Genomic DNA, 54,829 nt, shown 5'->3' with positions numbered 1-54,829 from the left:
GACAGAGCCTGGATTCGAACCAGGATCTCTAGTGGCACAGTTAGCACTGCGATGCAGTGCCTTAGACCACTGCGCCACTCAGGAGTACATCACAACCAAGTGCCTTAGCTACTAGGACTGAGTTATAGAAACACACTACACAGATAGGCCTACTACAGGCTGGAAAGGTTTGCTTCAGTTGCAGGTCTATGCTGTCTAGTCCATTTCTATATCATTGGCCTATATGAAATATCTCTAATTCATTCTGGGATTAGCTTGTCTGAGTTCATACAAACAAACAATCCAAGCAATGTATAGTTGTACTAATACTTGAGATGTCTGGAGAGTGTATCTCAACATTGGCTAAACAAGGGCACATTCAAGACAGCGATGGTGGACTAGTACATTTCAGTTGAACTCAATCGATGAATTGGTATAAGAATCTTGAAAAACCCATGGCCTGTCTGTCAGAGAAGTCGGGATAGGACTGCAGGTGGTGTTACGTTCAAAGCTGCTCCTGCACACTTTCTCACGGTGAGGAGTAAGTGCTAAAACAATGTGGGCTCCACAATGAACTAATCCGAGGTGTCTGCTTTCACCTCGGGGGCAAGGGAAAAAAAGTGTCGAGGGGCACCATATTTTAACGTCTCGAAAAATTACGACGCACTATTTGTCGACTTGTTGGGGCGTCAACCAGACTCACAGTGGAGCATAGACATTTTTCTTCCCGCCACCACCCTATCTTTTTTATCTAATTTCCTTTCCTGTTTTTTTTCTCCCCCTTTTCCTTTGCCCCTGAAATTGATTTCTTCTTGTTAGGTTTGGCAGTAATAAGATCAACAGAAGGATTACATTTCAATGGCATACTACCTTCGACCCGGGGCAAATGATTTGTCCAAACTTAATAATAGAATACTTAGGATGTATTGTCAGATGTAAACAGTAGTTGTAATAAAACAGAGCCCCGGGTAAAATACTTATTTAAGTTGTAAAGCCCCTGTACTGCCTTGTGTTGGCCTATACAACACCCGGGCTGAGGGCTCCCCCAGACATTATGATAAAATGTATCCCCATTTACCCTGATGAAAAGTCACCATAAAAGCCATGCGCTAGGCTAGCAGAGGCTAAGAGAGGCTAAGCCCACAGAGTGAAGATATGTTTATCTCCTCACCAAGCAAGTCAGACAAGCAGAGATTGCGGGTCCTGAGTGACACAAGAACAGGCTACTTCAATGTGCTACGTTAGCGTTAGCAGCGATGCTCAGTTCGGTCTGTTACTGCTTTGATGAACGGGCAACACTGGGGCAGTGGATCTTGTCTGCATGTTATCTAGATGATGTGTTGTATTTTCTTTCTTTTTTTTACTTTTTTTTTTAAACTTTATTTAACCAGGTAGGCCAGTTGAGAACAAATTCTCATTTACAACTGCGACCTGGCCAAGATAAAGCAAAGCAGTGCGATTTAAAAACAACAAACAAAGAGTTACAGTGGGGAGAACAAGTATTTGATACACTGCCGATTTTGCAGGTTTTCCTACTTATAAAGCATGTAGAGGTCTGTAATTTTTATCATAGGTACACTTCAACTGTGAGAGACGGAATCTAAAACAAAAATCCAGAAAATCACATTGTATGATTTTTAAGTAATTAATTTGCATTTTATTGCATGACATAAGTATTTGATACATCAGAAAAGCAGAACTTAATATTTGGTACAGAAACCTTTGTTTGCAATTACAGAGATCATACGTTTCCTGTAGGTCTTGACCAGGTTTGCACGCACTGCGGCAGGGATTTTGGCCCACTCTTTCATACAGACCTTCTCCAGATCCTTCAGGTTTTGGGGCTGTCGCTGGGCAATACGGACTTTCAGCTCCCTCCAAAGATGTTCTATTGTGTTCAGGTCTGGAGACTGGCTAGGCCACTCCAGGACCTTGAGATGCTTCTTACGGAGCCACTCCTTAGTTGCCCTGGCTGTGTGTTTCGGGTCGTTGTCATGCTGGAAGACCCAGCCACCACCCATCTTCAATGCTCTTACTGAGGGAAGGAGATTGTTGGCCAAGATCTTGCGATACATGGCCCCATCCATCCTCCCCTCAATACGGTGCAGTCGTCCTGTCCCCTTTGCAGAAAAGCATCCCCAAAGAATGATGTTTCCACCTCCATGCTTCACGGTTGGGATGGTGTTCTTGGGGTTGTACTCATCCTTCTTCTTCTTCCAAACACGGCGAGTGGAGTTTAGACCAAAAAGCTCTATTTTTGTCTCATCAGACCACATGACCTTCTCCCATTCCTCCTCTGGATCATCCAGATGGTCATTGGTAAACTTCAGACGGGCCTGGACATGCGCTGGCTTGAGCAGGGGGACCTTGCGTGCGCTGCAGTATTTTAATCCATGACGGCGTAGTGTGTTACTAATGGTTTTCTTTGAGACTGTGGTCCCAGCTCTCTTCAGGTCATTGACCAGGTCCTGTCGTGTAGTTCTGTGCTGATCCCTCACCTTCCCCATGATCATTGATGCCCCACGAGGTTAGAACTTGCATGGAGCCCCAGACCGAGGGTGATTGACCGTCATCTTGAACTTCTTCCATTTTCTAATAATTGCGCCAACAGTTGTTGCCTTCTCACCAAGCTGCTTGCCTATTGTCCTGTAGCCCATCCCAGCCTTGTGCAGGTCTACAATTGTATCCCTGATGTCCTTACACAGCTCTCTGGTCTTGGCCATTGTGGAGAGGTTGAAGTCTGTTTGATTGAGTGTGTGGACAGGTGTCTTTTATACAGGTAACGAGTTCAAACAGGTGCAGTTAATACAGGTAATGAGTGGAGAACATGAGGGCTTCTTAAAGAAAAACTAACAGGTCTGTGAGAGCCGGAATTCTTACTGGTTGGTAGGGGATCAAATACTTATGTCATGCAATAAAATACAAATTAATTAATGTGATTTTCTGGATTTTTGTTTAAGATTCCGTCTCTCACAGTTGAAGTGTACCTATGATAAAATTACAGACCTCTACATGCTTTGTAAGTAGGAAAACCTGCAAAATTGGCAGTGTATCAAATACTTGTACAGTCAATAAAACAATAGAAAATCTATATACAGTGTGTGCAAATGTAGTAAGTTATGGAGGTAAGGCAATAAATAGGCCATAGTGCAAAATAATTACAATTTAGTATTAAAACTGGAGTGATAGATGTGCAGAAGATGATGTGCAAATAGAGATACTGGGGTGCAAATTAGCAAAATAAATAACAATGTAAATAACAATATGGGGATGAGGTAGTTGGGTGGGCTAATTACAGATGGGCTGTGTACAGGTGCAGTGATCGGGAAGCTGCTCTGACAACTGTTGCTTAAAGTTAGTGAGGGAGATAAGTGTCTCCAGCTTCAGAGATTTTTGCAGTTCGTTCCAGTCATTTGCAGCAGAGAACTGGAAGGAATGGCGGCCAAAGGAGGTGTTGGCTTTGGGGATGACCAGTGAGATATACCTGGAAGAATCTGGAAGAACTATTCTGGGGGATGCCTGTGTTTGCATCTAAATTCAACTCTGCTACCAAACTCAGCGTATGCTGCCCTCACATTTGCAAAGAAAATGGTATCTTGACTTAGTTCAACTTTGCATATGTATTTGCATGTGATTGTAACTGAAAATCTTTAGAGTAAGCATAAAACAGCTGTTTTACCGACTTTTAAAATCCAAACAAATGGGTCATCCTTACCCTCTACTCAGTAACTGTTTATATGTTTGAGTTGATACTTAGAGCTAACCAATGGGATTGTGACATACTTGTTACAGATATATCCATGCTTCATTATCATGCATCTGTTTTGTTGTCTGGACTGCTGTAGGCACCACATGAGTCCTTGTGAATAAGGCCTTCTGAAGATATCAAGATAACAGCTCTTGGTAGTCAGTAGCTCTTGGTACGTAGCCTGCTCTGCAAGGACCCAAATCCTGGGACAGTAACAGTCCCTCTGACCCTGTTCCGCCATAAAAAAAATGCAGTTCACGACATGCAGCTGCCAGTTTACAAAGACCTCATTGACCTGCAGGGTGTGAATCACTCCGTCTATTTTTTAAAATAAATTACACAAACTCAATCTCGAGCCAAATTTAATTTGTTATCATGCCGCTTTTTTTTCCACGTTCATCAAGATCGGGACGGTAAATGTGACACGAAGGTTGACACAGGGACATTATGAAACCTGGAGCCCAGACACAAGGTGGCCTTTGATGGTGTGTGACTTGAGTGTGACCCTAAATGTGACTTTAAGTGTCAGTTTCTCCTAAGAAAGGGAATGAAAAGTGGCATTGCAGGCCGATGTTGGACTGATTTGACCTTAAGAGTATACAGACCTCTTTTTCTGACTACTGACTACTTCAGGTGTACGCACCGACTGTCTAAAAATACAACAATGTTTTATTTATTTTTACTTCATGAACTGATTAGTAAAACACCTGTTTGCCGTGTCTGAAAGCAGGAGCCTTTAATAGCCTGTCATAAATCACTCACTCTTTTGTCCTGTCACCAAGTTACAGGTCCGCATTTTTTGTCAGTTAAAAACTTTGCTTCTGATTTTCCCAAGGACACCACGTTTTGCATTCGTCATGGTCACCATGCAGTCACTCACTCATCTTTGAGTGCATTGAAATAATTGTAGAGCTGATTAACCCAAGCTCAATCTCATTTGAATTTGCCCTCTTGCACGAGTTCTCTAATTTGGTTCTCAGTTAAGAGTGCATTCCAATATTTCTCTGCTTTGAATTACAAACGTGGGCCCTGCCTGCATTCTATGGCGCTTACAGGTTGACTCCTTTTTAACTACACCCTTTCAACAGACCCCTTCTTGCTGGAGTTTGATAGTGTGATTAATTTATGTTAAACAAAACCACCATTTTTAAAAAAAATCAGAGTTTAACTTCTGTTGACCTTTCTAATTGCCTCTCCAAGCAGGGAGGGGTCATCTTTCTTAATCACTCTTTTGACAACAAACACAGTCTGTTTTGGCCAGGAAGGCCCAGAAACGTGTGTGTGTGTGTGTGTGTGTGTGTGTGTGTGTGTGTGTGTGTGTGTGTGTGTGTGTGTGTGTGTGTGTGTGTGTGTGTGTGTGTGTGTGTGTGTGTGTGTGTGTGTGTGTGTGTGTGTGCATCTTGAGTGAATAATGTGATAGGACGCAGGCTGGCCTGACAAAGAGAGAGAAAAGAGCCTGAATGGGGCAGGTGGGGAAGGTGGCCGCTATAGCCCTTTAGATGAAGGGCTTGGTTGACTGTAAGAAGCTCCACAAAGACAGAGGGAGGAAAATAAATGGGAGAAGGAGGAGGAGAAGGTATGGAGAGCACCTGAGATCAGATCAGTTTGCTACAGTGAGGGGCTTCTCTGTAGCTCCTGAAAGAGCCCAGTCTCCATTATGAGGCCAAACATCAAGGGGTTAACAAAAAGACAGAGAAGAAACAGAGGGCCACACCAGCTTTTCTGCATTCTCTGTCTAGTTAATGTGGGGAAGCTCTAATAAAAATCCACCATGTGCCAATTGAGCGCCTACAATTAACAGATTAGGGTGATAAAGAGGTTGCATGGCTGCGAGGCAAGGCCCGCCCCCCCTAGGCCCCAGGCAGAGGGAAGAGAGGAGTGGGCCCAGAACTGCTGATGAGGGGGCCAGATAATCTCCCCTTCTCTTCCCCTCTCCCCCTGTGCCCTGAAGCACCTTCAGCAAATACCTGCTCAATATTCTAGTACAGAGGGGATAGGGAGGGGGTAGGGGAGGGCATGTGGCGCGTCTGCAGAGGGGAGATACACAAAAGCCGAGCAAAACAAAAACCGGAACATCTGCTAAAGCGATTGCGGGTAAATATGTTTGACAATTATTGTTTACAGTGACAGTGGTAACAGTTCACGAAATCAAACCCCATTTCTATTTGCAATGAAACAGATGGGCCTACAGCGATCCATTAACGGGCTGTCAAGAGCTTCATTTTGAAGTTACTTTTATGTCTTTGCTTCGCCGTCGCGCAAACAAAGTGTTATTATTTGGGATAATGATTGTTATCCATTTGCTGGGCTTCAATCAAGATACCTAGCGTACATTGTGCCTTTTTGTCTTTCAAGTTTCTCTCACTGCAAGTGTTTACAGTGGAACAATGATTCCCTCCTTGACTCTGTATTTGTGTATTGTGGCACATATTGTGTTATATTATTGATAGTGGAATCTGTTTCACTTGAAAGCACATCTCTGCAAAGACAATGATTTTTCTGTTTGTTTGGCTACAGAAAAGCCTCCACATTAGGGGGCATTTGGGTTGGTAACTTGTGAGTAATTCTATCAACAACACAAATTATTAATAGCAACTGCTTCTCTTTCATCATCCAACAGTGTTTCTCCTGCTATCTAGTCTGCATAAACACTAAACACAAAGGTACAAGCCATTGTGTGCATGCAAAGCACTCATTTTGAATAACACGTGCAAAACCACAGGGCTTGATCAAATAAATAGCAGTGGTTTTGTCATGGGGGCCTTTACGTCTCAGTATTTACCGATGCGACAGGAAGGGGGGGAGGAAGTGAGTGGTGTACACACGAAGACGAACGTGTTATCTACCGTTACCCCTTGTCATCGTTCCTCCCAAACACTGTACATTCTAATGACGTTCAATCAAAATGTGTTGAGGCATAATTAACCCCGGCCTCCCGTCGCTCTAATTGACGCTTATTAGAGGGCCCACGTGATTCTATGATATGTGAGAGAGAGAGAGAGAGAGAGAGAGAGAGAGAGAGAGAGAGAGAGAGAGAGAGAGAGAGAGAGAGAGAGAGAGAGAGAGAGAGAGAGAGAGAGAGAGAGAGAGAGAGAGAGAGAGAGAGAGAGAGAGAGAGACCTGTGATTGGTAAGCAACGTTCGGAAGCGATGCATACCGGGGTAACCAACACTTAATTATCAATGAGGTTTTTTGCAACACTTTGAGAACCCCGGGGCACTGTTTCCCCTCAGTAATAGTAATGGGCTCTTTTAATGGAACTTGTGTTAAACACAGTGCTGCTGCTCGCTAGATGCTTGCGTTTCGTCCCCACCAGTTGAGGCTGCCATGCTAATTTGGGTGATTAGAAGGAGCGGAGGCTCATTTTGCCGCAACGACTTTTGAATGTGGTTGGAGGCTGTGGTGTGGCATGAGATACGTGGCCACCGTGTGACGAGAGGAGTGACAGTATGTGAATGAGAGAGTAGTGACCGTATGTGAATGAAGACGACCACAGACAGTGTCACCATTCTGTCACTGTGTCATCAGTTAAACTCAAGGCTAGATACTGTCTACGTGGTTTTGAATGTATATTATGCTGTGGAGACAAGCATTTGACCTTCTGTGACCGGTCCCAAACATGCATTTTCACCTTTAGTTTCACGTACCATGAACAGTTTGAAACCTTTCTAACTAACTGACTGAATGATTGACACTAGTCCACCAGTCCCACTCACAACATGAGTACTTCCTGGTTTAGCTAGCTAGCATCAGACCATCCCCACTCAGCTCCTTTCTCCCCTCAATACCTTCCACCAACCAGTAGATAACAGATTTTGGTGAAAGATCGTACACACCAACGGCCCACCTCACACTTTGAGGAGCGTGGCGATGCGGGCTTGGCAATTAAATGTTTCCAGCCTCTCACTCAGGGCATAATGCTGGAGGTGTGGGCTGTGACTGGAGCATGCACAGGCGAGGGCTGAGTATGTGGCTGCATGGGCTGGGGATGGGGCTGAAGCCGAAGCAGGGGGCCCCCGGAACCAGGTGATGCCCAACTGACCCGCTTTGCTGAGGATCCTGTCATGAGGCTCCTGGGTCTGTTAGGGAATCAGGGAAACCCTCTTCCGTCAATGCTAGCAGCCGTGATCTGGGTTAGCACGTGCCAATCAACCCGAATGGGATGACAAGTTTGTGATGACACGGCTAGAGAGCTCCCTCTCCTCTCACTGCCTGGCTGTGTCAAAGACAGGATGATGTCTCGATGGCCATGGCATTTCAATGTCAACTGGCAGACTAGGTTGGATAGTGCATGATTGACTGAGACAACAGCACGTGTTTGTGAAGTTTATTGGCTAGGGTTGAAACAGACAAACGAAAGGGTCCGCTTTCAAAAAGATGTTGCATAAAGCTTACTTCATTTTTCAGGACAGAGAATACACCACACTATTAGTGCACAACAACATGTCTTACCGAAACACAATACACACATCCAATTTGATGATTAATTGTGATTACCTTTTCTGTTTACATGGTAAATGTTATGTTTTCGGTAACTTGATTACTCTACAGTCATATTCAATGTTTCACTCCAAATAGTATTGACATGGTGTCATCTAAAGAATGGAAAAATCAAAGTTGTCTGTTTTTTGCCATTTTGAAAATGGCCTCTCCCTTTAGCAATGGTTGTCAGGGAACTCTGACTGTCACAGTCAGTCAGACTAGCAGGAACGAGGAAGAAATACATCTGACAATTCACTGGCATGAAAGCGATCCCCTCAAGCTAACATATTCTGAGAGAAAATTACAGTTTTGCACGTTTGTGTCAATATGCATGTCAAAAGGTAATTGGGAAATTGTTCTGCAATGTCAAGTCCTGTTGGAAGTGTTTAGCCTGTGGTTAGATCTAACCGTTTCTTCTCACACTCAAGAGGTCGAAGCAATCTCCCCTCCCCTATAGGTTTCCTCTAATAAGATAATAATGTAGCAATTCATCATAAAAAGTTATTACACATGATCTATCCCTTTCCCAAATACTGAAAATGACATTTCCGGAAATGTTTATATCAAGTCATAAACAATTGCAATTTGTTATAAGTAAATGTCTTATTATCGTAAGGTATTTTTAGGAGTAGGTTATCAAACGTAACTATCCAAGTGACTCACTCTGGCCTCCTTTAAACTTTTAGTCAGACATCAGGTATTCTGTCTTAGAGCTAAACACACTTCTTCTGTGCATCAATTTTTTTGTTGTTGTAATTTAGTAGAAGCTCGTATCCAGAGCGGCTTACAGTAGTGAGTGCATATATTTTTGCACTTTTTCGTACTGGTCCCACATAGGAATCGAACCCACAACCCGGGCATTGCCATGCTCTACCAACTGAGCCAAACGGGACCACATAGGGAACTAGACGGCCGTAGCATCTTTATCTGTACAGACAGGACTAATGATGAAGATGACTATGAGAAGTATGATGATGAGGATAGTGATGATGATGAATATGATAGTGCCAAGGTGTTAATGTGAACAGGTTCTATTTAGACAGCATAGTGCAGTCTTCACAACATACACAGGAGAGGGCTAGACACACACACACACCCACACTCTGGGGCTTAGAGTCCACCGCTTCAGACAGCCCAGGTAGAGAGACACTCTGGGGCTTAGAGTCCACCGCTTCAGACAGCCCAGGTAGAGAGACACTCTGGGGCTTAGAGTCCACCGCTTCAGACAGCCCAGGTAGAGAGACACTCTGGGGCTTAGAGTCCACCGCTTCAGACAGCCCAGGTAGAGAGACACTCTGGGGCTTAGAGTCCACCGCTTCAGACAGCCCAGGTAGAGAGACACTCTGGGGCTTAGAGTCCACCGCTTCAGACAGCCCAGGTAGAGAGACACTCTGGGGCTTAGAGTCCACCGCTTCAGACAGCCCAGGTAGAGAGACACTCTGGGGCTTAGAGTCCACCGCTTCAGACAGCCCAGGTAGAGAGACACTCTGGGGCTTAGAGTCCACCGCTTCAGACAGCCCAGGTAGAGAGACACTCTGGGGCTTAGAGTCCACCGCTTCAGACAGCCCAGGTAGAGAGACACTCTGGGGCTTAGAGTCCACCGCTTCAGACAGCCCAGGTAGAGAGACACTTGGAGTGTCAGTGCATTGCAATTCACAGCTTTAGTGTCCATTCAGATTAAAGTGGGAATTCATCTTTGGCTCAATCAAACACACAAACATTTATAAAAAATGTCCAAACAGCAAGAAATAAAATACATTGGCAAAGTGGAAAAAGACAATTGTGGAAAACAGCAGTGCAATGTATCAATATACTCTTCTTATTGGCATTTAGATTGGAAATTACTGTGTTAACGTGTTAAAGGCCTACCTTATTGGATAAAGTTTAAACCATCAACCTTAAAGGCAGATGCTCAAATGAGCTATAGACAGAATGGTTCCTTTCCTACCATCAAGTCTTCATGTGTCTTGTAACTTGCTAAACAACTGCACTATTTCATTATTGTATTTAAAAAATATATATATTTTACAACTATTGTTGTGGATCCTAACGATTTGTGAGCAAATCCATCCTCAATCGTAGACTTGGATTCATCCTAACAGCATTTCTATGTCCCTCAAATCCACTCCTTTCTTTAGCAGGATAAATAAGTAAATATCCAGGAAATGTGCAATAAGCCAAAAGTTAGCTGTATTATGAAAAAAGGATCGAGGGAGGAAAAACGAAAAGCAGTATAGGCCAAGCCTGCGAGTTGATTAGTCTCAAGTGAAAGCTGCTCTCTTTCTTTGCGCACAGAGTAAGTCCTTTATCACGGGGCGGCACTGGCGTTGCCTCGAGCTATTGCTTGCCTCGAGCGAGGTACTAGGATAGCAAACGGGATCCTATCATCAAACTTCATAATAACGCTGGGTTCGCCACAGCTGCGCGGTGACCCTTTGTGATGGAACCGATAGCAGCTTAGATGAAATAGTGTTCTTCTTTGGTGTGAAATAATCATGTCTATTAATTCAGTCAGACATCAGCGTCTCTCCCCTCTCTTCCCCTCTCTCTCTTATTCCATTCCTTATCCGTGAAAATATGCGATTTCCTAGCAAATGGTCCATTTTACTCAAGTAATTTTTCATCGTTGATTCACAGAAAATAAGACTGGGGGGGTGTGAGCTTTAAAAAAAGGGCAGCTTCGTTCAAGGCACAGTGCAGGGGGCCTTTAAACTGTAACAAAACATTTGATGCGTTTTGTCATTATGTTTTTGAATTTGCTGGACTCGTTTACTTTGAAGGCTATGCCATATATTCATCACAGAAAAATAGGCAATAGAGAGTGCTTATCGAATAACCTAGTTCTCTTGTGAATTCACATATCTCAATTAATAGATGTAGGCTGAGGTTGCTGCTGTCAATTCTCAATATGATCAACAAACCAGATGTAATGGTTATAAAGCATGAATAGTTATTTCGTCATTGATATACTTTCTTAGTAATGTCACTATGGTAATATTATAGTCTAAAATAAGGTTGCTTCTTAATGAAATGCGATTTTTTTTCACTCCATAAAAGATTACATCAATAGTCTATTCCTTTGATGTAGACATAGGCCTATACGTTTTTTGGTATGAAATAAAGCTAACACATGTAAACATTATTCTATTATAATTAGGTAATTTTGCCTGATATTATTATTATTATTATTATTATTATTATTAATAATATTATTACACCAATAATACCAACTTCGATCATAGGGTATAATTTTAGCAAGCAGTTTTGAGCATGAGAAAGATTTCCACTTGTTTTGGACATAGGACTTGTTACCATGGTTTAAGCCAGCGAGAACCCCAAAGCATGTTATGGGGTCAGCATCGCTTGAGGGTTTGGTTCTTTTGAAAAATATTATATCTTCAGATTGCACACTCCAAGTTTTGGTGCAACTGTTCGTTTGGGGAAAAACTGTTTCTCACTGCAAACCATTCGTAGCTTTTTCTAATGTTATGTCAATATTCGCTTATAACCCAATAGCTGATGCTCCTGAAGCCAGAACATTATGAGGCAAATTGATGGAATTTCGTGTATGTGTTATCTAATTTCATTGAGTGTGATCAAATTCAAATTTTCCATTGACCAAATAAATATACATTGTGGGCTAAGTTTCTATATTTATAATGCATAATTAAGATACAATAGATAGACCTACCACTCCCCACTTTTACCAAGTTCACTATCTAGGCGAGCTATACAAACAAGTCGTTCTACTGGTCCCCAGAAATCTGTAACGAACGTCATGTGATCGAATGACCAACATAATGACACAATAACTAAAGTGAACAGACTGCATGAGACCAATAAATAAATAAAGGGATAGATCAATTAATGAATGAATTAATAAACAAATAAATAGTATTTTTGGGGTGTTGTTTATGGAGCGTGAAGCCGTTTGGTTAAATGTTCGCATCATTTTCGAGGGCTAAGGTTTGATAAAAAAGAGACAGCCCTCAAAAGGCGGTTGATTGAAATGGCGTGTGCCGGGCTGACGGGAGCCAGCGAGGGACAAAGCCCCGCGAAGCCATGGCCACTCGAGCAATTATTCCTCCACGCTGAATTTGGATTAGTGCAATGGAAAGAAGCATATGTTTGGCCCGGGGCGACACTCCCCCCGGCTGCCTTCAGAGAATGCGGGGAGAGAGAGAGGCAGAGAGACTGAAAACTAGAATATAAACTATATAAACCGACAGGGGAAACATTAACAACATTTTTAATCCCCTCTTTTTGTATATTTGGGAGACACAAGCCCATGAAATTAGTCGACCTCTGCTTTTGACAGGTGATGGAAATGATCGGAAAACAACCTTGCAGCCCATGAATTGTGATGAGCATGAGCAGTCATCACACCACTAAACATTTTAAGATACAAAGTAAATACATGCCCGATGACACCATATAAACATGATATTATTTTAGCCTTAACAAAACGTAATCAAATATCATGAAGGCCTATTAGGCTATTAATGGTCTGAAAACAACAAGGTTAATGTTTATAAGCCAAGATAAGGCCATCTAAATGAAATATTGTCTTTTGATGTTAAATTGATGTTATCCCTGACAATTTGGTGCACATAAATGAATTGGATAATCTAATTCTGGGTGAGATTTTTTCCCTTCACATTAAAGAAGAAATCAGTAGTGGCCTGTGCACATATAGCCTAGGCCTATATCTCTATATGCTTCAGATTGTGTGTGTGTGGATGTGTGTGGTCCCAAAGTTGTCACCTCAAGAATCATCAAACACCTATCATCATTTCGGAAGGAATGACCCATATTGCGTTGGAATTATCGACTTCTCAGCTTACTCGTGAGTCCTTTTGTTTATTCAAAGTCAGTTAATGTTTTCTAATCGATTACCTGATGTCTCAAGTAATCAAGAACGATTTGGTAGAGTCGTTGACCTTTCGTGGCTTTTGAGCCCCGGCTCGCACAGTGGGGTGAGGTCAGTGGAGGGGGGTCGAGACCGAAATGAGGGTTGATGTCAGACTTGACGACAATTAGCCATTTTGCGCTTCATTGCAAACTTATAGAGTCACATAATTCGATTGCACCGGTCCGCGTTTCAATTGTCATTTGAGTGAACCCTATATGCATAGAACACATATGTCTCTACTTGTAGAATGTCCTGCAGTTTGCAATTCGTCATTAACAAGATATAAAGAAATTAGCAATTTGGTAAACAGATGTGTCCATGCAGGAACTAAAAGTAGTAGCCTAAAGAAAAAATTATTTAAAAAACATGGTAATTCCCCAAATAGCCTATACATCGTTTGCATGTCACAGATGGAATGTTCTACTGTATGCACGCTCGACACAACAGGTTTTCAGTCCGGAGGTCAATATTATAACGACCCATGAGGTTACTTGTGTACACAACACATGACAAAAACGTATCTAGCGTTTATGGAAACTGCATGGTTCAAAGCTATAGTTGCACTTTGACTAAATGGTGTTTTTTGAGTTAGCTAGCCTATCTGATGCAATGACATTAAATGCAATTATCATTATTTTAGGCCTGTGTTAGTCTATTTAATCATTTTTCATGTTTGTTAACCCTTGACTTTGTATTTGGGGCCACTCACATTTGAAGGGTAAATTAATTAATGTATTAATTAATTTATGTTATTTCACGCATTGACTGGTATCGAAATGGAATTGACCCAGCACTGCACATCAAACCAACGCTATATATAGCCACTAGTAACAGTCTTTAGTATATTGCCAAATCTGGCAGCTCGAAGTATTGTATTGCCATTAAAGATGTTGGATGTTGTGAGTTTGGTCTTGTCTATTTTGAAGAACAGGTCGTGGTGCAGTGAAGTCAGCTCACCAACCAATGGCTCCCAACAACATCTCAACAAAATAGTTTCCGACTATTGTCAGATAATCATGCGTGCATGCCTGTGGAGTGTAGGCTATGCGTGCCTGAGCGCATGCATCTCTGCATATTCGTGTGTATGCAATCAAGGGTATGCTAATGCATGGGAAGATCTGATATAAAAAGTAAAAAAAGGAAATTGTAGCCTAACATTTAAGAATAGGCTATTTAATAACAACTCGGGGAACAGTACACAACAGAGGCACGTATTAATTATTATAGTGGAATCAAGTGTAATTGATGTAGCTGAAACCAGGGGTTACGGATTGAATTAGCCAAATTCAGTTGGGTATTGCTGACTGGCTCTTCAAATTTCAGGCCTCTTCCTTGTTGCAAATTACTTTAGCTGTAAGGCATTATGTAAAACTAGATCTACCTGTTTAAGATCAAATTATGGCAAAATAAAAAAAATCTTATTAAAACAGTAGCCTATGTAAATTACAGGTTTGTATCAAATATATATATTTTTTTTTTTTCGGAACACTTTTTTTTAAATTCAGAAATTGGGGCAATGGCATTGCATGTTAATTCCTTTATAGGCCTTCACGTACTTTCGATAGCTGCCATTGTGATAGATATGTATAATGCTTTCGTTTCGCTCTCAAAAAATGTTTTCATTTACCCCGATACATTTATTAAATAACATTAGCATTAATGACACACGTGAGGGGCTTCCTAATACCAGTGAATGCTATTTAATACGATTGTTTTCCTTTAAAGTGACTATTTATGCTTTTTAATGGAAGGAGCAGCCGGGTATTCCTCTTTATGAGTGAGCTATTGTGCCTGGGGTTAGGATCCCACACACAATCTGAGATGCAGCCAACAAAAACAGCCCTGACAGACAATGGCTCGCTTCACCTGCTACAGCACTGCACCGCAATTATGCCAAGGACATGTACAGTTAGGCTTCATTCACCTTATTTGAAAACAACTGCTTCGGAATAAAACAGACTTGGGGGGGGATTTTAAAAAAGTTGCTCAGTAGGCCTAAATCTATCTCGATGTCACAACATCCCCATGCCACAACGCTCTCGACTACCAGACAGTGGAAAATAGAACAGAGCACAGACACAGGATATGCATATACACCCACCGACTCCACTCCACCATGCTTCAGTAGAGATTGATTTCGAGGTGCATGCCATCAATACACAATCAAAACTCCATTTAAATTCGCTTACGTAATGCATTGTCCCCGTGGCTTTTTGCACGCAAAACAAGGCTACAGCAGGTGTGTTAGAAGCATACATGATAATTTACATCGATATGACTACAATGAAGCCTATGGGTAGAGATGTGACCAAATATAAAGATATATCCACTTGCCAACTTATTTGTTATATCATTTAACTGAATGCAGTTGAAATAGGTTTCCCACATTTTATTCCAACTGAATGCTGTCAAACAACACCAATAATTACAGACAGGCTAGTAATAACAAATATTTGATGCATGTCTTAAAAGCTTTAACAAAAACTAAATAAAAAAACAATAGAGTGGTATGGAAAGGCAAATGTAATAACCTTCAACACAAGCCATATACATCTCACTAATTTTAAAGAATGGTTTTGCTTGAGGGCTGGCGCTTCACACACACACACTTCAAACACCAATGTATTCATTGTTTTCTGTGTCATTTGGCATGGTCAAAAGCTCGGCTCCGGTTTTGAATGATCCTGTGCTCTGAACTATGAGTTGAAAGTATAAGTTGTTTTATTATACTTGAGGGAAACAATGGGTTCAGCTGCTTATTGCAAGGAACACTCGTCAGGGGAGAGTTAAACTCAATTACTGTAACCGTGCTGAATAGAAAAAAACTGCCAAGAACGAAAATACAACCGGGCGTATCAACCACTGAATAAAAAATGAAAATATATGAATAAAAATCGACATGAAGCGTATCAAATGTTTATTTTTTTCTGGCCAACAAAGGACTATAATACATTGACAGGCATGGGAACTATTGCCAGCACAAGTCTATACAATACAGCTAAAACCGCCTCCAATTTGGACATTGGACATACAAGATATCAGGTGGTCCCAAATGTTTAGAATTTCTTCGAACATACAAAAAAAAATCAAAAGACAATATCCATTTATTGCTTTTATGGTGCTTCAAGGGAAGAACAAGTGAAACGTATTCTGATTGGCACAACACATAAAAGCTTGTATAAAAACAAGAAAGTAGAAACACAAAACAGTTCTCTTCAGGGTCTCCATTATGCTCTATTCAATTTAAAAAACTGAATGGAATAAGGATGATAGAGCTAGAGAGAAATGGAGGTTTATTTCTATTAAATTTGTTTACTTGCTTCAATGTCGCCTCAACATGCTACAAGAGGGCTGAATTGAAATATCCCAGAGAAAAAATACCCCAAACTTCTGTTTTCTAAGAACCATAAAACCACATGAAGAACTAACCGAATATTTAAACCCACTAAAACAGGAGGCACCAGATAAATAAAAAAGAAGTTTCAACAGACGCACCATATTTACAATTCCCATTAAATTACACATAAATAAATATATACATACATGAACACAGATTCCCTTATATAACCGTGAATCGTGTTGAAATTCAAAGTTCAAGTTGGTCGCTTGGAGTGAGAGTCTACAACTGAAGTCATGACATGGAACTCTGTGGATTTTTTTCAAGTTTATTATTCACAATACTGATAATAATTCATCCTCTTTTAGCTTATTTTTGTCACATGGCTACAATCGTAAATTGAGAGATAGAAGGGTCGCTCGATTTCAGTCCGTTGCAGCTCATAAAAAGAGGGAGTACATAAAAAGTCATAATGTGGCAGAGATCTTTCCCTCTCTGGAGGTGTTCCTTTGCGCCTTTCAGCATTTTTTTTTTCTGTTTTAATTATTGTGGGGATCTTGCGCATCACTTCCCGTGAATCCAAAGTTGAATGGTAGTAAAAACAAACATGTAAAATCATCGCGAGATCAGGAAGTGGCACGTTTACTTGATCAATAGTATTTATATGTATTTATAATATTTATATTGGGCTTTCAGGTGGGAATCACTTTCTGTGCTTCTCGTCTTTGTCTCCGCCTTTAGTGCCGCTGTCTGAGTGACTGTTGTTGTTCAGGTACATTTTGTCCATGGCTTTAATCGCCTCGGTCAGATAGTTCTGGAGAGCAGTGAGGGCCGCGCACATTGCTGGGGTCCCGAATCCGTGAGAAATTAGACTGAAATGGGTCAAGCAACTCTGAATCCCTGGCTCAAGAATAGGTTGTGGTCGAGAATTCCCCAAGGGCGTACGGTCCTGGGAAAGCAGGTCTGTGAACTCTTTGCAGATTTGCCTAAAATGGGGAGACAATATAAATGTTAATTACAATCATAATGCCAGTCTGCCCCTAATATGACTTATAGGCCTATACGAGACGTGGTCAAAAATCCTATTAATTTGATATAGTTGGTGCCACAACATTATAATGTGGCCTATGGCATATTTGCTCAAAGGGACGTAAAAGTATAGTGTCATACTATGTCTAAATGTTTTAATGCAGTGGGGAAAGGTTGATGTTGGAGTAGAACCAGCTATGTGTCAATGCAATCCCAATCACAGCAAACAAAATGGTTGCATATGGATGAATCTGAGGCCTGCTCAATTGACCAATAACAGTCAACTCCATATTGGATAGGTTCATTCATATAGGCTATTCGTGCACGTGTTTTATTGCTAAAATGTTTGGCATGAATCGAATACAGAGCATGGATCTCAAATTCAGTAGGCCTAATTTTGTTGAAAGTGTCTAATTCAAGAAGTGTTTTGTTTATTTTGGCATTTTGTCGCGTGCATAACATCACGTGATGACCTGTCTGGCGCATTAGAAGGACAAATAATTTGACATTAGTCGATTAATTTGTATCCAATTATTTTCTTGTCCGTTTTAATGTCACATCCATTCAGGATGCATTTAATTAGGGGCAAAATAGACTACTACAATGTAACACAAATAACGAGTCCATAAAATAAATACTTTAGAAATGCATGTGAAAAATATAGGCCTATCAAAATGCCTACAAAAAATGATAAAAAACGAAATTATAGAATTGACCACGACCATCCATTTGTGTTTGCAAACACTGTCGATGTAAACACGAGAATTATCAATGTTTTGACATATGAAATGTGATAATATAGCACTTACTTCGTTGCCAATAACATGTTTTTCCTCTGGACTTGTTCGTTTGGGTCGGAATGCTGACGGTTTGTATATTCAGCTACTGCCTTGGCTGGAAACTCAGTCTCGCATACGTAACCAAAATCTCTGGCAAGATGCACGGCTTCGCCTGAGAAGGAAAGAATGGATGGAGTGTATAATATATTGCTCTAAATTGGACATCAAATATAGACCAATTAACACTTCCACTTAACACATGATTCATCCAATGAACGTCCTCGGCCAAAGAGAAGGCCTTGACTTTGTATCAACTTCTAAATCAGTAGGCTATAGGCTAGCGCCTGTACCTTCCATCACATGATGGATTATTTTATTGTAGTATTTTTTGTTGTTGTCATTTATCAGACGCTCTTATCCAGAAAGACTTGCAGGAGACATTAGGGTTAAGTGCCTTGCATCGGCTCGGGAATTCGAACCAGCAACCTTTCGGTTACTGGCTCAACGCCCTTAACCGCTAGGCTACCTGTTATCAATAAGAGTCAGGCCCCCATTCCGTGAGAAGAGTTAAATATCAGGGAAGCAATATAAAGTGTCATAAAGAGCGTCATGCATATCACCATGTCATTGCTTAGCCATCCCTAAACATTATTGAAAGCACAGCAGATCATACAACGAAAGCAATTTTAAAAGGCTATATGCAAATCTCGCTCCTACATACTTTAGCCATGAGAATTATAGGTTCATTCCATTGAGGTCTGCCTTTTTTGTAGATTTTTTCAAGTCTTTGGTTTTAATTTCCTGAAACAGTTGGGTTTTTACTGCGGGGCTTCCTGCCATAAGCCTCAACTCCGGAAGAACGCATGCGCCAATTAGCATCAAAGCTCAAGTCCAGTAAACTCGTTTCCATAAAATGGAGCGGATCATAAACAATAACAGCACTTCAGAAAAACGCAGTGTCTCTTCACTAAATAACCGCGTGTCTTCATATCCCCCCACACCTCCCCCCTTATCGCAAAGAATCAGACATTTCTTCAACCTCATTACCATACAGCACCCAATTTCAATGAAGTACAGTGAATATTGCATTCGCTCTTCGGCTGTAATGATTAACAGGAACCAATGAACCGTCCCAGGCTTTCACCTTTAAAACCCACAGCTCACCAAATACCACCGCACTGAATAATAAGGTTCAACTTTGCAAGGAAAATTGATTTATTCAATAGCAATGGCATCTTCATAGTATACCACAATTGACAATGTATTATTTAATAGTCTCATAACATATAGATCTTCCATAGGTCACATCCACTACCATCACAGAGAAACAGAAAGAGTCCCTGCATGTGTAAATAATAGTAGTCTAATAGCAGTAGCAGTAGCTGTTGGCTAGTAGGCCTACTATTACTACTATTACTATAACTATGATTACTACTACTACTACTACTGCTACTAGCCTAATATAGGCCTTATAATAATGATAATGATAACAAGCCACTATAGGGTTAATAAATCAATCGATTCACCTCTGCCAGAGGTGAAACAGTTCCACACTCCCGCAAGACAATAAATAAGCAAATGCCCATAACCCTGCTTCAACAACGAGCCTAATTCATCTGGCACAAACTAGGCCAGCCAGGCTAACCGAACCCCACCTCACACTGTACTAGCCTATTCTAGGACCACTTTCACGAGAGGATTGCACACATGTAGGCTAAATACACAGGCCAATGTTGCGAAAAGCCTTTTAGAATTATTACCATCATCCTCTCTCTCAAAAACACACATATATCCTTCATGCATGACTGGTTTGCAAGGCAAAGTCAGTCCAAATTACATGGATGAGCGCATATGCTGATTTCGAATGTCTCCCCTGAAACCGTTCAAAGCACCTGCTATCACGGGAACCGGAACTCAGATCATTTACAATGCAACTTACCTTCGACTAGTGACGTCAGCAGGGTAACGTTTGCGGCTTTGCGTCTACCTGCAGGTAGATTTAATCCGATTTTATCCAATTTCTCTCTGAGGGACCTTCCGCCATTCTTAGACTTGGCCCTGTGACAAGAACAGAAAAATAGGTTGTATGAATAGGCTAATTTGTAAAATGGCATGTTTTATTTTTTTCCCAACCATCATTGGACACACTATCTGATCCAAAAAGGTCTGAATGAATAAGCATGTTATTAATCATATTATTGAATCAAAGAGGTAGCTATCTTGATTTAAAAAAGAACAATGCCATAATAGCATCGTCTTCCTTCCATACACTTCTATAACACTATCGGTGTCTACAGGCCTATGTGTGTGTCAATATAGGCTATGTATTTTCAAATCACAGAAACTACTTGATTTGAGTGCAGAGTGTATACCCAAAATACTGGCTTTGTGTCTAGGTTGGAATCTATAGACTAAACACTGCAGTAGTTTACTGTTGTTGGTATAGGTCTATATATGATTTGCTTAAACTAGTCTTACAGGGTTGAGGGTAAGGCCAATAGGCCTACATTAATTTGTGGGCTACATTGCGAGTGTAAAGTTAATATGGAATTTATCAGTCTGCCTTTTGGGCTGTTTTAAATGCAGGAGGTGTCACGCTTAGTCGATTTTAATTATACCTGGGATAAAGAATGAGGAGAGACATTAAAGTCCGGCTCACCTTCTCAGCACCCCGCCCAGCAGTGACGCGTTGAGGCACTCAGGCGGCGAAAGGCGTCTCTGCACTTCCGCCACCGTGACCTTGTACTTTGATGTGGAGCTGAGCAAGGACAGGCGACCCGGAACAGAGCAGAACACCTCGTTGGGGTTTACCACACCGCCAAAAAGACCGTCCTTATTTATCGGAATGGCGGAGACGTTGTTGTTCTTGGATAAAGAAACTGGACCTAGGGAAAAAAGAGACTAAGTTCAGTGAATCTTATTCAATGTAGACCGTTAATCATGAGATTCATATCAAACGCAGTGTGGGTGTAGAGGCCTACACACAATTAAAACAATTGGCATAGGGGATGACAGGCCAAATAATACTAATATTAACACGAATAATAAAACATTAATAATGATAATATAGGCCTATTTATTGTTTTTCTTATTTTTGTTATTAGGCCTACGCACAAAGGCCTAACCATTGCAAAATGTTTTACCATATTGTACGCCTCGTATAGGCCCAATATTTGTTTAGGGCAGGCTATCTATGCAATTTGAACTCTGAAACATCGCACGCTTTTGCAGACGCACGCGCACACATGTTGCAATACTTAAACACACACACAGCACGCGAAGAGAAGCCTTTTTTCAAATATCCATGGTCTCCCCAAAAATACAGTCGCGCGTGTGATTTCACTTTGCATGGGTTACCGTTTTGTGTGCAGTAACCGGAGACAAAGGGACTAGCGCTTTTGGTTAGATCACTTGTGACATTAATAGCCCAGGGGAGGCTAATAGAGACGATAGGAGTTAAACGAACTCTTGAGATTACTAATATAAGAGCTAATTATCATGTTGATGCGGAAAGAGCATCTCTCAAGATTTATCCCCTGCGCATCTAATTTGAACTGACAAAAGTCTCCACATGGCGAGAGGAGTAACGTTCAACCTGACCATGAAGTAGGCCTAGCACGCCCGAAATGGTCTTATAGGAGTAAACAATTGAATTCACACGCAATTATGCTAGGCCCATATATGATAATGCAACACTGAACGCATTTTCCATAATCAACCGAAGCCAAACACTGATGGAATGAGACTCTATAAATGGTTTAAAGACCTTGCCTATTTTTGCAGCCTAGATTTTTTCCACCTTTGATGGAGGATCTGGTATCATCCTGATACTTAATACATAGAGCATTAACAACTGCCATTTTAGATTTGCTCCCAAATGGGCCTATATTTACGATATCTAGCGAAAAGATGCATCAACACATTAAAACCAATAGCCTGAACAGCATAGCCTATATAGGGCATATTCGCATCTGACTAGGCCTACTCTGAAATGCTGACATTGGCATTCATTGATGAAAAGGTGCATTCAGTTAGTTTGATGCACTCGAGCTCACGTAATAAAAAACACTGCGCATTAATCCACTTGGTTCAGTGCGCTGGCTACCGCACGAGCTGCGGAGCAGAGTGGTGGTGTGGTGTGATGTGCAGCTTGTGGAAACATGCATGGTATCTCGAAGGAAATTGCTTACCTTTTTTAATTACAGTCTGGTCTGGGATGTGAATTCCTTGATCCTCAACATGCTGCAACACACAGATGCAAAATACACTATTTAATATAGAATACAATGGAATTAATTTTACATGTCATGCTGTTTGCAAAAGACTGGCATGTAGCCCACAATCAAAAAATATTATGGGCCTATACCTGTTATTATTTTCAATGAGGGTGATATTGGCTATAGCTGTTAGGCAGTGCGCCTCATGCACATCAGACTTAAATAATGAAGCTCTGTCGCCCAATAATCGTGACCTCATTCCAACCGCAGCTTGGATTCTTACGAAGAACTATGAATCCAAATTGTATTCGGAATAAAGGTGTATTACACATCGTGCACGCTAATTGGGGATTAAGCATTTGTTTTAGAAAAAAACCAAAACGCGTCATTGCTATAGGCATTTACTTATTCGATTTATTCGTATTATCTGCTGAGCGATGGAAATTCATCTAAAAAAAATGGTGCTCATAGTGTGCCTGCATGTGCAAAACTCCCGAGTGGACATTTTATTATTGCTCTCAGCCTCCCGCTCATATCGGCGCTTGAGTCTTTTCAATGAGAACAATTAAATTAAAGATGAAGGGAGGATATCCAGAATCATGTCCAAAAATGACAGGGAATATTAATCAACAAGCGCGGCATACCATCCATTTTGTGAGAGGGGTTGCAGATCAAATTATAGTTCTCAGAGCTTCAGCTTTGATCTGTTTGTTTAGGGCAAGTGTTTATAACACTATGCATCTTTTCAGTGGAGGGAGGGGGTCAACAAAATAATACGGCTAATAAAGTTTCAACACAGCTCGAGAATCTAGACTGAATAATCCATGCAAATAGGCTTTTATACAATGTTTCACTCGAGAGCCGTTTGTAAAATAAAATGTATGTTGGAACATTTACATAAAAAGGCCTCTGTCAATTAAATGCAATGGTTATGGCCATAATCTTTGACCATTTCTGCATTTATAAAATTGCATGCCATGCACTGAGTCATTAAATGTAGGCCATGACATTTCATACAGAGCTGCTAATTTACTGCAGCAAACACTTAGGCTATAGAAGGCTACGTGTGTAGGCCTAATAATAATTTCAAAACAATAATAAGAAAATAATAACAACAACAATTATTATTATAATAACAACAACAACAATAATGTAATAGTAAAAATGTAATAGTAATAATAATATAATTACCAAATAATGCTGAATTACCTGAACATCTTCTAAAGAGTGAGGTATTCCATGGATTGGGATAGAATCTGAGAGTCCCGTATCGATTCCGTGGCCCGACGGCAGGAGCACTTCTCTCCGGTACTCCCTACAGAGCTGATGGGGCAAGCCGCGGTGCTGGTGCAGCAAACTGCTCTCCTGACTTTGCCTCTGGCCCGGCCAGCCAGGGTGCTGTGGCTGAGGCTGAGCGTGCAGAGAGTTGAGGGAGTAGGGGTCGTTGACGTGCGAGTATGGGTCCTGGGACTGGGGGTAGATTGGCTGGTAGGGCGGAGGAAAGTACGGTGGCTGGAAGTCGGAGTTTGGGGTATGGGAGAGTGGAGGGGCGCTATATGGAGACTGGCCCACGCCTCCCAGCTGAGGTAGCCTGGCTGTCCCATTGCTGGTATCGTGACGATCCTGCAGGAAAAAAGAATCGGAGAAATTAAACCTATACACCAACCCTCCATTTTACCCGTTTTCACAGGGGCTTTTATGGACTGTCACCTACCATAATTGCATGTCTATTCAAAGTCGTTGGTTGAAATAAAATCAACAGCAGTTCTCTGTTGAACGCAGCAATAATAGCCTAATAATAATAATAATAATAATAATAATAATAATAATAATGCTAACAATGATAACAGTGATAATTACTGTAGGCTAATAACACACCCGCCGTAGGCCTATTTGATCATTTTCGGGAGGAAAAATGAATACAGTTGAAATATTTCGATAGGCCTACTGAAATAAAATGTGAGAGCAATCTTGTATTCTTTTTATTTTTTGTATGATAGCTTAGCAAAACGATTTGATTAAAAAAGGCAATAATCGGAGTCTGAATGCTGCACGAAGTAGGTTATAACTCAGTCTTTGCCACAGAGTCCAACTTACCATCGCGGAAAAGCTGTGCACTAACATCTGCGAAGATTTTCAAGCGATTCAAAAGAGAATTTTCAGAAGAAAAACGTTGATAAAACAACGAAAATTTACGAGCAAACAAAATAATGCCAGCAACAACACTATTGAAAGATCACGGAGCCCAACGTTCAGATAAGCACCACCGAAGAACGATAATCCATCAGAATTTGGTTAAATTCCCACTGCCCTTCATTCGATTCTAAAATGCAATGTTTGGTCTTGCGGATTTATGTTTAAAGTTTCTTGTATCCCTGTTCCGTCTTCTGGCTCTATCACTGTGCTGTTCCCTCGACTGAGCTCATATTAGCAAAGAGCTGCTTCTTTCCTTGGACTCCTAATAGCAGATATTCATGACTATTAATATTACACGAATTCTTAATAAGGGAAGAATGGTCGGAAATCGAGCGTGAAGCGAGGAAGCAACTCAAGGCAGAGTCTGTACTAAATGACGTCCATTGAATGAGGAATCAGTATATCTATCTAATCAGAGATGGAGAGAGAAAGAGGGAGTGAGTGAGGAGGGGAGAGAGAGAGAGGGAGACAAAAAGAGGGACATTCTCTTGCGTCTGACGAATCAGAGAGAGGGGGGAACATTTTAAAAGGTTCGAAGGCAAGCACAAGTGAAAGAAAGACAGAATGAAGGGGGACCAGAGATAGAGGAAGAGCCATGGAAGGAAACAATGTGCACCTCTGATTCGTGTGAAAATCCAGCAAACGCTGAGGGCATCTCGGCTGGCGCATTTTTACTGTTCAGAGGGCGGTTGTCTGCTCGCCCTGTCCCTTTGTTTTTGACTTCAGATTCCGACGCCTCGCGTTCCATGGCCCTTCCCGTGTCTCTCGAATGAATTAATCCACGGTTATTCGAATTCAAACTACGTCAGCCGAGCTAACTTTCACTCGGAGCAAATATATTCCAAAATTATCATACGGATACGCACCCCGCACGCTTAACACATCCACTTCCCACTTCTAACCTATTTGCACGAGACCATTTTGACAAAACAGCGTAAGAGTAACCATTATGAAAACACTGTAGTTAACACTGATTTCGATAAAACAGAAACGGGTCTATTAGCCTACCAGTAAACTAAACTTGAATGAGAGAATCACAAATTCAAACACGGGCAGCGAAACCCAGCCCAGCGTTTCTTCCCTGCTCTTTGCATGCCTATTCTCCAGACGCGGTTAAAACACGTTCAACTGGCTGCACCACTCCTAAACAACTCCCTGATATGACTGCCAAACTTTCTATGCTATAATAACAATTACTCAGCGTGTGCAGTGCACACACACGCTAAGGGCTAGAAATGCACCGATTTATTTCATAAGAATGTAAGGGATAGGCATCACATTATTTGTATACATTTAAACACATTATTTTAAACATACTTATTTTTCTATGATACAGTCAGCAAATGCATTTTGGGTATGTCTCCCTGAGTACATGCTCTTACATTATGTGTACATTTAACATGTTTCTATGTATATTAACATGTTATGCAGTGCGTTTTGATAAATCCTATTTTATACAATTACGTTTTAAATTATATAAATATTTTATTCTCTTTTATTGCCTGTTTTTCTATGGGTTTGCCATTGATTACATTAATTTATTGATGTGAAAATTTATTATTATTATTACTATTACTTTATTTGCACTGTTAATATTGAAACTGTGTAAAATGTATCTTTCTACACAATTAAAAATGGCATTACTCCATATCAAAATATCTAACATATTAAATAAACCAGTATGCATCTGTATATCCTTCAATGAATTAAATATGTTCCCAGACAACTGTCAAAACAATTAGAGATTTGGACAAAATAAAAATAAAGCAGTATACCCCATTAATGACATGAAAACAGCAATAAATCAAATATGAGCCTCTTACCTCGCAATCTTCATATTTTATATTATCAGTTAATTTCCAAAGCATTTTCATGGGTTGTGGTGGGTATTGAGAGCGCCTTTCCTTGTTTTACACAGTGAATTGTGCTCTAGCTGAAAGTATTTTAGTTGAGCTTGGCTGTCTGCGCTCGGAGATCTCCCTCTAATGGTGGAAGTAAAAGGCTCGCGCACCACTGTAATAACATTCGCATTCCCTCATTAGCATATCAACAGCCGCTTGATTCCCATCTGCCCAACACCAATGGACAACACAGGTAACACTGTAGCGAGACTTCAATTGTATTTACTTCTCCCACATTCAATGAGAATATACAGTACGATCTGAGCGTACATTTTATATGCATTCTCTATGACAAAAAGGCAACAACCCACCCTGCACCTAGGGGTGTGAACGTTCATTTGATGGCTATGATAAAACAAATAATTAGATAATACATGTTATGTATTAATTTGCTTCCTTTTTCGTGCATATTTGTTTAAGGAAATGTGGTTTCATAAAAACAACTGTTTATGTAACAGCTTCATAAAAACAAGTTCCATAATCTCACACCCTACATAGGCCTATGGTATAATCTGTCTGTGCTTACATTTTAGAATATTTAACTTGCTCTGAAGAGCGTGCCACACGCAAATACTCTATCTCCTGTTCTCTTAATACTTTGTTGCCAACCTGATTTTCGTAAACTGTTGTTTTAGACATATTGAGAGTTGAGACCATGAAAAGCTATTCTGTCACTGTCATGCAAAAGAAGAAACACTCTAAAGTGGGTATACAGCTCCATTCACGACATATAAGAGCGCCGTTTTTGGAATGTAAATAATTAACACAACAACATAGCTTGTTTAATGTCAATGAGGTCTGAAGTATTTGGGCGGGTCAAGAACCAGGTCGCCAACTCCTAGGCGTTGGCCTCTCCTAGTTCAGATTTACATTTTTGGTGGGGTACCTTCACCACCGGTTGTTATTAATGAGAGGGCCAATGAAACTAGATCACAATAACAACTATCAGCGGGGTAAAGGTGCCTTAAAAAAATAAATCGTGGGGTGTGTGGGTCTGTATGTGTTTCTATATGCTGCTGTGTGGATTTTAGAGGTGGTGTGCTTTTGGAGAGTGAAACCAAAATGCTCAATCTCACCATGGCTTGGATTGTTTCACCGACCACAGTTTCACTGCGTTAGAAAGTTATGTTTTAAAATCTACATTCAATTATTCTTTAAAAAACATTTACATTAGGCCAACATGCATATCCACAGTAATAGGCCTACATCGGAGAGATTTGTTTTGAATTTTTAGATGACAAGAACCACAACTTCTGGGCGAGCTATAACTTTAGTATGATATGCCATTTATCATCTCAGAGACGAATTAACATCTAAAATGATAAGTTGGAGCATGTCTGATTTGTGCTATTTTTATTGATTTTATTCACATTTCAATAAACACTAGCCTATAGCAAAACAATACGTGTTACATCCTAAAAGATGTTTACTGTTTACACATCCCATACTCTATAGGCTATTATTTGTTTCTATATAAGGAACGGTTTTCTATAGTCTTAAATTGCATGATATATAAAGTGATATAGCCTTCTATGCATCAAGTTAAACCTACTTTCCCCAAGTTATTACTAGAGCCAATGCGCTTTTGTTAATCAGGCGTAAATAGGAACATTATCAACGTTTGCGAGGAAAAATAACACTGTCATAGTAAAAATAATTAAAACTATTGAATAACTTTATAATATTTAGGCTAAATATAGTGCTAGGCTACTAATTCTACAATGAAAAGTTGATGGTAATGCATTTCCCAATTGTGGCCATATATTCGACATATATTACACTCCTGTAGGCTAGTTAGTAGCCTACACGTTCTTTGTCTTGAAATAAACAGCACATACCTGCCAATCCCCCATTTTGCCCATTATTGACATCATTTTTTCTTCGCCTGGATATGGTAGATCACACGTCGTGTTATCTCAATGAGGCTTCGGGTCCATAAGCCAATTTTGCTTTTACCTGTGGTGAACGAGATCACCTCACCTGGCCATAAAAACCCTCTGGGCCACCTGGTGGCACATGCGCAATAGACCGGATGTGTAAACCTACCTGAAGTAGAGGTAATGCTCTTTTGTGAATATGCTTTTGGGGCACACTGCGTTCACTTGTAAATTAACATTTGGGAGAAAGGTGTATGGGGTGTGTGGATGAAACTTTCGCACAAAATCGCTAAAAACTTTTTTCCATGGGCTAACTGTTTTGAATACAACAATATAATTTGTATGGAGTTTTACCAATTATATATGTAAAATACAAAAGTAAATGAAACATCTATATCTTATTGAATATCAACATCATGCCAATAAGTCGGCTATATCTGTTAATTGTAAAATATTTATTCACATAAAAAATGAAACTGTCAAGATAAAATCTGAAGGTTAACTGTAACATCATTACTTATACACAATCTACCAGTATTGGGGTCATGGTTTATTTATCATCTGTTTATTTCTAATACATACTTATGAAGACGCTTCAGGCCAGAAATGAATGAGCTCAGATCTTCACCAGGCACACACAAAAACAAAGAGCAACACGTGCGCGCACCGAGGTGTTAATGGTAATGATGGTCCAAAAGGTATTTTCTTTCAAATTCTAACCGGACACATGTCGACTCTACCTATAGGGCGTTCAACAACATGGTTGTATTGCACTGTCAATTGCAGAATGGAAAGATATATCTGGCTTGAGTTATGGTATATTATTTAGTTGATATAAATATGACAAATAAACCATAACGACAATTATTCCATTTCAAATTCAACAGTGAATTATAAGCTATGTAGTCTAGATATATAGCCTATTTTAAACAACAGGCCTTTTCCGAAGAAAACACAGCTCAGTTGAAATACAGTCACACAATTTGTAATGCAAATATTGAAATATTTTAGATTACATTTTTTGTATTTGACTTGCATTTGACTGTGGTGTTATAGTCCATCATTGGCAACTGTGCGGTCTATAACCTTGTATACTTTAATATTCCCTCAATGTTTGACTTCAAAGACCATCGATTTGAGAAGAATAAAAGTGCAGGCAGGAATACAGATAAAATAGAACAATCTAAAACATATATTCAGAGCAACAAGGTGTAGCCTACTGCAATACTGTGCACAGGGAACGCTGCAAGTGTGTTAAGGAGTTTTGGACAGGATACGTTTCCATGTGAATATTCAACCTGTTTGTCTAAGGCTTGGTTTCAACCACTTCCACCACTGCCACGAGCCCCCGGCACAATTTCAGTTAAGCATCATAAAACCGTACAAGATGTTTAATAGGCAACGATACTGAAACGACTGGTTGCACCTTTTGGGCATTGATATATCTCACAGTTTAGCAAGGATAATGCGCAATACATTTTGCCAATAACATCTAAAATGTATTATTATTATTATTAGTAGTAGTAGGAGTAGTAGGAGTAGTAGTATTTCAGATGTTTACTGAATTATTAGTCCTATGCTAAAGAAATTGTCTACTTCACAACATGACATGCCATAGAATATTACATAGGCGAGAGAAACTCATCCTCGTGTGTAATTCTTATTTTGTGCGTAATTCTTATTTATCCAAACTTTGGCGCATTACTTTATTCATTATTTAACAAGTTAGGAGTGATGAAACGCTAAGCCTTATAGCTAAGTAAAGAAAAATCAAATGGTTTGAAGCACTATAAAATCACTCCGCTGCAAGGTATTTACCATTATCCAGGAGTAAAACATCATTTACACAGGATTTGCCTATATTATATTCCTCCGCAAATCTATAGAGAGGCCTCTCACATAATGTTATGAATTATGGATTTATAGTCGTGTAGGCCTACCCTATGCGTTTCAAGTGATGAAACAATCGTTGTTTTCAAATGATGATCCCCAGAATAATAAGTTGTGGTCTGGCGCCATCAAGCACTAAGAGAAAGAAGAGCACTGCAGAAAGGCAAAAAAGCTTCACATTCAACTGTAATTGAAACCAAATGTATTGAAATGGAAATACAAGAAGAAAGTAAGCCAAAAGCCTACCAGGTCTGTGCAGTGCAGTTCGCAACATGAGTTTTCAGATCACTGCAAGGGTAATTTTGTTTTATAAAATAGTCTATATGCAAAGATTACCTTTAGGCTATATCAAGAACCTATACATAAACGTGAATTATTCGCTATAGTGGAATCGAACACATCTTCTGCTTTCAAATTAACCCTTTCGTCTCAACCTAAAATCCTTCATAATGATAGCCATCTCAGATTTGGCCCAATCTGGACACAGACGTCAACAGGCATAAATCTTAACTGATCCTCTTGCGCCATCTTGTGGCTGAAATTATACAATTTAAAGGGACTATATCCGATGCAAACTAAAACGTTTTCCACTGACATTGGCTGTGAGCCTACTACTGTAGTCGATTCACCAGGACAGTTATTACATATTTCACTTACTTAGGTACTTGATAGACCTATTCTGTTTTGGCAGTAGGCCTAGTTGGCTATAGTGCTCCATTCTGAAAATATGTCAGTCTAAAACTCCTTACAAACACTCAAATTCAACTCATATTAGGCATATCTCTGACTGAGGATATTCTTGTCTGCATTAGGCCTACATTTATGAAAAGTAGTTCATTCAGGCCTAATGTGTCACAATACATTCACTGAAAATAAGGTCCCACTATCAGTTGTTTTTCATCAATTAATGACAGTCCTTTCATTGTAGGGTTTCACAATTCATTGTAGACTTTTAACAGAGCTCATGTGACTTTTAAGTTATTGGGTGCATTCCAGCAGATCACTTTTGTCAAGTCGGTGACATGGTCCGACTACTGCATTTGGGCCCCACCCCATGGTGCAGAGAGAGAAATGTGCAGTTTTATAATACTATTCTACACATTTTGTCATAAGGCTAAGAGAAAATGTTGCCGTTTTAAAGCAAATTTCCTGCAATTCTACACTTTTTGCCATGGGGCAGATAATGTTTTTGTTGCTGTTTTAAAGTTCATCTCATGCTTTTGTTCACATTTTGCCATTAGGCTGAGAGAACATTTTGCAGTTTCAAAGCTAATTTCCTGTTATTCTACATATTTTGCCGTGAGGCTGAGAGACAATTTTGCAGTTTTAAAGCAAATTTCCTGCAATTCTACTAATTTTGCTGTCATATGCTAACAGGGTGCCCTGCGTGCCACTTCGGTAATCCGGCCCTGGTCAGTCACCACCTTTCAAAGTCTGTTGCATTATGGGGATAAAAATTGTCAGATTTGCCTACTGCAAGTTTCTGCAGTTGCTCTTCAACGTCATTCTGCAGCCATTGCCTGCATTGTGGGAGGCTCTATTGTCAACAAATCATTATTTTTTCTTTATTTTTACTCACGTGAATGTGACCAAAGATGTGACTGAAACATGAACCAACTTTGCTGTGATTCATGTATACAGTGGATATATACAAATGAATGTGATGTTTGAGGCTCTCTCTCACTAATTGATTGTACAATGTGCACACATATTGTATGATTTCAGTTTGTGAGTGTATGATATGGGGGTTGGAGACATGTTTATTTCGAGCCTTGCTGTTGAAAAACCTCCCCCAACTTCACTCCTCGACATTCATCTACAATCGGTTGCTTTAGCCTTACCACTCAAACCCTCCCATTTTGAAAGGGTGTCAATCATATTTATGCCACGTTCAGATGCTAGTCGGGATTCAGAAATGTTCGACTTGCTATCTGGTTGAATGTGGCACGTGTATAACTACAACCAGTTTGCAAGTCGGAAATGTCAGCGTTTCCTAGTTCCGAATACCACGTCAACGCAGCATCATCTTTATATCTGTGCCATTATAGCGTCTGTGACAGCAGACAACAACCCATAGGAATCTTCAACCAATTGACTACTTTGACTACTTTAAAATGGCGGAAGCATGGTGGAAGCCCTCAATGGCGCTGCCCATGCCAAAGCGGCCTTTTGGCAACTAAAGGCCTCTATCATTCTCTATGGTGTCACTTTTTAAACGTTTTGGAATTTGGGTAAATGGGATACGAGTTCTAGTAGTGTTCCAGACAGCTGATGTGTCCTGGCTACCATGTTGAGAAAAACTTCACTTCCCATCAGTTCTTTGGCAACGCGTCATTGCTACGATTTACGTTGTCTGTGCACTATCATTGGTGGCTCGGTTGTCACTACGAAGCAGCGGTAAAGGACATATCGAAAGAAGTAAGGTTGTACACAAACTAGTGTTTTAGTATCCAAATATTTCCAAAGTTTGACAATGTATCTGCATATGAATTAATATCGGTAGCAAACATACATGCTAGTAGAGATTCTATTATGCGATTCGGTGTGCATATAGGCTGCTGTGGTGCACTGCTCTCGTAACATTGATGCTAGGCTATGTTGCTCTGACTTGCACTCTTGTGGGACTGGCTTAGCCTACTAGTTACCCAACCGACACACAAAATGTACAGAAGAAAGTCAAATATGTGATCTATTGAAATGGGAAACATTGTAGCAACGTTGGGACAATTAACCACGGTGTTCCCCTGAGGAATTCAGCTAAGCTAGGATAGGCTATTGTATGGAAGAACAGCTTAAATCAGATACCACTTGGCCATTTTTTTACAACCTTCAAACTGTACGGTCATTGGTTACATGTGTTTTGCAACAATGCTCTTTTTTTTTTTTTTACAGGTACAGCGCAGCAGAATGATCCTTTAATCTAATATGACTAACTTGCTACATTTGTATCATAGGCACGTGCCCACTGCCAATTGTTCTGCAGTGGGTGTGTGGTGAATGTCGATAGTACCGTTCTCCCTCATTACGTCGTTATGTGTTCTAATCTAGATGACTGACTGGGTTGGATACGGGTATGCAGCCCTCATTGCATCCGGGGGAGCGATGGGCTATGTCAAAGCACGTAAGTTTATTATTGTGCCATCCGGTTTACTCAATTATATAGTTATATAGCCATTTACAGGTGAGTGTAATGCATTCTATCATATTTCTAGTCTTGTGCTTCCCCATACTTGATAATGAACTGGTAACCAAGTTACCACTCACCCTGTACTTCTTTTGGTGTCTCCAGGCAGTGTCCCCTCCTTGGCAGCAGGTCTTCTATTCGGGGGCCTAGCTGGGGTTGGTGCCTACCAGATATCACAAGATCCCAAAAATATTTGGGTGTCACTAGGTTGGTGAACTTAAGTGTTGGTCCTTACTGTTTTATGAATGTACTCTATCACTAAGTAGTTTCTGTCACATCTAGACTCACCAACCAATAAAGCATGCTTGCAACAGGCCTCCCATCGCCCAGACCTCTCTTGATCACCACTAACCGACTTCTAGCTACTCATGATAATTAGGTCTACAATAGACAAAAGGTGTAATGGGTCCGCACTCAAAAAGATGTTGCATAAAGCTTACTTCACTTTTCAATTTTAATTTACATTTTCACTGCATCAGGAATAGCGTACACAGAGGTGCAACATTACACCTTTTGTTTGTCTGAATTCGCGGGTTTTACGCACCAGCCAAGCTTCTGGGAGAGCATGATGGTCCCCTATTGAGTAGGTCTACAATAGGCCTAATATACTGTACTAAGAGTAATTTCCCCCCTGTATCAAACAGTCACATCAGGAGCCCTGGCAGGTGTGATGGGAAAGAGATTCTACGGCTCCAGGAAGATTATGCCTGCTGGACTGATGGCAGCAGCAAGGTAGCTGAGATGACCAACTCCTTACTTTGTTTCAGGAGTAGGTCATAGGTATGCATTCAGATGATACAGTAAATTATCTTAAGGTACTTAATGTGTTATTTTCTCTTCTTTGTCTAGTATCCTTATAGTAGGAAAGCTCGGTGTTGGAATGCTGCTGCAGAAGCCCCAGGAGTCATAGTGCATTGATATGAACACTTTCAGACACTGATGTAAAAATCACTATCCTCTCTTTATTTTCTACTGTCTTGTATTGTTCAGGTACAACCTGTCATCAGTCATATGTGGATGTTATTTTGTAAAAATTTATAATTGAACACTGATTATAATATCTTATAAAATGACAAGGACTGTTGTGCGTTTTTGTTCATATTGTTACACAGATTGTCATTACATGTTCCAAAAGTTACAAGAGATGAATGAACCGTGAAGTTGTGTAAAAGGTTTATAAAATGGCCAGTGTTTAATAGCTGCATCTTAAGTGTGGATTGTCATAATACATAATATAATAGAAGTCAATACCTCTTTAGCCACTGATACAGTAAATGGCTATTCAAGAGATTAAAATTAGTGATAAACCTTTACAATAACAGTTTTAGGAAACATTTCCTAGTAGAATTTCCTTTGAGTTGAGTAATGTAAACAAAGTTTAAAAATAGAAACAGAATAACTACATTATAAAAATCTAGAATACAAAATCCACCATTATATTGGTTCTAATCTTATAAAACCGATTGTAAGAGGGATGTCATGTTTCTACATTAGACTCAATCCAGACAGCACCCAATGGCCTTCATTCAGGACATGGTTGTCTTTGAGGGATACTTTAGAGCAGCCCTATCAACCAGTCTATCAGAAATTACCATAGCTCAGTGTTTCCCAACTCCGGTCCTCGAGTACATCCAACAGTACATATTTTTGTTGTGGCCCCAGACAAGCACACCTGATTCTACTTGTCAACTAATCATCAAGCCCTTGACAAGTTGAATCAGGTATTTTTGTTCGGGGCTACAACAACAATATGTACTGTTGAGGGGACTGGAGTTGGGAAACACTGCCATAGATGGCGCCAAGTTACAGGGAACTGGCCTCCTGGCATATGTCTTGCCTTCATATATCACCCAATGATGCCAGTATAAAACCAACAACATGTATATATCTCCTTGAACATCCCAGTACATTTGTTACTTAGTTGTAATGTATTGGAGGCCTTTCAGAAGTACATGCACTGAGGGAAGTAAAGTTCAGAGCAGAGCTACAAAGGGTTTTCCTTCTCAGTGCAAAGACTGGCTAAACCTGTGAGTTGGGTTTACAGCATCTCTTGATGCACTACCGATTGCCTCCATACTTGGATGCCCAGTCTACCCTCCCATGGACTGGCTGTACAGGTGGACCTCTAGTCAGAAGGTTGCCAGAGGTTTTCCCCAGGGCAGAGTAGCCCTGGCCTTTGATTTGAGGCTTGTCCGCCCTCCTTTTCCAGCCGTCATAATCTGAAAAGAAAAAAGATCTGAGTGAGTGACACCTCCATGTGCTGAATTTACTATTCCATATTTACAGAACCCTCTCTTAACACAGACACCAAGGTCCCATCCAGAAACAACACACCCTCTACCAATTCTTTTTTTTTAACCACCCATATAGGCACTTGTGATCTGAGAGTATTGGGCAGGTGTTGGCAAGGTGGAGCAACAAATATATTTTTTATACCTGTCCAATCCTTTCAGATCTATGCAAGTGCCCTGGCATGAGGGGTTGTTTCTGGACAGGGCTATAGCGTGTCTACCTCAGCCTCAATGTAACCGTCTCCCTTGTCTACTTGAGACAGATATCCCTGGGAGACCATCCGGTCACTTTCACTGAGCCCAATAAGTGCTCATAACAATGCATCAAAATGTCTCTAGTTAATGTAATGTAGATTAATGTTAATGTTGATTAAGTGCTACAGCTCTTTAGCAATGCAGATCCCTGGTTCTTGGATGCCAGTGTGTCTTTGGGCTCCCTTTCCAACTGTGGCCTAACAAATAATCACAGGCTTCTTATCAGGTTTAAGGGCAGGCTATTGACTAACAAAGGATTGCTATAAATAAATAGACTTCAATGGCACCTACATCAGTAACTGTGTGGGTCGGTTCTAAGAGCATGGTGGTAACAACACCAAGGTAGTGGGTTCAATTCCCAGAGGGATCACATACACACATAAAATGAATGCACTCATTGTAGTGTAATTTGCTTCAGATAAAAGCATCTGCTAAGTGGCATATTTTATATTATTAGCCTGGGACTGAAACACTGCATTACCTTCAGTGTTTTCACTCATTGGCGTGCTGGAGGTGGACTTTGTCTTTGAAGGTTTTGGTTTGACATTTTTGTTATCAGGAGTAGAAAGATCAACTGAGACAGAGAGCAAGAGATGAGTTTATAGTGCAAAAAATGGAAAGAAAAAAATAGTATAGAATGATGAAATGGCAGAAACAGTGAAAAAGAGAAAGGATGTAATGGTATGAATCCCTCCAAAGTGGCCTTATTTGTGTCTGCTGTGCCATCTAGTCCAAAGACCAGAGCATTTTTATGCCAATTAAAAAGGTAAATATAGGATCTTACTTGTGTGCTGGCCGGCAAGAGGAGCAAGCTGGATCCTTTGACCCACAGAGCCAACCTCTTTCTTCTGAAAGGAGGGAACATAACCTCCAGACAGATTGTACTTTGTACTGACAAAGTTTCCTGAAAGACAAAAACCAGATTGATTTAATACAGACAAACTCTATTCATAACAAATAACGCTTCACTTGTACATCTTTAGCAGCAATTCATTTGTTATTTAGCGTTCGGTCATAAAAATGACCATGGTTCCAGCAACCTTAATCTATTTAGTAATCTAGAGCGTGGTTCTCGTGTAGCAGTGTGTGTTTGGGCTCTCTCTCCTGCTGTGTCATAATTGGCGGGGCTCATGAACATGTTAACCCACACCCACAGTATTAGGAAAATGGTTGAATAAGCAGCAACACTTATTTCACTTTAGTATAGCCACCATAGAACAGATACGTAAAACATGTTACTAAATGTTTATGAAAATCGGGCAATATTGCTAATGATTATACCTAATAATAAACCACTTGAATTAATTTTACTATAGATCTTAGCTAATAGAGGTCAGCAGCAGGAGAAAGCATGAATCCATGAACATACAAAGACATGAACATTAAATTCTAAGTCTTTACAATTAAAGTACCTTTAGCTGAATCAGGTATTCTTTCTTTTAGAACAGATTTATCCGTAGATTTATCAGAAGGGTTATCAGTGTCTTCTGCTCCCACAGTTAAAGACAGGGGGGATAAGACAGTACACACATGCAAGCAGAGAGGGAAGAGAGAGTTAGAGGAAAGGAGAGAAATTGGTGAAATGAAGCAACAATATAGTAGTCGAGTCATTAGAGAAGCACAGTGAAATCTAAGTCAGAAAGGGTATGAATGTTACATAGAGAGAAAGATGAGGAACACTGCTGTAGATTTCGGCGAGAAATTGGGCCACCCAGTCCATAAACTCAAGATGGGGGGTGGGAGGGTGGGCTTGGAGACACTTGATCCTAAGTAACTGTCTTAATACTCCTCTAATCTCATGAATAAGGAAAGTGGGGGGCAGAGGGAGAGCACAGAGGCACATATTGTGTGTCTGTCTACATGACAAATGAATAATGGAGGCTCCCGTCTCCAAAGTGGCCCAGACGCTTAAGCACAGTAGCATACTCCAAACAGTTGCTTTCTTTGTGCCGAGCCTCCACTAAAAGATCAGGGCGAATCAGGAAATGAGCATTGTGGAACTAAAGCATATGGCGTTTAGGACCTTTGTGATATGGGGGCATAAGAGTAGGAGGGTACATGTGTAATATAAAGTGACAAAGGGTTACCTGCGTTGACTCTGGTGACGGACAAACCAGCTCCAATGGGACCAAGGGGTTTACTGTTGACATTGGTGGAGTTGTCCCACAGATCTCTGAGTGTCGGCCCACTGGGCTCCTTGTCTATAGAGTTCTTGCCGATCAACCCTGAAAGGAAAGAAGCGCTGGGTCTGAAAATATGGATGGCTGAAACTGACATAAGAGGAACCAGTTGATACATGAGAAAATATACCTCCCAAAAATGACTTGCTTATCTCACATGCTCCTTGTTTAAAGCAAACAAATAAATAAGCCAATTTTTAGTTGGTCTTACCAGGCAGATATCTTGATTGACTCAGGTAATGTTGTCTTGCTGAGGAGCCCGGGAGACTGGAGTCCATTTGGCCCATCTTAATATTGCTTGGTAACTTAGTAACAGTGCTGAAGGAGTATATTGGTTTTTGCTCTTTGGATCTGAAAGACAAAGGCACAAAATCAAACAGTAGGAACAACTCAGACAATTCCTCTCAGCCAATGAAATATTTCCATTAGATTGAATATGAACCTCCTACAGGTAAATCAACCTATAATAGGGTAGCTAACTGTAAAGGCCACTTTTCTTTCTCATCGTTTGCACTAATAGTAGTAGTAGAACTTTATTGTCACAGAAAGGGAATTGGTTTGTGGCATAATACATGAAATGGAAACATAACGTTACAGGTAAATCAATACCAGGAGACGTCTATGCAGGGAGGAAGAGGAGAGTGGTCCTCCACAGTAATACAATCATTGATCATCTTACTGCGGATTACTTTGGTCCTTGTGGCCCTTCTCCTCCTCTGATCCCAGGCTGGGTTTCTTGGAGTGGGACACAGAGGTCTCAGAAGGTTCTGACTCGTCCCAGCTCTCTGTGGCCTTTACCACTGTCTGGCCCCAGCGCCTCCGCCCGCTCTTCAGACCTACCGCTGCACTGTTCTCACTCCCAGTCCCGGTCCCCACCACGGCAGATGGCTTCTGCCAAACGCAATACATTTCATAGGTCATGAGTCATTCAGTTATATGTCCAAGTCCAAATAGATACACAGACGTCTCTGAGTTTGATTTCAAGGGGGGACTGTGTAATAATGTTAAAATTACTGTTTTTAACATGTTTTGCAGTTATTCCACTCACCGTGTTGGAGTTAGTGACTTGGCCATGTGAAAATGTCTGGTCAGTCTGATGGTCTGTCTGCTGGAGTGGCTGTTGGGGGGCCTGGTGGTGTCTGCTGGAGGCTTTGGGGTGGTGGCCCTGGGAAGTCCGGGCAGAGGAGTCTGCTGAAGAGGACTGCAGCTCACCTTTGGGCTCTGATGAGCCTCGGGATTGAGTCCTCACCGTGGCCTTGCGTATCTCACTCCCGGGCCGAGGCCCCAACACCTGGCCCACCTGGAAGTAAGGGTACCGCAGAGCCTAGAACACACAGAATGGGGATATGAATAGGATTAATTTGTTATCAAAATACACTGTTTCCCATCATGGAATTAACTCAATTATCTATTCAATAAGACCCACTCTAGTAGGTTGTCATTCAACAAAGTCATAACCACAGCAATATTTAGAATAACAGCAAGAAGAAAAAAAACTGGAGAATGGCCAACCTGGGGATTGAACCCCCATCGCCAGTGGGATGCTCCACCTCTAGACCTGACTCCGGCACATAAAGTAAATATGTTGACCAGCCATAAACAAGTATTGCGTAAGCAGCACATGGAAGAGCCTCATGAGGCCCTTGGGGTAATCAGACAGTCTTTGTGGGGCATGACTCACAGCACACCTAGCCAATGACTACGTAACAGGCGTTACGGTGCTGCTTAACCGTACCTCTTCCTCCCTCACCAGCTCACACAGAGACTGGAACTCAGGACCTCAGTCTCGCAATTTCAACTGAGGAGTGAGTTTTTACCATGCCCCATCAGTTACATATAGGAGCTGAAACAGATCTGGGACCAGGCTACAGCACTGTGATGCCTTTATACCTGCACGGCCGTGGGTCTCTTCTTAGGGTCCCACATGAGCAGGTCCTTCATCAGGGCGATGGCCTCTGTGCTGGCGTTGGGGATGAGGGTCTTCAGGTGGGTGGGCACACACTGAGGGAAGCGGAAGTTCATGGCCGAGGCCAGCTGGTAGCCCTCCGGCCAGTCAGACTGGTACAATAGCAGAGGAGAGGAAAGTTCATTTAGAGACATAACTACTGTATGAGGTTTCATGAACTATGTTCACTCAGTATGAGTTGTCTCAATGCTTCACAATATCTGTGTATGTTGGAAGCAATACAGTATGTCAACTATTCATACCCATTAGAGCTAATTCGATAGTTTTTTATTAGAAACACATTCCATTACAAGAATTACACATGTCAATAGAAAACTGTATTATTCTAATCAGCTTAATTGAGCATGAATAGCTGGTTTACTGGATTACTTCCAACACACACACACATTTTCACCAGGACATCATTTAAACTATAACACACTAATACTGTATCTCTCTGTAGACAGAGGATTGGTTGCTCTTCTCTCGCTTACCTTCTTGACTGTGCCCAGAACCTGACAGATCTTGAAGATCTCGTCCACCTCGCTGTTCCCGGGGAACAGAGGCCTAAGGGCGTAGAGCTCAGCCATGATGCAGCCCACTGCCCACATGTCTATGGGAGAGCTGTAGATGGACGACCTGAGCAGCACCTCTGGGGCGCGATACCTAGACACAACAACAGCACAGTGATTTTTCAACTTCATTATGCATTGTTTAAAATAAGAGGGGACCAAATGTTCCCACTGAACTATGGAGGGTACCTCACCATCTTGTGGACACATAGTCCGTGTATGGGGGGCGGGAGCGGATCTCTCTGGCCAATCCAAAGTCTGCTATCTTGACCAGCTCTGGGCCCATGCAGAGCAGGTTTTCAGGTTTCATATCCCGGTGGAAGAATCCTACGCAAGAGGTCATGGAGAACACTCAGCTCAACCTCTTCACAAGTCATCCAGAAGGATGTTTTAAATATTTATTTTGATCATGGTGTGTCTAGGTGAAGACCACATTTCATACTTGATTGCTGTTATGGATTTTAGTTTTACATGAATAATTCAGTCAAAATATATTCTAATGGCTTTAAATTGATAGTTCAGTACATTAATTTGGGATTGAGATCTATAGATGGATTCTAATGTACTGGGATCTACACACAACAAGCATACAATAAGGACTTTGCTTGACTTTAGACCACTTTTGAGGAAGATATCGGACTAACTTTGAACCAACCATCCCTTTAATCCCAAGACAATGGAGTGAACCATCCCTTTAATATGCATCATATGCGGTTTTGCGACATGGAGTTGTATGCTAATTCACAAAAAGCCATGTCACGCAAACAGTAGACAAAAGAGCAGCAGGAGGATGAAGCATCTCACCATGCTTGTGCACAAACGCCATCCCAGACAGCACTTGGAACATGATGTTCCTAATTTCATTCTCAGTGAACATCTTATTTTCCCTGGCGGCGTAAAGGAAAGGCACACAAGAGGAGAAGAGAAAGGAGGGAGAAGAAAAGACACAAAATAGGAAAAGAGAGAGAGATGAGATAAGGAGACAGCCCCCAGGATGCATGCAGCCCATAGGACTAGTGGAAACCGTGGTCGTGTTGGACAAGCACAGACTGAGTTAGCGTGGTGTGTGAGAAAAGAACAACTCTTGCCAAGTCACTCACGCTATAACAGGCCAGATGGACTAGAAACCTGTTTACCTCAAGAGTTTAAAGTGCTTTTTAACACTGGGTTGCACAAGTGAGGTATCCACATGTCCGTTCACCGAAACAACAAGACAAGACAACGGAGGTCTAACCAAGGGTGACAGCCAGCCAGGTGCTAGCTAGCTAGCGTGTGAAAGGCTAAATATTTGTCAGTGTTTACAGACAATAGCCAACTCTATGAATGATGGGAGCGCCAATGACAGCTGAGACCACTGTAGCCCCAGTTGTCCTTGGTGTGTCAGAGGACAGAGTCAAGTGGTTCTTATGCGGGAGACCTACCATGTTTATGGATAAATGATAGGCCTTGTAATATCTGAAAGCTTATGTTTCTGATCGCTGATTCAGGGAACAACTTATTTCTGCAAATGAAGAATTGATAGAATTGTCAATTGATAAGACTCTATATAAAACTTCAAATTAATTCTGGGTTGTATTCATAAGGGCACGGAACGGAAAACATCTTTTAACGTTTCGTAACGGAAAACGAAAATACGGCTTTTTCCATTTTCTTCTGTTTGGTGCCAAATGAACACAACCCTGTTGTTTCCCACTCTTAAATAAATGACTTGCCCAACAAGCATTATCTATTAAACCATTTTCATGGTTTCAGGGTTTTGTAGTTTGAAATTAAACGCCCTTACCTGTCCTTCATGAGCTGATAGAGATTCTCTTTCATGTATTCAAAGACAAAGTACAGGTGGTCGTTTTCTCTGATGACTTCCTTTAACTTCACCACGTTGGCATGATTCAGCTTCTTCAGTGACTGTGGAAATACATCATGGGATGGACCAAGATGATGAAATATGATGATGTCTTTAAATTAAATATAGTGACAAACATTCTTTAGAATATAATCATCATAAAATAGCAACTGAAATGTAATAATTGAATTCCATAAGCAAGACACGATTGTCATTGTTGTTAGTGATAATTGTAAGCACTTCCAGTTGGTGCTGATACCATCCCTTACGAAACATGAAATGTACCTAAAACATTCTGTTAATCATGTGTTGTGTACCAATCTTCACCTTCACTTCTCTCAGATTCATGCACTCTTCCCACGAATAAAACTTCCTCTTCATTCTGTAAACGAGACAAATGGCATGATGTTTACAGTTTCAATGCCATTTTTTCACCCTACAGGAACATCCGTTATGCTTTACTAATCTAATGTTTTACTCTGCAGCCCACTAATTACATAGAAATCCCACACTAATATATAACATAAGAATAGGCTAATAGTTCCATTTCAGTTTCTTTGTAATCTATAAAAGCACCACTACTAAGTTTGTGATGCTAAGATATTAATTATTATTAGGCCTAAATCTTTCAAAAAAGTGCCCCAAATGTATCTATCTATATAGTGACCACATCTTTTCAATAAATGCTAGGTAAACACTAACTGAAACAGGACTGTAAAACAAGGCGTTAATGCATCATCAAGGCGTCATTTACAGATGTACTGTACATGAAATGAAACCTTATTCCCAATTAACATTGGAGGTGTTCATTACATGTCAGCTAATACATGTTGCTATGTTTAGTAGATAGTAGGTCCACCACCTGGTATAACTGGCACTCTAGTACAACCTGATCCGTCCAGAGACTTTATTCTGACACTCCCGTCTGATATTATGTAACGGGGACATGCCGATATCACACTCCTCCTCCTCCTCCAGGGCATCCGCCAATGCCTCTCTCTGCGGCAACACAACACTGCGGACTACTTTCACTCCTTTCACCGTCACCATGGCTATCACTTTGCATGGTAACGAAGCGTTCACCCCCCCCCCCCCCCCCCCGCATCCATTATTCAACCTACCCTCCATGATGAAAGGCAGACTTGTAAGCTGGCTTGCCTTAGTCATGGGGAAACCTAAAGTGAGACTTCAGCCGGATTTGATTGTAGCTATGTAGTATACAGCCAGAGAATTGTGTATGGTTCCTGGTTACCCTAAATCTAACCTTAAGCCTAACATGAATCCTGAACTTAACCAATATCGATCCCTATATTTAACCCTCCCCTTTCTGTCAGCTGAATATACACTTCCTTGATGCTACGTTGTGCCAGGCATGAAGGTGTTTCAATCATCATGACTCATGAAGGTGTATTTTAGGATGGTAGTGCAGTTATGTGCTTCAAAATGGCCGCTTGTGAGTACACTTAAGGCGTCCGCATGCTTCCCTCCGAAACAGTTCGGAAGAGTTTGTGCATATATTATGATTAAATTTTTTGCCGTTTTGGACTTCGGTAAGGTTTTTTTTTCGGCTGTTCGGGCACACCGAAGTTGGTAGCCAAAGTCTATGCCACTTCTTTGGTGATAGGTCAACAGTAGGGATTCTTCAATAAAGTCTTTGTTGTCATTCAACAAGAGACAACTCGTTTTCATGCACATTTTTTCATTGAGAAATACTGCACCAAACATCTTAGTTAATGTAAAATTATGCGGCTAAGATTTCTTGAGTTATATTAGATTAATTCTGACTATTTTGAGGAAGTGTATACTGGCCATGGCATCTCAAAATGGACAAACAGTACTATTGCCGCTTTTTTCTTGTTTTTCAAGCGAAGGTCTTTTAAGGGAGTATGCGAGCACACTCGTTCGGTTTCGCCTAGCCTAGGCGCCAGCCGAACTGAAGCATGCTGATGCCTTTAGCCTCTCAGAACAAAACCATGTGAGTAAACAAACCACCCAGACCCTCGACTAGTGTATTAGTACTATACATATGTACCTCTTGATAGGCATCAGTGTAGGACTATACGTACCTCTTGATAGGCATCAGTGTAGGACTATACGTACCTCTTGATGGCCACCAGTGTAGGACTATACGTACCTCTTAATAGCCACCAGTGTAGGACTATACGTACCTCTTGATGGCCACCAGTGTAGGACTATACGTACCTCTTAATAGCCACCAGTGTAGGACTATACATACCTCTTGATGGCCACCAGTTCTCCCGACTCGTTGCTTTTCCCCATGAGCACGCTGCCATAAGTGCCATCTCCCAACTGCTTCAGTTGCGTGTAGCGATTCATTGTCTCAGAATCATCAGCTTGAGCGAGTTTCAGGGTGCTTCTCTCTCCTAAATGATAGTTCTACCAGTCCTCTCTTTCTCACACTCTCTGTCTCGCTCACTATATCAATATATGATGTTCTTCATTGGTGGGATTCACAGAAGGTCACACAGGAATGGTGCCATTGCTCTCTCCTGATGGGATCGCCACACTGGAGGTCAGCCAAATGTTACACTCCTTCCTGATCCTGGCATATCTTCAACAACACAGAAAAAATACAATACTGTCAACTTTAAGGTAACCAGTCGCCTACAGGAAATCATAAACAACAACAAAACAGGACTGTCAGTAGTGGAAGCTCCCAAAGTATATTCCTAACTATCTCAATGAAAGGGCTGTTGAATGAAAGTAAAGAAGTAGAGAACGTCCTCTCTTCCTCCTCGTTGAGAAAGAGGTGAGGAGGAGGATTAAGTGTGTGACAGCAGGGCCTGAGGCTGAGCTGACGCCGTCGTCACACTACCCAGGGACATGACACATTAGTGGCCAGGCGTGGCCTGCCGGTGATTAACCCCACTGGGATATAAATAGGACATTACATCACCATCATGCTCACTTACCAGTACTAACTCTGTCCCAAGCTCCCGACTCCCAACCCTGCATGACTGGCAATTGGATTTCAAGGGACACAGCAACAGTAGTCAGAGTGTTGGCTACTACAGTACAGAGGTTTGTTTGAGGTAAACATGTCATGTCATGCTTACGACAGGGACACAGCATTGCCCATATAGGCTATGACCCCAGTTGCTTTGTGTTGTATTCTGATACAATATAGTCTAAATATATCAAACAGTTATCAAACCACTAAAATGACAGAGGCTATACTATAGCTATACTATGTTCAATAAAGGAGACTAAAACTGACATTTCAAAGCAGGTTGCTTATCTGGATTAGACACTGCAGAATTGACTAGGCCATTTGGTCCCTTGGGCTAATTCTGACTTTTTAATTTGTTTGTTGTTCAGAGTGATTTCAGATGCAGTTATAGGTGATCATTGTTGAATGGAAGTTTGAATATTCATATCACCAACAGCTTTCTAAAAAGCCATACTTGCACAATAAAATTGTCACATCTAGGGTTAATAATCATACCACATGTGTATACTGTCTGTATTTAGGCTAGTCGATTCAAGGCCGCTGAATTAGATTATTCTCTAGGATTAAATAAGACTGGTCCATTCAATTGAATTTCAAGACACATGCAAGAGACTGCTCTCCATCAAATATGAAAATAATGTTTTGAAAATACTTTGCACTGCAATGTCTGCCCTAAATCACTTAATAAATTGAACTGAAAACAGAGAAAACTGCATAAAAGTATGATGTTCTATCTTCTCTATAATTTCATTGCTTGCTCCAGTCAAGTCTATAACAAAACTCCCTTTCTTAAGACCATATGCCTCAGTCTAAAACAGGCAGGGAATGGTGAGCAAGGAAGGGCCTCTGTAACAGATTGCTGGAGTCCACTAAGCTTTCACAGCAGTGTAATCTGTTAGAGAGGGGTTTAGGAGGAATTACAAAGATGTATTGAGGGCACATGACATTAAGAAGCTCCTGAAGGTCGATGATAAAGCTGAAACATGCACACGTTTTATGATACCAAAAGTGATAGGATAACTTAACAACCACAAAGGAATTAGAGTTTTGTATTAGGAGACTGTCTTTTCTGGCACTGATAGGTCTATGGGTAAAAAACTACTGTCACTGACACATGATAAAATTGGACACAGGCCCAATATGTCAGGATGCCTTGCATTTCAAATGAATAAACTCAATTTATATTATAACCTAACTTTAAATTGAAAGCTATGCTGATATCAAGTGTTTCACATTTCTATGATTAAAGAATATTTAGGCCTAGAATAATATTAGATTTTACAAACTTCTGTCTCTTAATTATTATAGCCTATTTGTGGCTTAGAATTAACCTACACAACAGTATATGTTCTATCATGTGTGGACATATGTCCATAATAATAGTTCTCTCAACTGTCCCTCTTTCTTGGCCAAAACGTTTCTTATTGCCTGTCGTTCTCTTTTTTTTATATTTTCTCGGAACTCACCATTTGAGGGTGTTGTTCCTCCAACTGTTTTCTGAGCTTGTAGATAGCGCTGAAGTTTCTTGAGATAAAACGCAAGTAGCGTCCTTAGTGTTTCGATAAGGTGTGTGGCTCTTCTCCTTGGTAACGTAAACAGACCAACGACGTCAGGTGGAAACGCAATGTTTTGTGGGACTTGGTTCGCGTGCCTGAGTGTGTCTTCAGAGTCGAGGCCTACCACCAAGACTAACCAGGGGCCGACGAAACCATAGGCTTCTAAAAAGCTGAAAGGCTATATTTGCGTTAGCTTTTTGTTACCTCTTTTTGTCAAGTATGGCACACAGTACAAAAGTAGTCAACCAAATACAAGTAAAATAGCCCTAACCTTAGCCCTGCTGCCACCAGATGGCGCTATTATTCTTTACGTATTTTGTCACCAGCAGAGCAGCATAACAAGGCAACCTTGAAGGCCTACCGTGTATTGCCAGACATTGCGCACAAAAGTGTAGTTCGTTCCCAACGTTTGAATTAACTTTAATAATGCCAAAATTCTGAAAGAATATAGAAGACCGTATTATTTTCTGTAGATTTAATCATGCACGGTGTTTTACAATTACAGGTATAGATGCTGTTTAATTTCTATTGCGCTTTCAAGACAACTGGGAACTCTGGAGAGAAAAAAACGACGTAAAATCATGACGTCTGTTATCTTCAGGTCAGAGCTCTAGAAAGATGCCCGAATTTCAGACTTGGAATTCCGAGTTGGATGACCGCTCAAAACAATTTTTCCCATTCGGAGATCGTTTTTACCCCGAATTCCCAGTGGGTCAATTGGTGCTTTCAAGACAACTGGGAACTCGGTAAAAAACGAGGTCAAATCATGACGTCAGTGATCTTCAGGTCAGAAAGTCGGAGCTTTAGAAAGATGCTACTGCATTCATAGAGGCTAACTGCTTTAGCGCCTATTGATGAAATTATCCTCTGAACTGGGGAGTTTTGTTAAGAGCCCTGAGGCTTGCTCTAAACATTAACAGGCATCACTTTCTGTAAGTTTTTGGAAACATAAGGAACATATATTTCAAATCAGCAATAAATAATTTTCAAAAACAAAAGGTTAAATTACTACACCTTTATAAGGTTAGGGATAGTCTTCCCACAGGGCCATATCTCCATGTTACATGGCTTGTTTACTGAAGACAGATTGAAGACAGAGTGCGGTTACATGCACACAATAATGCGATTGTGGATTGTCAGATTAATATAATAGTTCCATTTAAAATGTTTACATGCTTTGCAAGAAGAACAATTTCCCATTAAGGTGTTTACTTTCCTAATAATTCTAATGATTGCTCAGAAAACCAGGTGTTTTAATCGGCGTATGCTTACTTCGATTTTGACCCTACACCGATTAAGATAAACAGAGTAAGGCGTTTACATGACTATTGCATAATCTGCCTACTGCATAGTCAGTTTAATATCGAATTATTAGTGGGCATGTAAACCTACTCAGTGGCGGCCACCTGTGCTAATTAGCGATCTAACGTTCTCCGAACACCTGTGTATGTGTAACTGGGGAGGAAGTGTTTTTCATCAACTAGAGGCACACACAGCTTCTGGATCTGTGTAAAACTGCTACAGTAAGTGTATCTTTTTTATTTGAAAGATTATTTATCGCTGATATGAAAAATAAGGGGCATGTCAGCATATGTTTTTCGAAAACCGTTTTGAAAGCAATGATTATTTACTTATCTAAACTTTAAAACACAGCTTTCTAATTGTTGTTCATTCGATGAATGTAAACGATGAAAACTATTTTTCCCAGTTGGTGCTCGTTTTTTTCAGTGTTCCATGCGTCTTGAACACACTGAAGTCGGAAGTCCGAGATTTCCGAGTTCCCAGCTGTGTTGGTGCGGTACCTACCACGCCCTAACAGCGTGAAGCGAACCCATGCACCTGCGCAGATACTGTGTGAAAGCGAGGTATTGCATATCGCTTATCTGCGGTGGTGCTCGTGGCAACTTCATTTCGCTGAGTCCTTAGAATCCTTAGTTGCTACATTTTTTTTGACTTACCCATTGATTCTTGAAGAATATAACTTATAAATGCCTCATGAGCTTAGTTCAACTGTCGTACCCCATCAGAACTCAACATAGAGCTTAAGCTCGTTTTTAAACAATGTAAATGTAAACAAACACTTTATAGCCTCAACATGGTTAAAACTATAATTTTGATATCATAGATGGTCAGTCCTTGCATCCATAGTTTTGTCTATGAATTTGAAAGTGGTTAAATTTCTCTAGGCCCGTCCTCAGCTTTTACCGAAACAGAGCTTTAAACAACTCACTATTTTGTCAAAATCACATCATTAGTCATTGTGCTTGGACCCAAATAATTATACAGTCGTTGGCATGGAGTATACCTGTACTGAGATAATGTATACCGGTGTGTGATACACAAAGTGAAATTCACGGTAACGTTTTCCAATACAGGGGATGCAGGAGCCAGTTTCCTGACCCAATATAAATCATTTAAAATGTGTAATCCAACAAATAAAATATTGACCCTCCTATAATACTTTTCAAAAATTACCTCTAGAAAAGCATTCAACATTGTGTGTACTTTTTCAGTCACATTATATTGATACATTTGTCCACTATTCCATTGTTTCTTTCACCTATCATAGCAAAACAGAGTAACAAGGCTCTGACAGTGGTAGCAAGGGACCCAATTTTCTCAGGCTGAGGCACTCAGTGTCCAAAGTAACACTTCAGACAGACCAGTCAAAAGGGACAAGGAGGAAAGGCACAGGGTCATGGATTTTGTAACATCCCCATCCTCTAAGTGATTTTAGCATGGACTGAGCTCTCTAAGAAGCACCAGCTGACTACCAGCAGCACTCTACTGATTGAAGTTTCATCCTTTATTTGACTAGTGGTTGGAGATGGAGTATCTGCCTTTTTAATATAAGACTCAGGTGCAGTGGACATACACTGAGTGTACGACACATGAGGAACACCTGCTCTTTCCATGATGTAGACTGACCAGGTGAATCCAGGTGAAAGCTATGATCCCTTATTGATGTCACTTGTTAAATTCACTTCAGTCAGTGTAGATGAAGGGGAGAAGACAGGTTAAAGAAGGACTTTTAAGCCTTGACACAATTGATACATGGATTGTGTATGTGTGCCATTCAGAGGGTGAATGGGCAAGACAAAATATTTACTGTTAGTGCCTTTGAACGGGGTATGGTAGTAGGCGCACCGGTTTGAGTGTGTCAAGAACTGCAACGCTGCTGGGTTTTTCACGCGCAACAGTTTCTCATGTGTATCAAGAAGGGTCCACCACCCAATGGACATCCAGCCCAACTTGACACAACTGTGGGAAGCATTGGAGTCAACATGGGTCAGCATCCTTGTGAAACACTTTTGACAACTTGTAGTCCATGCCCCAACGAATTGAGGCTGTTCTGAGGGCAAAAGGGGGTGCAACTCAATATTAGGAAGGTGTTCCTAATGTTTTGTACCCTCAGTGTATAGTCCCCCTCTATATTGGCCCTCCGGTCAAGGCGACATTGGGAGAATTGGCGTAACTCCCCATTGGAAACACATCAGTGGCTCTGTGTTTGTAATAAGTGTCACATACTAACACTAAATGATGCATGGTGTTCATACTGTTGATTGAATGAGGTTGTTGTAATAATTGTGAATTGTATGACACTTGTTGGGAGAGATGGTCATGGGTCATCCTCACCTAAAAATATTTTTGGCTACTGTTGATAATCTATTCCTATTGGCACAATATACCTGTGCAGAGCTATTATTGAGCATTATGATACCTGTTGTTACACTTATTAGCAGCTATTATTGAGTATTATGATACCTGTCGTTACACTTATTATCAGCTATTATTGAGTATTATGATACCTGTCGTTACACTTATTATCAGCTATTATTGAGTATTATGATACCTGACGTTACACTTATTAGCAGCTATTATTGAGTATTATGATACCTGTCGTTACACTTATTAGCAGTCTATAACTCCCCTGATATTCTTTTTTTCCCTAGGAGAAGTCTTCCCCTAGGAGAACTCCCTCCCGATCCACCCCCATGAAACATCACTTCTGATAAGGGCATCTATGTAAGCATGTGTTGTTAGCTTTTCTATTCACTTGTATATTTTTAACATTTTTACATTTTTTTTGTCATTTAGCAGACGCTCTTATCCAGAGCGACTTACAGTTAGTGAGTGCATACATTTTCATACTGGCCCCCTGTGGGAAACGAACCCACAACCCTGGCGTTGCAAGCGCCGTGCTCTACCAACTGAGCTACAGGATTTTTCTATCCTGAATGCTTGAAACAAAGTGAAAAATGTAATCGAATTTAAACATCTATAATAACAAGATATATCCTGGATTTCAAGAAAAGTTTAAATACAATTTGGGTCGTTGTAAGCTTTCAAATAATATAAAACTCAACCGTTCTTTTTTTCCAGTGATGAAGACATGGATGTCTCATGGTATGGTGGGGTATGCAAAATGGGTTACATTTGAGCACCTTTATCTACTACACTACCAGTCAAAAGTTTTAGAACACCTACTCATTCATGGGTTTTTTATTTTTACTACTTTCTACATTGGAGAATAACAGTGAAGACATCAAAACTATGAAGTAACACATATGGAATCATGTAGTAAACAGAAAAGTGTTAAACAAATCAAAATATATTTTATTATTTGAGATTCTTCAAATAGCCACCCTTTGCCTTGATGACAGCTTTGCACACTCTTGGCATTCTCTCAACCAGCTTCACCTGGAATGATTTTCCAACAGTCTTGAAGGAGTTCCCACATATGCTGAGCACTTGTTGGCTGCTTTTCCTTCACTCCGCCGTCCGACTCATCCCAAACCATCTCAATTTGGTTGAGGTTGGGGGATTGTGGAGGCCAGGTCATCTGATGCAGCACTCCATCACTCTCCTTCTTGGTAAAATAGCCCTTACACAGCCTGGAGGTGTGTTGGGTCATTGTCCTGTTGAAAAACAAATGATAGTCCCACTATGCCCAAACCAGATGGGATGGCGTATCGCTGCAGAATGCTGTGGTAGCCATGCTGGGTGAGTGTGCCTTGAATTCTAAATAAATCACAGACAGCGTTTAACAAATTTTTGGTTACTACATGATTCCATATGTGTTATTTCATAGTTTTGATGTCTTCACTATTATTCTACAATGTAGAAAATTGTAAAAAAAAAAAAATAAGAAAAACCCTTGAATGAGTAGGTGTTCTAAAACTTTTGACCGGTAATGTATGTTTGGGCATTCAGGTCCAAAAAGTCACTTTCTGACCACTTCTACCATGGGCAAATATGTTTAGAAAGTTTTGTTCAATCTAAAGGGGTGCAGTCAAAAGATATCTCTCAAATATATTGTTATTACCTTGGTTTTTAAATTACAACTTGGCAAGTTTACACCTGTGAATTCTACTTAGTGCTACAGCTGTAAGATCTTAATTTGATCACCCTGTTGCAGGATAACTTTACTGCAACGTGTAGTGTATTTGAGGTCTAAAAAGGCTCAGAAGTTTGTAATTGACACTTTTAAATTTCAGACTTGATTTTCCCTTAAGAAAAATGTAGCAACCACTATACAAATTTCCATTAATTATAATCCACGTAATAATTCACATTTCCTGTTGCTGCAGGATTATTTTCCTGCTGTAACAAACTGGCTCAAATTAAGATCCTACATATGTACTTAACCAATAACATATATTAGATTACTTAAACAGTTGATTAACCTGTCTTCAGATAAGCCTGGTGCCTCTATAACACTCTATTAACCAGCATGCAATTTGGCAAACACCGGAGCTGCATGGGGTGAATAAAAGGATGAGCACGTTTCCATCTGCTTTGTCTCTATGCAGGAGTAATCCATCAATCGAGGAAATGTTCAACATGATTTGGTTTTGCATTGGTATTCATTAACCATTACAGTCAAGGGGGGGAATATCCTGCAGATGTGAGGATTGGGTTTCATAGGGGCATACTTTTCCTGGGCACCTCCATGAGACACTGGGGTTTTAAGGGCCACACACACAACGTAACCTTAGCATGACTTGTATGGAACCTACACTTCCCTTTTTGTTCCCATGCTCAAAGAATCAGAGGAACTCACATGTAAGTTCACTGTAGCTTATAAAAACCTGGATTGGACGACAAATAGGGAAAGGGATAGTCTGTGAAAATAGTTTTTGGTAGTGTTTGTATTCTAATGGTGAATAACACTTAATTACACCAAATTACCATAAATAATTAGACTAGAGGAAATCTGGTGGAGGATTTATTTACTGTCACAGTAAAAGTAATGATGTGTTGACAGAGGTGATTTTTGCACTTGCAGGGGAGAGGAGACGGAGTGGCAAGGAGGTGGTCACTGACCTGGATGACTTTCAAGCCAAGGTACATCACCTTAAGCAAAGCAAACAGTGTTTGGTGTTTGGTTCATAATAAGTCAACATCTTCAAGCATGGAATGGACCACGTTTGTTTCCCCAACAAAAGCCATGCAGTGAGAAGGTGTCTGCATTTTACGGCCTATAGGCCTATAACATCTTCCACAAGAAGTGTTTGACTTGCAGTACCCCAGAAACAGGTTATTCACTGAGATGGTGGATAGATAACCAGCAAAGGATCATAATAAAAATGAACAATTGTTCCCAAACAACGACTTTCCCAAGGTTAATCTTGAAATGTGCACATTGCCATTGAAAACCAGCCTTTCAAATGTAATGGTCTGAGGGACATAAAGTCAAAGACAATTGACGAATACATAAACAATGAGATTGTTTGGAATAGGTAGACATTTCTCCCACGTTAATCTCCAAATGTGACAAGAACTTAAGTGTAGATTTACCACATTTTCACCCGCTGAAGAAAATTAAAATATATTAAAGAAAGTAACGTTTTTAACTTGGGAGGGAGATTGGGGGGCTGTTTTTTGGGGTAAAGGGGTAAAGATCACCCCCACAGAGGGTAACACCTGAGATATGTGTTATTACCCACAAGGGAAGCCCTCTCAGGGCTCAGTGACAAGCACTTCACACTCTACAGCGCTCAAAGGCTTCTGCTTGCAGTTGACAGCACACACCAGTGGTGAAGAATAGCCCCCGACCGATGCTTATCTATCCACCCAGTTCTTCCACCCGCCTGTAGTAGTGGGCCTTCTACAGCTGCGTGGGGCTTTTTGTGTGAGTGTGTGTGTTTGTGAGTGCGTGTCAGACTGGATCCAAAAGCGCTGATCCTAGTGGGTTTTCAACACACACCCGTGGGAATAGAGCTCTCAAGGTCTGTATCCCGAGGCGTTGTTCATTTGACCTCTAAACCCCCATATTTAACATGGCTGTGACTGCAGTAGCTCTGTGTCACTGGTTCACACAGTCATTGTTTATCAAACATTGGATTTACTATACCTCTCGCCTCAATTTTAGATATATTTTGTGAGAACAAACTGAGAATGCTATTGTGTGCATAAAAAAGTGATGTTTTGGTATTGATTTTAATTTCTGCTTTCTGACCTCGGAAAAATGTATTCCTGAATATCTGTATGAGATACTTCAATGGTGTCTCCTAGTTCAGCTCTGAATCTGTAAATTACCCCTAAACTAAATGTAATCGTTTTCAATTAAAATTGTCAAAAATAAGCAAAAATAGCTTCTTAGCAAAGAACAAGTTCTCAAGCAAGAATTTAGCTAGGACTCTCTGGGAGTGGTCTGAGTGGGGAGAGGGAAACTGAGAACT

At 40.7% G+C, this 54,829-nt stretch overlaps 3 protein-coding genes across 12 annotated transcripts; 1 reads left to right on the top strand and 2 right to left on the bottom strand.

Annotated features, from left to right (window-relative positions):
- Nucleotides 1-15,502: 15,502 nt before the first annotated feature.
- tfap2a (transcription factor AP-2 alpha) lies at nucleotides 15,503-28,544 on the bottom strand. 8 transcript variants are annotated; one of them, XM_084181215.1, is made up of 7 exons: nucleotides 28,419-28,544; nucleotides 23,675-24,106; nucleotides 22,457-22,508; nucleotides 20,926-21,151; nucleotides 20,206-20,324; nucleotides 18,297-18,438; nucleotides 15,503-17,444 (listed from the first exon to the last, which is right to left on the bottom strand). In XM_084181215.1, the coding sequence occupies exons 1-7, from the start codon at nucleotides 28,452-28,454 to the stop codon at nucleotides 17,162-17,164; spliced, it is 1,290 nt and encodes a 429-aa protein (XP_084037341.1). In that variant the 5' UTR covers nucleotides 28,455-28,544; the 3' UTR covers nucleotides 15,503-17,161. The 8 variants fall into 8 exon arrangements, with proteins under 8 accessions (XP_084037341.1, XP_084037343.1, XP_084037338.1 ...); XM_084181217.1 differs by having other exon boundaries at nucleotides 23,693-24,106; nucleotides 28,419-28,543; XM_084181212.1 differs by lacking the exon at nucleotides 28,419-28,544 and adding an exon at nucleotides 26,503-26,669.
- A 4,142-nt stretch (nucleotides 28,545-32,686) lies between these two features.
- Nucleotides 32,687-34,615, top strand: tmem14ca (transmembrane protein 14Ca). 3 transcript variants are annotated; one of them, XM_084180327.1, is made up of 5 exons: nucleotides 32,687-32,765; nucleotides 33,396-33,468; nucleotides 33,637-33,738; nucleotides 34,176-34,263; nucleotides 34,381-34,615. In XM_084180327.1, exons 2-5 carry the CDS (start codon nucleotides 33,396-33,398, stop codon nucleotides 34,439-34,441), a joined length of 324 nt encoding a protein of 107 aa, XP_084036453.1. In that variant the 5' UTR covers nucleotides 32,687-32,765; the 3' UTR covers nucleotides 34,442-34,615. The 3 variants fall into 3 exon arrangements, with proteins under 3 accessions (XP_084036453.1, XP_084036454.1, XP_084036452.1); XM_084180328.1 differs by having other exon boundaries at nucleotides 32,716-32,765; nucleotides 33,240-33,468; XM_084180326.1 differs by having other exon boundaries at nucleotides 32,725-32,770.
- A 64-nt stretch (nucleotides 34,616-34,679) lies between these two features.
- mak (male germ cell-associated kinase) lies at nucleotides 34,680-44,954 on the bottom strand (the record flags this gene model as incomplete). Its single annotated transcript, XM_084180320.1, has 15 exons — nucleotides 34,680-35,750; nucleotides 36,559-36,651; nucleotides 36,862-36,981; nucleotides 37,490-37,564; nucleotides 38,165-38,302; nucleotides 38,469-38,608; nucleotides 38,937-39,148; nucleotides 39,306-39,581; nucleotides 40,148-40,315; nucleotides 40,697-40,868; nucleotides 40,969-41,101; nucleotides 41,579-41,661; nucleotides 42,558-42,679; nucleotides 42,945-42,999; nucleotides 44,854-44,954. The coding sequence occupies 15 exons, from the start codon at nucleotides 44,952-44,954 to the stop codon at nucleotides 35,590-35,592; spliced, it is 2,049 nt and encodes a 682-aa protein (XP_084036446.1). The 3' UTR covers nucleotides 34,680-35,589.
- Nucleotides 44,955-54,829: the final 9,875 nt, after the last annotated feature.

Source organism: Coregonus lavaretus (genome assembly GCF_964263955.1).
Source record: "Coregonus lavaretus genome assembly, chromosome: 2".
In the NCBI taxonomy this organism is placed as follows: Eukaryota; Metazoa; Chordata; class Actinopteri; order Salmoniformes; family Salmonidae; genus Coregonus; species Coregonus lavaretus.
Note: the sequence above shows the minus strand (reverse complement) of the source record. Positions and strands in the feature narration are given on the sequence as shown.

Bases quoted from the DNA above. Each gene is read 5' to 3' on its own strand.
- tmem14ca (XM_084180327.1), top strand. From the start codon at position 33,396: ATGACTGACTGGGTTGGATACGGGTATGCAGCCCTCATTGCATCCGGG. The intron at 33,469-33,636 runs GTAAGTTTATTA...TGGTGTCTCCAG, and splicing joins GATGGGCTATGTCAAAGCAC to GCAGTGTCCCCTCCTTGGCA. The intron at 33,739-34,175 runs GTTGGTGAACTT...TGTATCAAACAG, and splicing joins AAATATTTGGGTGTCACTAG to TCACATCAGGAGCCCTGGCA.
- tfap2a (XM_084181210.1), bottom strand. From the start codon at position 25,427: ATGGAACGCGAGGCGTCGGAATCTGAAGTCAAAAACAAAGGGACAGGG. The intron at 21,152-22,456 runs GTAAGCAATTTC...TTTTTTCCCTAG, and splicing joins CCAGACTGTAATTAAAAAAG to GTCCAGTTTCTTTATCCAAG. The intron at 18,439-20,205 runs GTAAGTTGCATT...TTTCCTTCTCAG, and splicing joins GCTGACGTCACTAGTCGAAG to GCGAAGCCGTGCATCTTGCC.